General features: G+C 31.8%; 6 protein-coding genes, 3 long non-coding RNA genes and 2 other non-coding genes across 13 annotated transcripts; 7 read left to right on the top strand and 4 right to left on the bottom strand.

Moving 5' to 3' along the window:
- The first annotated feature begins 5,524 nt into the window (after positions 1-5,524).
- TRNAL-CAA lies at positions 5,525-5,608 on the top strand. The gene has a single exon. It is a non-coding gene; the product is annotated as a tRNA-Leu (tRNA).
- A 6,787-nt stretch (positions 5,609-12,395) lies between these two features.
- On the bottom strand, positions 12,396-15,286 carry LOC114396405. The gene is made up of 5 exons (XR_003663298.1): positions 15,145-15,286; positions 14,589-15,055; positions 14,410-14,493; positions 12,944-13,188; positions 12,396-12,859 (listed from the first exon to the last, which is right to left on the bottom strand). It is a non-coding gene; the product is annotated as an uncharacterized LOC114396405 (long non-coding RNA).
- On the top strand, positions 12,994-15,487 carry LOC114396404 (BTB/POZ domain-containing protein At1g55760-like). Its single transcript, XM_028358361.1, has 4 exons — positions 12,994-13,146; positions 13,469-13,614; positions 13,956-14,074; positions 14,618-15,487. The coding sequence occupies exons 1-4, from the start codon at positions 13,028-13,030 to the stop codon at positions 15,218-15,220; spliced, it is 987 nt and encodes a 328-aa protein (XP_028214162.1). The 5' UTR covers positions 12,994-13,027; the 3' UTR covers positions 15,221-15,487.
- A 6,411-nt stretch (positions 15,488-21,898) lies between these two features.
- LOC114396067 lies at positions 21,899-23,944 on the top strand. Its single transcript, XR_003663206.1, has 4 exons — positions 21,899-21,913; positions 22,009-22,106; positions 22,221-22,372; positions 23,847-23,944. It is a non-coding gene; the product is annotated as an uncharacterized LOC114396067 (long non-coding RNA).
- Positions 23,945-25,904: 1,960 nt separating this feature from the next.
- On the top strand, positions 25,905-27,667 carry LOC114396066. 2 transcript variants are annotated; one of them, XR_003663204.1, is made up of 4 exons: positions 25,905-25,929; positions 26,032-26,464; positions 26,586-26,798; positions 27,621-27,667. It is a non-coding gene; the product is annotated as an uncharacterized LOC114396066 (long non-coding RNA). The 2 variants fall into 2 exon arrangements; XR_003663205.1 differs by lacking the exon at positions 25,905-25,929 and having other exon boundaries at positions 26,032-26,130; positions 26,350-26,464.
- A 1,834-nt stretch (positions 27,668-29,501) lies between these two features.
- Positions 29,502-29,573, bottom strand: TRNAG-UCC. Its single transcript has one exon. It is a non-coding gene; the product is annotated as a tRNA-Gly (tRNA).
- A 666-nt stretch (positions 29,574-30,239) lies between these two features.
- Positions 30,240-32,430, top strand: LOC114397696 (RNA-binding protein pno1-like). Of its 2 annotated transcripts, XM_028359872.1 has the most exons (3): positions 30,266-30,326; positions 30,481-30,507; positions 31,447-32,430. In XM_028359872.1, the coding sequence occupies exon 3, from the start codon at positions 31,454-31,456 to the stop codon at positions 32,114-32,116; it is 663 nt and encodes a 220-aa protein (XP_028215673.1). In that variant the 5' UTR covers positions 30,266-30,326; positions 30,481-30,507; positions 31,447-31,453; the 3' UTR covers positions 32,117-32,430. The 2 variants fall into 2 exon arrangements, with proteins under 2 accessions (XP_028215672.1, XP_028215673.1); XM_028359871.1 differs by lacking the exon at positions 30,481-30,507 and having other exon boundaries at positions 30,240-30,326.
- Positions 32,431-33,619: 1,189 nt separating this feature from the next.
- On the top strand, positions 33,620-37,186 carry LOC114397546 (RNA-binding protein pno1-like). Its single transcript, XM_028359630.1, has 2 exons — positions 33,620-33,767; positions 36,194-37,186. Exon 2 carries the CDS (start codon positions 36,201-36,203, stop codon positions 36,861-36,863), a length of 663 nt encoding a protein of 220 aa, XP_028215431.1. The 5' UTR covers positions 33,620-33,767; positions 36,194-36,200; the 3' UTR covers positions 36,864-37,186.
- Positions 37,187-41,901: 4,715 nt separating this feature from the next.
- LOC114397607 (protein DNA-DAMAGE INDUCIBLE 1-like) lies at positions 41,902-50,254 on the bottom strand. Its single transcript, XM_028359725.1, has 16 exons — positions 50,019-50,254; positions 49,898-49,930; positions 49,379-49,515; positions 48,490-48,598; positions 48,103-48,219; positions 47,856-47,921; positions 46,379-46,441; positions 46,238-46,282; positions 46,059-46,120; positions 45,028-45,121; positions 44,264-44,356; positions 44,106-44,175; positions 43,959-44,029; positions 43,161-43,206; positions 42,823-42,848; positions 41,902-42,204 (listed from the first exon to the last, which is right to left on the bottom strand). The coding sequence occupies exons 1-16, from the start codon at positions 50,082-50,084 to the stop codon at positions 42,076-42,078; spliced, it is 1,227 nt and encodes a 408-aa protein (XP_028215526.1). The 5' UTR covers positions 50,085-50,254; the 3' UTR covers positions 41,902-42,075.
- A 3,946-nt stretch (positions 50,255-54,200) lies between these two features.
- LOC114394405 (enhancer of mRNA-decapping protein 4-like) lies at positions 54,201-64,231 on the top strand. Its single transcript, XM_028355975.1, has 12 exons — positions 54,201-55,053; positions 56,274-56,323; positions 56,402-56,558; positions 56,692-56,910; positions 58,495-58,623; positions 58,881-60,473; positions 60,868-61,227; positions 61,316-61,435; positions 61,568-61,738; positions 63,015-63,173; positions 63,290-63,415; positions 63,740-64,231. The coding sequence occupies exons 1-12, from the start codon at positions 54,388-54,390 to the stop codon at positions 64,046-64,048; spliced, it is 4,059 nt and encodes a 1,352-aa protein (XP_028211776.1). The 5' UTR covers positions 54,201-54,387; the 3' UTR covers positions 64,049-64,231.
- A 5,201-nt stretch (positions 64,232-69,432) lies between these two features.
- On the bottom strand, positions 69,433-70,274 carry LOC114395448 (chaperone protein dnaJ 11, chloroplastic-like). Its single transcript, XM_028357237.1, has one exon. It carries the CDS (start codon positions 70,102-70,104, stop codon positions 69,649-69,651), a length of 456 nt encoding a protein of 151 aa, XP_028213038.1. The 5' UTR covers positions 70,105-70,274; the 3' UTR covers positions 69,433-69,648.
- Positions 70,275-71,872: the final 1,598 nt, after the last annotated feature.

The following is a 71,872-nucleotide window of genomic DNA, read 5'->3' as shown; positions in this document are numbered from 1 at the left end:
AGTTCGGGAAATGTTCCTATCAATTATCAATTCGTAGTCACTTTCTACAAATTTGATTGGGAAAGAGCGATAACTAGGCATGCTAATTAATCTTCTATGGCTATAGTATATTGATCAACCTCAGATAAATACAGTAATCTTCATAAGACTGGACCTCCTCCTGACCATGCATGCATGGTTACCGCACGAGAGAATAAAAAAGAAGGGAGTTAATTTTGTTTAATCCAATGGCTGAGATTGAGCACAACCACCTTGGATATATCCTAATCCTAGTAATTAAATTGATCTTGTAACTCTCACAAGCATACTCATCGTCACCATTAAAACGCATAGAAGGCGGCGCGCACATTCTCCAAACAATTAATAGCCACCTTTAGTTACAAATGATTCACTCTCATCATATCGTATATTCATATATGTTGCCAACACTTCCTTTCATATTCCCACGTTCTACTACTGTTTCATCAAGGAAAGGACTTACTCCAATCCTTCTTCACTACTACTTCAGCATCGTTATACATATCTTCCTGTGTGAAGCATAATCATGGAGTCTCAGTCACTCATGGGTTGGAGCTCTTTCTACGAAATAGATGAAAAACCATTTCCATTTACGTGCCAATTTTCTTACAGGTAAACCATGAAACTTCTGTTGTACTATCTTACCATGATGAAATGTTTGATTTTCTTACAAAGTTCTTACAAGCGTGTTGTTGATAATATTAATTGGTTAGTGACGGGTTACAACGAATTATATCGCATAATGAATACAAATAAATAAACAATGAATGTTTAGTCTTCATTTAGGTCTACATAGTGTGTTTTGAATGACATCAAGCTTGTGTATTCCTGCATTCTACTAATATATGGAATTGCCCATTGCTTTGCCTGAGAATAACAATTGGTTGACCACAACAGCGCTGGGGGCGGCAACGGACAATGGTCTTTCAAATAAACCTGTTGTACATGAACAAACATTATATCATGCGCTGACCGTGCCAAACGAACAAGCGAAGTCATTGCATAATTGTTACACTAACTATATTCAATGTACCTGAACAAAATGATTTCCAAACACGTGACCGACACATATGATGCGGTGGCCAGAAGAGTCAGGTGGTGGTTGACTTCTAAGAGGGAAAAATGTCATGCTTTGTTGTTGGGACAACGATACAAGGATTACGTTATACCGTGAAGCAATCACATATCCCATGTCTGTTATATCCATCCACTTGTCCACACTAACCTGAATGAACCAAACATACACATGTAAGTTATTTAAACATTGTTATTAAAAAAAATTAACCTAAAAACATACCTTTGAAAATCCATCAACAAGTAGGGACAACTTTAATTGTTCAAATCTCTCTGTGCCACCGAAGAGGTTCATGTACTCATGCGACCACCTGCCAAGTTCTTTAAGCAATTCATTACGCACTAACGGCCACGAATCTTCCCCCATACCTAATAAAGCGCCAATGGACCGATATCCACAGTTACCGTCCGCTTTCACATCCACAACGTCACGAATGAAACCTTGAAAGAATGACGCAAATTGATCCAACATCGGGATGATCCTTGTTGGCTGACGCGGTTGAGAACATGATGCACTTCGTTTCACTGGAGAGTTGCTGCTTTGAACAGAATGAAAAGCATCAACATACTCCCAGTAAGACGGATCACGCTTTGTGGATGTTTGACTTCTTTTCATCGGTTTCTTCGGTGCACCTTTTGTGTTCACCTTTGATGGAGGAGGGCACATAGAGTTATGATCAGGGTATGCGATTTCTCGAAGTTTACTCTTCAGATTTACTTTGCCAGCCACATCAAGTTCATCAAACCTTTTAGATATGACCTCTATTTCTTCCTTGATGGTGACTTCCGTCTCACATAACCCTTGGTCTGAAAAGCAAAGTCTCCTCCAAAAAAGATGGACTGACTCCAATGGGATGCTGCTAGCAGTATACCTAGAAAGCTCACATGCACAAGGAAGCCCGTGCGTGCTTCTCATCACACAACCACAAGAAGAGAGATTGTTGCCGAGATAACGTAGACGGTCAATCTCAGAAGCAATCTGATTTAAAGCATCCCTCGAAACCATCCCAAGAAGCCTCTTGTATAAGGTTTTTTTATATACATGGCCAACCACATGCGTACTGGTTTCAAAGGATGCTTTAATTTCGACGTGTTGCAGCGTGATCATGTTGTTCATGGCATCCCAAACACTACATAGGTCTCCAACGCTATTTTGTAGTACTCTTTTGAGAGCCCAATGAGCTGATTCAACCCTACATTTAAAATACACAACAAACATGAAAATATACAACAATTAAATACCATTTAATATTAATCGTTACTAACAAATAAAATCAGTTGTTAATACCTGTTTGTTGTTGTGTTGCCTAGGTGCATGACCTTATTCGTCCATGCTGTAATAAATTTTTCCTTGTGGGGGATAATCCATGTGTCGTTAACATAGTCAACGAACATCGGCCAAGGCGAACAAGCAACTTGAAACTTCTGATATGACTCATGGAACTCGTATTCGGACGGACAATCAACCAAAGTACCCCAGTTATCCATTACATAGTCCCACGCATTTTTTTCCCCGATTAAAGATTTGCACTTCGCCTTCACATTCTTATCGATATGAAACCTGCACAACAAATTAGTAGACTCGGGAAACACAGTTTTCACTGCATTCATCAGTGCTAGGTCTCTGTCAGTGACAATAACAAGAGGGAGGCGATCGTGTCTTAAAAATAGGCCTCGAAATCGTTCCAAAGCCCATACAATATTATTAACACGCTCAGCCTCCAGATATGCAAACCCAGCAGAGAATGTCATCGCCGTTGGTGTCACTCCAACAAAGTCAAGTAGTGGGAGTCTGTACCTGTTTGTTTTGTAGGTACTGTCTATAAAAAACACCAGATGACATGCATTGCATAACTTTACTGCATCTGGGTGACACCAAAACAGATCACGCACCACAACTTCATCCTTCAATCTATGCCAATGAATGTATTGATCACGTTCGAGAAGCTTCATCAGATGCTGCATTTCGGTATCAGCTCCTCTTATTGAAGAACGATATGCACTTCTTGCATTGTAAATTTGCTTTATCGTGGTGTAACTGTCGGCATTGTGTTCCTTCAACGTTAGCAAGATGTTTTTCGGTTTCACCATCGACTTTGTCATATCAGCAATAATTTTCTTTTCTTCCTTAGTCAATCGCCCGGCGTATGGATGTCCAACTAAGGACTTCGCCAATTCATGATTATGAATCCCACAGATCAACTTCACCATCCAACCTTCCCCTCCACGCACTGGTTTCCCACGAAGCTTGAAGGGACAACCACATTTCCTACTCCCGGTGTCTTTTCTAACGAATTCTTTATTTCTACACTTGTACGTACCACTCCTTTCACACCCAATTAACACAAATGAACTTCTTCCTCTGCTACCGGTCTCTGTGTCAGATCTCATAATCACTGCAACAAATCCATTTTCATGGGCAACTGTTCGAGCCCATTGCAAAACATCATCTCGAGTAGTGAATACCTACAACGCAACCCTAACACATTAATTTTCGTACAAACCATCAATTCAACCAATGACTCAAATTATCTATGATTACCTGAGATGTATTAAAAGCATTTGAACAATCGACATGTCGTTCATTCACTCCACATTCTTCTTGATTATCATAATCATAATCCATATCAACTTCTTGTGACATCGCAAAGTCATACCTCCATTGATCTTCGTCCATCTTAAGGACATATGCATCATACACAAGTACATTCAAATTATCATATAACCACATCCAAAAATTTACTACACCTTAAATAACAAACATATTAATAGGACATATGCATCATACACGACTATATTAAAATTATCACTATATTCTAAATTTATAACTACATTATTTACTTAAACTAAACTTATCACTATAATAAACAACTAATAAAACATTTTTGTACCATTATACATTTAAGTTACCTAAATCATTTAATATTATACCATTATACCTAATTAAATCAATAATCCACAACATATATAAACCAGAAATAAAAAAAAATTATAAAACAGAAATATATATACCATTATAAAACAAAAAAAATTATAATCCACAATATATATCATTATACCTAATTAAACCAATAATTCATTATTAACTAACAGAAATATATATAAAACAGAAATTAAAAAAATTATAAAACAGAAATTAAAAAAATTATAAAACAGAAATTAATAAATTAGTAATAATTTAACATTCCGGAAGAAGTTCTTCCGGAAGTTACGAAGGCCAATTCCGGAAGAAGTGCTTCCGGAAACTATTTCCGGAAGACCTTCTTCCGGAATTGAGCTTCTTAACTTCCGGAAGAAGGTCTTCCGGAAGTTACAAAGCCCAATTCCGGAAGAAGTGCTTCCGGAAGTAGTTTCCGGAAGAACTTCTTCCGGAATTGGGCTTCTTAACTTCCGGATGAAGGTCTTCCGGAAGTTAAGAAGCCCAATTCCGGAAGAAGGTCTTCCGGAAATAGTTTCCGGAAGCACTTCTTCCGGAATTGGCCTTCGTAACTTCCGGAAGAACTTCTTCCGGAAGTTAAGAAGCTCAATTCCGGAAGAAGGTCTTCCGGAAATAGTTTCCGGAAGCACTTCTTCCGGAATTGGCCTTCGTAACTTCCGGAAGACCTTCATCCGGAAGTGGTCATTCCGGACCTTCCTCCTTCTGTGCCTAAAATTTCTTCCGGATACATTTTTTACTGTTTTTCTTCTCTAAAAGCTAACCGGAAAACGAAATAAACGCGTACCTCCGACAAAATAGGAACAACAGCCACTAATAAAACTTCAAATACGGAACACGGGACCACCAAATCTTCAAATACTTCACTTCACTGGACCACCAACAGACTGCTGAAGGGACCACCACCGAAACAACAGCAAACGGAATAAGAAACAAAGCAAACGGAAGAAGAAAGAAAGAAAGCGCAGTAAAACACAGCCTGAAGACGTTAATTTAAAGAAATTTACACAAGGGCAAAATCGTCATTACGTACGCATTAAAAAAAAAAAATAACTTCCGGAAGAAGCTTCTTCCGGAAGTCTTCGACACTGGAATTCTTCCGGAAGAAGCTTCTTCCGGAAACATTCCGGATGACGTTCTTCCGGAAATTGTCTGTGAGTTTTTCCGGAAGACACAAATTATTCTTCCGGAAGAAGGTTCTTCCGGAAACTTTCCGGAAAAATTATTTCCGGAAACTTTCCGGAAGAACCTTCTTCCGGAAGAATAATTGCTGAAGGGTAGTTTCGCCACTTCACTGTTTGCTGGGTGCCCCAGCAATAATGCTGGGTGCACGTAGCAACTCCCAAATTGTAAATGAAGAAGCCCAAAAGAGAAGATAGTTTTATATAACTTTAACGTGAGTTGCTATGAGCTTTTGCTTGCTGAAATAGAGTAACTTACTAATAACTCAAAAATTGTATTTAATTAATTAGTACTGATCAAAATGTTGATCAACAAGTCAGGATGGCCGAGTGGTCTAAGGCGCCAGACTCAAGTTCTGGTCCTCGTGAGAGGGCGTGGGTTCAAATCCCACTTCTGACACTCTTATTTATTTTTAATGTTAATATTATCAACCAAATAAGTCCATCTATGTGAGATTTTAAAAATTATGATATTTTTTTAAGAAAGTCTTAACATTGGTATAATTATTTATTTCAATAGTGAAATATTTTATAAAAAAAAACAATACATTGTATTGATTTTCAACACATATCTTCTAATTCAATCCGAATTAGTGTTTGTTTAAATAGGTCAATCTATGATGTTTAGACAGACTTAAAAATTTATTTATAAAGTATGACTTTTTTTTAAAAAAAAAGTTTTAACCTCGGTATAATTATTTATTTCAATCACGAAATATAGTTATCTGTGTATCCGTAAGTACGAATTCTATGATATTTGCTCCTAGGAATGCTCATTGATTGGGTTCAGGGTTTGACTTAACTTGATATTCAATCCAATCAAAATTTTATTGGTTGAATTGGGTTTGAGTATTTTTTTTTTTTTACAAATTCAACTTGATCATAAACGGGGTGAGATAATAAGGCTGGATATGTTTTATTTTGTAAAAAAAATTATTAATAATTTATTTTTTACTAAAGTTTTATAAGTATATAATGACTAAATATATTCAAAAGAAAAAAGTTATGATAAAGTTTGATCAATAGAATTAATAATTTCAATGCTAATATAATATTTTTATTTTAAATAGAAACATTAATGTATTTTGTATTCAATAACTAATTTGTATATAATAATAAATTTAATTATATGGTACGAGTTGGGGTCAATTTTTTTTTATAAAAAAAATAGAACTTTTTACCCAACTTATTTATATATAATGGGATCTTAATTAAATTGTATCATATTTCACCACAACACTAGCAAAACCTAACCCATATAATTGGATCGGGTTAATAACAATAATAATAATAATATAAATTCAAGTCTCATTCTTCTAATATTACGGTTTTATGAGTTATTTTTTAACTCATGATTTTCCTGTTTTAAAATTTTGTTTAATGTTTTATATATATTTCTTTCAAATAATATTAGTTAACTTTAATTTCAATTTTAATTTAGTCTGAATTTTAAATCTTAATATATTATACTATATCAATTTTAGTTTTCTATTAAATGTATCTTTTCGTCAAACTAAACATAGACTTAAGAAATTTGACTCTCTCAATTTCATTTAAATTTTTTGTTTTCTTGGAATTTGATATTTTTTTACTCTTGGATTTTTATTTTCTTCAGATAAAAATTAAGATATTAAGTAAAATTTGATATTTTAATTTATAAATAGCTCGTGCTCTATTGACTAGCTTTAAGAGTAGGTTCCAATCTCCCTTCTAACCCCAATTTAAGGGAGGAAGACACAATGTAAATTGCATTTGGCCTACCTCTTTGGATTGCATTCTTCTTTCTACTATTTATAAGAAAGGGTCGTTTTCAAAGACCACACATTATTGCTATCAATTACTACAAGATTATTTTGCTATTTTTTAAAGACGTAGATATTTTGCGTGTTCTCTTTTAGTCAACTGTCATGGGACCCATTCATGTTGATAGGGGGAATCATGATTGTGAAACAAAAGCATCAGCAAGCCTTTATTAGGATGGAAAAATAACAATAACGTACGTACTTATCAATATATATAGGAACAAAAATGATAACGCGTATTTACATTAAACTCGAATGTAGAAAAACCAAAACCTATTTAGGTACTTACCAACTTATCATCACTTACTAGTCATTTTTTTTCTTAATAAATATATTTTTGATAAAAATATAAAATTTAGTTTTTGAAGTAAAAAATATGACAAATATATTCAATTGTTAACTTTTATTCACTATATATTTGGATATTAACTTTTTTCTATCACCGTTAATAAAATAGTCAAGATTAAAAGAAGTAAAATATAATATAAATTTATCTTTTATTTATAATAGATTGTGACCAATTATTATAATTTTAATGATTGATACATTGTTACAATGTTTATTTTGGTAAACAGATACAATGTTTATTTTAGATAATTTTTATTTTGGCAGACAAATTATGATTGATAATTAATATTATCGTTATTATTATGTTTGTCAATATAATTTTTAAGTGATTATTGTAATGATAAAAAATAACAAAAATTTACCATAAAATTATATTTTATTCTTAAATGAAATGAAATTTCAGACAAATTAGTCCAATAGAAACATATTTAGGTTCAATAAAAATTACTGACATTTTCGTCTAATAATAATAAATTATTGATATTTAATTTTGATCCAATGAAACTTATTGACATTTAGCTCCAAAACAAATTACTGACATTTTCTTCCGATAAAAAATATTGACATTTTTCGTCTAACAAAAAATTATTGACATTTAGGTCCAAAAATGGTATCTTAATTGACATTTTCATCCAATCTAATCAGCATGACCATGTTGACAATTATTTTAGTGACAAATTTATCTTTCTGTCTCACTTAAGTTATTTTATTAACGGTCATGAACGAAAGTTAACGATAGAATATATTTGTCATACTTTTTATATTTTTAATGATTAAATTTTATATTTTTATTTTTTAGGAATATATTTCTCAATGAATTACACATTAAAAAAAAGTGCCGTCAATGTTTTTTTGTTCGTTCAAACGTGGATAATTTTTCCAAACAACAAAAACATTAAAATCAACTTAATTCATGAGAGAAATTTAATAAATAAATATTATGACTCTTTAGACTATTCTCTTAAAAAAATTTACATTATTTTTTAATGAAAATTAGAGTTCTTTTTATCTCAGTATCCTTTAATACAAGCTTTTATTATACTCCCTTCTTTCTCTTTTATAAGAAAATAATAATAATTTAATACTTATTAAAAAAATTAATTAGTTTCATTAACTTATGTCAATCTTAATTGAAAAATAAATATTTTTTGTAAACTATTCTTTATTCAATCTTATATCAAACACAAAGCTCCTATTAAATCATTGTATTTTAAAGATAGTGTTATTAAATAAGACAAAAACTAGTTAAAATTTACTTATATGGGAAATTGATTTTTTTTTTTTTTTGCTTATGAAAGAAAACCAACAGGCAATACAAATTACTAGTAAAATGAAACTTTAATTGTAATTAGAGGGAAAAAAAGCACTTAAAAACCTCTTCTAAATTTTGCCCAAATATTAATCATGGACTATTATGTGGAGGAAATTACCAAGCAAGTGCATTTAAGCATGAAGAGAATAAAGAGAGATTCTAATGTTACTTATCTCTAATGATTCATCCAATGCACATACTCTAATGGAGATCAAAATATATAGCCTTATTACCCTAGTAGGAGAGATAAATCATGTCCACATTCATTCATGAAGTAGGATAAGCCCATTAAAAAACTAAAAAAGCCGAAAAGAACATAAAGGGTTGTTGATGACTAAGATGAATGGCTACCAATTCCTATTGATGGTGTGTGTAACCACTTGACCATATACATTAAAAAATGTTTTACTTTCAATTACTAGGAATGCATGAAAGGTTCCCTCTCCCATTTCCTTATAGCATACGCTTCTTTTCGTTTTTTTTTTATATTTTATTTACGTTAAATTACTCATTTAATTTTAATAGTTTCATGGTTTTTACCTTTTTAATTTTTATAATTTTATTTTATTTTTTTTTAGTTCCTCTAGTTTAAAAATATTTTTTTAGTCTCTATATTTTACATTTTAATTATTTTTTAGTCTGAAAATTATAAGGACTAAAAAAGTAAAAATCATGAAACTATAGAGACTAAAAATACTATTTTCAAAATTACGAGGACTAAAAAAGAATTAAAATGTAAACTATAGAGACTAAAAATATTACTTTTAAACTATAAAAACTAAAAAAATAAAAATAATAAAATTATAGGAATCAAATAAATAATTTAACATTTTATTTATCAACTTCCCATATATGTTCTCCAATAAATTGTCCTTCTTTCTTATAAGCTAATGGACGTGAATTTTGGACTTTTCATGAAAGAGAAAACCAATTGAATCTCAAGATTCCATCTTTCTCAATCAACGTCAACACCATACTTTGCCTTGTCCCATATTTAATGGAACGTTGATTAAAGAATTCAATTTCCTTCCATTTTTTATGTAGAGTAATCATGTTGAATTGCATCAACTTTTATAGAAGGGAAAGCAAAGTTAAAAGTTGTGTGACTTAATCATCACCATTAAGGAAAATATAAAATAGTTAATCAAATTATGTAACTTTGATGAATGATAAGTGTGTTATCCAAGCAACGAATATGTTGTTGTTGAGTATTTAAAACTTTTCCTTAGGCCGAAAAGCCGATTATTTTTGTTTTTCTTTATAAATATTTTTTTAAGATAATTATATTTGAGATACCGTTAAATATTAAATGTAATTTTTTTGTCGTAAAATTTTGTTTTTTTTTTTATGTTATCACCCCTCTCACTTTCTTTTTATGGATCTGGACATGTGGTGATGTTCCCAATAAAAGGTAATCATTCAATTCAAAATTTTAAAAATAAATAAGAATTTTATTAATTAGTGTTATTAAAATATTAATTACATAAATCATAGGAAAACATAAAAAAATATGAATAACGTAATTTTTCGTCTTCCAATAAAAATATTTCTACTTAAAATTTCTTAACCAATAAATAATTTTCCCCTGCTCATTTACGACTCGCACCAACATATTTGAAAATTTGTAAAACTCTTAATTACAATGCTTAAAGTGGGTTTGAATGAAGGGGTAGGCATAAGTGCACTTAATTCCCATTCTTTTCTAAGTTTCTTGCTCCTGAATTTAAGAGAGAGCACACAAAATCAACTTTAGTTGAGCTACATTTTTGCATTAAGTTAATGTTGCATACACCAAGGTCAACTTGCAAGTGAGTCACTGGTCCACTTGCAGCAGCAGGAAAAAAAAAGGGAATGGGTAGATTCTACATAAAATGGATTTTTCCGTGGACTCATTACAACAGAGTCTGGCCCATTTCAGAAGGCAATTTACAATTTGCAACTCAACCGTAACAGAAATGAACCAACACACCACACTCGTGACGCAATAAGCAATAAGCTATAGAAATTAAATTATGACATGGACTATGAAGTATGCCACAATAAATAATAATATTGGTTAAATCAGCATCAGAGTCACAGAATTAAATATCACAAGACCAAAGGTGGCACCTTAAGACACGTGGATAGAAAATCAATAGGCTGATCTTGTTGGGCAATATTATCGAAATATACTTTGGGTGACATTGTGACAAGTATTACACTGTTTTAAATACCTTTTCAGAAATTTTTATCATCAAGTGCATTATAAATGAGTCTCATTAATAATATATGCGTTTAAAGTCACTTTTATTAATGTCATTAACTTGTAGTTAATGAAATAATAATAATAATAATAAAATAGGTTACACTTAGATTTAAGTTTAGTATCAAAGAATGTTTGTGTAATGGTTAAAAAATATTGAATATAATATTTCTGAATTCAAAGTCTTCAAAGCAAATAAATGCAATTTGTCTTCATATGAAATATTAAAAAGAAGGCATTAATATCATTTTTAAATTTAATTAGAATACACAAAATAATTAATTAATATAGGCGGACATAAGTGATCCATAGTCTAATTTTTTTTTTAAATTACTCTTTGGTCTTTATAGTTTCATGATGTTTACTTTTTTAGTTCCTATAGTTTGAAAGCGGTTTTTTTAGTTTCTATAGTTTACATTTTAATTCTCTATAGTTTAAAAATATTCCTTTTAGTCCTTATAGTTTGTATTTTAATTTTCTTTTAGTCCCTATAGTTTGAAAGTAATCTTTTTAGTCTCTATAATTTGTATTTTAATTATTTTTTAGTCCTTACTAAAAAAATATATAGAAAAATAATTAGTTACAAATTAATTATAAACTATCAACTATTATTTTTTATTACAAATTATCTTGCGATAAATTAGTTATGAATTACTTGCTAGTATTTTTGTAGTTAATTGTAATTGATAATAATATTCATATTTTGATGGTAAGGACTAAAAGGGAATTAAAATATAAAGTATAGGAACTAAAAATACCACTTTCAAACTATAGGGACTAAAAGAGAATTAAAATGCAAATCGTAAGAACTAAAAAAATCATTTTTAAACTACATGAATTAAAATGTAAATGATACGGACTAAAAAAAATCACTTTCAAAATATAGGAACTAAAAAGATAAAAATCGTGAAACTATAGAGATAATATAAATAATTTAACTTTTTTTTTATTGTTGGAGGTTCAATTCTCTATGCAATTACTAAATTTTTGTTTGATGGATAATTTTGTTTAGAAAAAATTCTCTAACATTCAGGTATAATAGAATAGGTATGCTTGAATAATAGGATGAAACTTTATTTTATTCCATTACTTTTTTAGTATGAGTTGACACAAGTGATCTAGAATCTAAATTTAACTCTTTTCTTTTCTATTATTACAGGTTCAATTTTTCATGGAGTTACTAAAATCTTGCTTGATGGACAATATTTTTGAGAAAAAATCTCTAACATCCAGGTATAATAGAGTAGGTAAGATTGCATAGGAGGATAAAACTTTGTTTCATTCCATCACTTTTTCTTAGCAAGAATAATACACTGCTAATATAAAAACTTTTTATACATAATGACAATATTAGCAAAAATGAATTTTAATTTTTTAACAATACTAGTATTATACTAATAAAGTATGAGAATGAAACTGTTATTTGTGAGCAGAGTATGTTGCCTCCACAATCCAAGAATGTGGTTTAGGGAAATTGGTCAAATTTGCAAGGAACAGATACTTTGCTTCAAAGCACCAAAAATTTAAAAATTCTTTTCCCTTTAAAGCACGCTCACACATGACCCAACAATAAGGTCATCTTAAATCAACACAAAATCCAACACGTACACCTTCTGCATCCTCAATCATATAATGTTAAGACTTAGACCTGTCTAAAACAAACCAACCAATACTCATTTATCGTCGGCCATCACCATCCCATACCAATAAAAGTACAAGTCACTCTTTCTCTTTCTCTCTCACTTTCTCTAAAATATGCATTTTTTTTTCTTCTTTTAATCTCCGAAAAATGGGTAAAAGCAACACCAAAATCCTTGCGTGTCCGAAACCTCTGATAGAAATTGCAATCTAATCAAAGCCAGAGCTAATGTTGTTGAACGCTGTCTGAATTTCTCAGCTATTTTGAGATAAATAAAAGAAGAAAAAACAGGGGAGGTGTGGCTTGTCCTGTTTTGAGTGAAAAACAGTGAAAAACAGAAACAGAGGATCTTCATATGAAGAGTGAAGTGAGTTGGAGAATAAAGAGTCAACCTGGGAAAGCCGGGAGAGTTTTTGTTGGAGGGAATTTTGGACTGCATCCATGAAATCACAACAGCTCTTGCTTTTGCTGATAGGATGAGCGATTCTGCATACAGAGTCGAAACCACGCCGCGCCTTGCTCAATGGAGAATCGAAAACTTGGCTTCTTGCACTTACCGAAAATCCGATCCTTTCAAGATCGGAAACTGGAATTGGTATTTCTCTCTCCATATCTATCTATATATCTATCTATCTATCTGTTAAAAAAGAAAGTGAACATGTTTCGTTAAGATTTAAGACAGACATTTAAGGTAGGAAACAGGACACAGAAACAGAACGCTCACAAGTGGGGTTATGTTGTGTACTTTGTTAAGCTAAATTATGAAGCACCCCACGTGGATAAATTGGTTTAGATGTGTGATAAAGTGTTTGGCACCTCAAAAAGTTTGGTTTTTTTTTTTTTGAGTTGTTGAATTTTGGTGTCAAATTGGAGCAGAGAGTGTGATTAATTTTATTTATTTTTGGTTTGAAATGAAGGCATTTGTCGGTGGAGAAAAACAGGGTTTTGTTTGTTAAATTGTTCCCAGAAATATCCAATCTTACGAGAGACAACCCCCCAATTGCATCTTTCATCGTTCGGGTGGTTAGTTCTGTTGGAGATCGCAAGGCCATCACACATCCAGGTCTGAGTTTCTTTTTACTTTTTGTTTTTGTTTTTGGTTCCTTTTACTTTTTTGTTGTTGTTAGTTCTGTCAATTCATAGGCTTAAATTCTTAGTTTTTTCTTGTGGATAGAGAATAATCAACAATCTTAGATTCTGGCGTGTATTTGCATGATGTTGTTGTACATGGTTGTACAATGATAATTGCCAATAGAAGATATCATGGCATATGTTATGCCACTTTGTTTGCATCTTCACAATTTCTCAAAGTTGTTTTGCTGTGAAATTCAGTATTTTTGTTTTAAGAGTTTTTCTCATGTTGTCTGATGAGTATATATGCTTTTTTTTTTATATATGATGCAGAAATAAAGGACAAAGTGTTAAAGAACAACGAGGATTTTGTTTGGGCAATTGAAGTTCCACTAACTGGAAAATTCATTATTGACGTAGAGTTTCTTGATTTGAAGACTGCATCCCCAAACGTATGTTCTAAATACACATTTTTTTAACCTATGGTTGTCCCTGTAATGTTCATTACAAATGGTGGTTATTTTGAGGCAATTGGAATGCGATTGTCTAGCTAAAATCAAGTCAGGGTACTAATAGGATTTTGTAATCATTAGCACTGAACTAATTCCTTTATTCAGCCATAATGAATAATCACCCATGATAAAGCAGGAATATTAGTGACAATGGACTAGTACTTGTAATGTTGAGTTTAATTGTCATGCATTATCACTGTAAACACCATCTATCAATCAGAAATCATAGTTGGAGTTACTCTTTAGGTAATTATTATAAAAGTTAATGAACTTACATGCAAAAGATTTGTGATTGGATGATTGCACGCTACAAGGGTTAATGGTCTCATGGTCATAATCCACTTGTATTGAGCTGTTGCCTGTTGGTGTTCATTGTAATTTATAACATTAACATGAGTGTTCCTATTTAATCTGATTGAATTGGTGTATAACTCTGAGAATACAAATACCTTACCTTATTTGGAATGTTATTTTTCAATGCAGGGAGGAGAACCTTGTTCCATTTGGGCAGAAGGATTTACTCAGCAAAGATCAAATGCAAAAGCCATAGAGTCTCTTGGAAGAATGCTAACAGAAGGCATCCACACGGACATCACCATCAATGCTTCTGATGGAAGTATTGGAGCTCATAGAGCTGTTCTTGCTGCCAGATCACCCGTCTTCCGCAGCATGTTCTCACATAATCTTCAGGAGAAAGAATTGTCAACCATAAACATCTCAGACATGTCACTTGAATCATGCCAGGCTTTTCTCAATTATCTTTATGGGATCATCAAACATGAAGAGTTTCTGACTCATAGGCTGGCCCTTCTGCACGCGGCCGACAAGTATGACATATCTGATTTGAGAGATGTATGCCATGAGAGTCTTCTAGAAGATATTGACACAAAGAATGTACTTGATAGGCTCCAAAATGCATCTCTATATCAGTTGATGAAACTGAAGATGAGTTGCATCCGATATCTTGTGAAGTTTGGTAAAATATATGAAATTCGTGAAGATTTCAATACCTTCCTGCAAAATGCAGATAGGGATCTGATTGCTGAGGTCTTCCATGAAGTTCTTGATGCTTGGAAAGGATTCTGAAGATCTTGCAACTTCAAAGAAAGATAGGAAGGCTTGTTGTTATTCAACATACCTAAGAATAGGTTGTTTCAATTTGTTGTGCAGGATTTGTTTTGATGAACCTAATTCTTTCGCTCAGATGAATTTTTTATGATTTTATGTACATACTTATGTTGTGCTCTTCAAATGTAAACCATAAGGTATTATTGTTTACAGAAAATGTACATCATATAAAAAAGAAAAGTAACATATATTCAGGAGTGAAAATGGTCCTGAATTCTGATGATACTTGACTGCTATATTTATTATTGTGTTTTAGAGAATCTTAGGGTGTGTTTGGTTTATATTTTTATTTTCTGTTTGTATTTTCTGTTTTCATTTTTTGAAAATTGTTTTTATTTTCAAAAGATTAGAATTCTGAAAACATGTTTGGTTTGACTTCTTGTTTTCTGCTTTCAAAAAATAAAAATACTGAAAAATGCATTTTCAAGAGGAAATGTATTTTTATATTTACTTAAAATTACATTTTTTGTCATCGCGTTTTCATTTTACTCAAAATGAGGTTCTTGGTTTTAACTGAAAACACTAAAAATATTTTCACTGGAAATAAAAACAGAAACCCAACCAAACACGTTTTCATCACTATTTTCTATTTCTAGTAAAAATAAAAACAAAAAACAATCAAATTAAACATCCCCTTACATTTTAGATTTTACCTCTATCAAGCTTGCTTGAAAATCATTATTCCATGCAAAAAATTGATGTCCTATTATTTTGATTTTTGGGGAAGCTCCTTTAACATCCAAAGGACAAAGCGAGATTAAGAGTACTTATGATGCAGATTTGAGTACATTAAATTATTAAATCCAAATTGGCAGCTAACGAATATTCTAATTCTTATCTTAATAATTTGCTCTCCGTTTCTCAGAAAAAGAGGTAAATAATATATTAATATTCTCCATTTTTTGCCTAGTTCAACAATAAAAGTAGAGCACAATGGATGAAGTATAAGTGCACATACCAACCTGATGGAAGGGAAACACTTGAGCAAGTCAGCAAAATCAGCTAGCAGATAAGACCATAAGTCCATGATAGAGAGAGAACGTGCCACTCACAAAATGCCAGCAAGCACTTACAAGTGCTTCAATTTATTTTCCATTGTTATTAAAAATTTAGCATTGCTCTTTTAACATTGACCACATATTTAATTTATTCTATGTCTAAACTTCTAACTTAATTGGGCCAAAACTCTTCTAAGACAGTGTCTTTTGGTGTGCATGTAGAAATCTTGAGATTTCTCATAGTGCAAAAGGAATATAAAAATAATTTGGAATGTGCCTACCAAGTCACATCACTATGATACCTTAAGATTTTCATTAAACAAAAGTTGTTGAGATGCAATGCACTGAGATCATATTGTTCAGTTTCACAACATAGCACTTCTTCAACTTGGCTTATCAATTATCATAGTTGCCACATAAGCCAGATTGGCCACAACAGAGCAGTCAGTTAACTCACTGTTTATCATAAAAAATTTGGAGCGCTATGTTGAGAAGTACAATGAATTGGTGTGCATAGGGAAACTAGTCAAAGCATGAGCTTATCTGTTTCTATCAACAAATTCAATCATATTTTCCTTTACCATGTATGGACAAGTACAGATGTAAGAGTGAACAGTGCAAGACTCAACAAAAAAAATAAAAGCATATAGATCATAACTGACAAATTAGTATCCTCTCATGTTACATGGCCAATTGGGTTGAAGATAGAAGCAAAAAAACATTTTGATAATTTGAATTACAAAAGTCTGTTTTTCTCAATCGTAGTTTTAAATTGCAATTACAGTCGTGATTTTGTCACCATCCTTGAATTGCAGGAAATTGCGTAAAAACACCTTAACATTGCCACTGCAATTGCGGTAATGGACTATTTTTTTTTAAAATCTATGTTCTCAATCATGAGTGGTTTTGTATCATAAAATCCAGAGGTTTCCTTGTGTTTTTGCAGTATTCTTATAGAGGATAGCATTCACTTGCATACAATACAAAAAAAAAAAAAAGTTGTGGGAACATGGAAGTTAATCTCCATAGGAAGTGAATTTTCTCTCTTGAATAATTAGTGGTCTATTTTTTAAGTTAACTTGCATTAATTATTTAATATTCTCCACTTTCTGTCAATTGTATATTTGGGAATGAAACAAATTGAAGGGAATGAAATGATGATAAGATGACTCTCTTTTATATATCAGTTTAATATCACGCATGAAGGAGAAAGATCACTTCGTATCCAAGGTAAGAAAAACCATTCCATTGTCTCCCAATAATAAAACACCTATAATGGCTAAGAAGAAAGATACCCACTTCCATTTAAAAGGGTATTTTGTTCTGCCTTTAAAAGGACATGGAAAACTGCAAATGTGGACCACCAAGTTTTGCTCACATAACATGCAACAGAGGAAGCACAGATTCCTTTGAGTTCCACAGAACTTTAACTCAAGCATCAAAACCAAAACGATTCAGCATAACATAGGAAACTTTCAAGAAAATTAATGAAACAATACACAACACAAAAAGTTGATGAAGTACTCGCCTCTTACAAAAAGTCTGGAGGGCAGGTTATGAATCCAACTATCCAAGCATTATTCTCTTCAAGCTTGAACTTGGAAGAGAAAACTGAAGGAAGAGTTGAAGTTAACATAACAAGCAATTGCATTATGCTTTATGGTAGACCTTATGGCCAGAATATGGAATATTACTAGGATCTTCTCTTAGTTGCTAGTGTAATATGTTATGTGGCCCTGCCACTGGATGATTTTGAATTTGTTTTCATTAGGACTACATTATGTTAGATGGTGACAGTAGTTTAGTTTTCTCTTCGCGTTTTCACCTACTATTGTAGCTTCCTTTATTATTTAGTCATAGCAATAATTAGAATTGAAAAAAAAAATGGTGACCCTCATACCTGTAGTAATTAGTATAATAAAAGAAATTTGTCTTACATTACATATTTCATGTTTAGAGTTGATAGGTTTATTAAGGTTTCATATTTAGATTATATCGGATAAAATTAGTTAAAAAGTTAGTTTATTAAATTATAAATGTTTGATAAAATTAAAAGTATAGAATGAAAAAAAAATAATGAAATCAAGATTTATTAAAAAGGATAATCATAAAATTTGATAAATATAATAAGGATAAAAAGAAAAAAATATAAAAAAACTAGAAGTTAGAAACTAATATTTTAAAAAATAATATTTCAGATAATATTTAAAAAACTTTAAAAATTACTAAAAAAAACTTGTTTAGTAAACAATTAAATTAATTTTTCAGTTAATAAAAACAGTTAAAAACTAACGGTAATGTGTTTCCCAATATACTTAAGAGGAAAAAAAAATAAAAATACTTACTAATTACTATTTACGACTTGTTGCGTTCCATTAACTCGACTTGGATTGAAACTAATTTTAATGGATTTGAGTTTTAAAAATCAAACACAATGTATTTTGAGTACAAATTCACGTTTGGATCAAATCAACTTAACTTGGTGTCCTAATTTATTGCTGTGAAAAAAATTAACATTTATTTTGCTAATTTTAATTTTAAATTTTAATTTTTTTAAAGTTTTAGTGTTTATGTGATGAGTAAAATAGTCACGACACCTAATAATTTTATTGATGTGACATGAGTATTTGAATATCAATTTACTACTTAACAATGACATAAACTAATTAAATAGATTTAAAATTTATGATGAACAAAACAAATGAAAATTGAAGGAGAAAATTAAAACCAATTAAAGCTAGGGACGAATCAGAAAGTGTACCTAAGGGGGGTTGAAATATTTTTTTATATAATTTTTTAAATATTTAATTTCTAATAAACGATTATTTAATAAATAATAAGTTTTAAAAAATATTTATATAATCCACTACTAGGAAATTTGTAAGCAAATATCAGTTCAAAAACCTATTTTTAGTATTTTTTAACTTTAATTTCTCTTTTTTTTCTCATATATACACAAAGAATTCTAAGGGAGGGGAGGGGTGCAAGGCCCTGCTTCTCCACCTTGGATCCATCCTTGATTAAACTCATATTTATACAAATTATTTTTTTAAAAAAAATTATATCAAAACAATAGACCTAATCATTTTATTGATACCCATGAATATGATACTAGACCAAAATAATGTATTATTTTAAACACACTTTCTATAATTAAATGAATTACATTTGAGTTTTTCAAGAGCCACCTTAGATTATTAATTTATTAAATTTTATATAAATTTATTCAAAAGACGTACATACTTATAAAAAAACTACGTGTTGTGATTATTTCTCATTAAATTGAAATAACTTGTATATGTGCTGGTCTAAATGTGGTTTAAACATATTTGTGGTTTTACAAACATAACTTCATTTGGTTTTTGCCCTTTAATTTTTTTTTCTTAATTTAATTGTCATTTTTTAAATAGCCAATATAACTATTAGTCATGATACCAGATAATTTTTGTGATATGACATATTGCTTTATAACTATAGAAATCATTTTATGAAAAATTAAATAAATAAAAGAATAAAATTAATAAACTATATAAAAGACTGAAATATATTTACTTGAGATATGTATTAGAATTGGGCCAAATAAAAGTCCAGGCCATTTAGAATGAAGGAAGGGTATTACTATTGCCACTATCAAATTTGTTACTGGCACTATCAGTTATAGCAAATAATCCATTTTATCCTTCTCTTTTTCCTACACCCCCAACTGTTATCTCTTCCTTCTTCATCAGCCCAACTCCCTCCTCAATGTGCGTCCATTCCCTTCTCCCTTCAACTCTCCCTCTCATTTCTCCTTCATCTCTATATTGATATGTTGTGGTAAATTTTTTTTTGTTTTTTTATATAATGGAAGTATGTTTTCATTATGTTTTGGATTGAGGAACACAATAGAATCGTACTTTCATTATATTTTTTTTACAAAACAAAAAAGCACACAACAAAAGTATAATTTTATTATGGTTCTCAACACAATGGAAACATATTTCAATTGTGTATATTTTTGGGATGAAAAAAGTTGTGCAATTAAATTATGAGAGGGGGATTACACAACATAATCTTGATTCTGTTGTGTAATTTTTTTCATCCCCAAAAAATACACAACAAAATGTGCAAATTTTTTTTACCCCAAAAATACACAAAGGAGTTATGATTCCATTATTTTTCCTTTGAAAGTAAATTTTCAAAATAATGCTAAGAAGCACCCACATGGATACTGCCATTAGTAATTTTGGTAATGCCAATAACAACTCCTATGAAGGAAAAGTGGAGTACCCGTGATATGTTGTGTTAAAGATTTCACAAAAAAATTAACACAATCGAAACATATTTATGTTATTTTAATTTTTTTACAAAAGAAATTAACAAAATGAAAACTTATGTATACAAAACGGAACTAGCTTTGGAAACTAGTTTATGTCAAATCGATGAGAAGTGAGGAAAAAAAAGAATAAACCCTCGACTTCATCCCTAAAGTATTAATCTCTCTCCTAAAAGGTCCCTAAGTAAGAAAATTGTATAGGTAATTCCTCAAGCAAAGCATAATAAATAGTCCTTTCTAGTATTAAAAATCCATCAAATTGGTCTCCAAAACATTAATAAAATATACTAACTCAAGGACTAAATTGATGGATGTTCAATATCTGAGTGATTTCTTATATAATTTTATTACTTTAGGGACTACATAGAGATGGTAATACTTGAGGGGCTAAGTTAATACTTAATAGTTCAATAAAATAAAATAAAAAGGTACAATGGGGTGGGAGAATAAGAGAAGAGGCTGAGAAATGAGGTTTTTCATGAGAAAGAAGAGAATGAAGGTGTGTGAAAAGAGAGGGAGGGGGAAGAAAGGAACAAAATAGAGTTCAAAACAAATCCTTTGGTCTTACACCTTATCTAGCAACAAAGCACAGGTGAGCTCAGGACAAGTTTATTAATTGTTTGGGCTTACAAATGTGCCCGTTACAAACACCAAGTGAGCAATCTATTTCCCAAAACTGTTTGAGCTATATTTACAACAATAATTCGAATCATACATGCGTACTCGCATGATAAGGTTATTACTTTAATATCTGAAAATTAAATTTATTATTTTCTAATTATATACTTTGAAGATTTAGTCATTCATGAAGAGTGATTTTGAAAGTTTGTTTCCCTACATGATTGATTGATTGATTGTGTCCGATGTTGCTTTCATAACGAAGTCCAATTCTATCACATTGTTGACTTATCACTTCAAGAGCAAGTGAAACTATATGCAGGTGAAAGCATAGCCTCAAGGTGGCACATCACATAGAGGAACTGAGGAACATATAATGGGTTTCTCTGTTCTACACCTTATCTCATTGTTGCTTCTTTGGTCTTTCTTGCAACAATCCTCCTATGCCATCAAAAGGGCAAGTTCATTTCTCCATTTAGTTCCAGTTTTGAATTTTGCTGATTTTTAGCTTATTTTATTTTCAACTTCAAAATAAGTAATAAATTTGCTTGTGCGAGTTATGCTTATAAATTTCAATGGTTTTTTAAGTTTTGTCTTCTCTTTGTTGCAGTCTTATATTGTATACTTAGGATCACATTCTCATGGCCCAAACCCTTCAGCAAGTGATCTTGAGTCTGCAACGAATTCCCATTACAAATTATTAGGCTCACACTTGGGAAGGTACATATATAGAATTCAAATAAACTTGTTGAATCTTATGGACTTATTTATGGGATAGATGAAATTGACTACTCAAATTTATATTTACTACACAGCCATGAGAAAGCCAAAGAAGCAATATTTTATTCATACAATAAACACATCAATGGTTTTGCTGTTGTACTTGAAGAGGAAGATGCACAAGAAATATCAAGTGAATCACATCTATCATTTTTCCACTTTGTTTTGCTTTGTTATCATCTTTGGAGATTGGATAGCATAAAACATTCCCTTTTGAATCTAAATACTGTTGTGTTGTTTTGATTAGTGCAGAAAATCCAAATGTAGTGTTGTGTTTCTGAACAAAGGGCATGAATTGCAAACTACTAGATCATGGGAATTTCTTGGGCTAGAGAGTGATGGAGTGGTTCCCAATGATTCCATATGGTGAGGGTGTAATCATTGATAACATTGATACAGGTCAGTTTCTTATCCTCATAGTCAAAGTCAAGTTTTTGTTAGATTTTCAAAGGAGGAGGTTGCTTCTTCTCTCTTTCCAAATTAATGTACTAGATGTTTTAATAAGTTTGGTTATCATAAAATTTAAATAAAGTAAAAATGTTTTTTAGTTTACCAGAATATTTTATAAGTTGATTTTAATCTTTACAAAAATTTAATATGTTTTTAATGTTTCATTTTATTAAAAGTGATGCAATTTTAGTCCATTGTCAAGGACTAAAAACATGTGTTTCTATTAAAATATAAAGATTAAAGCCATATTAATTTTCCTATAACAATTAAAATCAACAATTTGAAATATTTTGAGAGATAAAAAATATATTTTATCCCATTCAAATGTGAGTTTAATTTTGATTAAAATGCTTTTCACAAAAATTAACAATTTTCAATAATATAACAATTCATAATTAGTTGACAATATGTTTTATTGAAAAAAATGTTTATACTGTGTGTGCACTCTAATTAAATCTTTGAAATAAATGATAATGTTCATATACAATTTTTTTATATTATTCTTACATTACTCTATTTTAGTAATAAAATAAAATAAAAACGCATATTCAACATAGTCTCTTATTTCTCCCTTCTCTGGCTTCTCATTCCAAAGCAAGAAATATCTCTGTACATTAAATGATCTTGACCGTTGGATTTACTTCGGAAATTAAAGCGTGTCACATTCACGAAATTCCAATATAATCATGCACTTAATTTTTATTAAAATGATTTTAGTAATGTATTATTTATTGTTGGCTCAATAATTACCAATAAATCTTGCGGGACTTACGTTTAATCACACCTAAGAAAAGATTTTTCTTGTTTCATTAAAATATATAGACCCTGGAGACAAATATTTTTTTACTTTAACTTTTAATGATAAACATCTCACTTTATTTTTATTATATTTTCTGTTTTTAAATATTAATAATATCAAAAGAAAAAATAACTATGCACTAAAAAAACAAATTTTACATTATCATTTAATCATAATTCTTGTTAACTTTTGAAATGATTATTTAAAAAATTATATCAACAATAATATATTATTAAATAAAGATATAAAATTATTTTAAATCTTTCGTACATAATCATTAAACTCATCAAAATAAAGAAAATAACTTTTTATTCCGTGTGTCTTATTCCTAAAGGTTTGGGTACACAACATGTTTTGTTAAATATCATATATCTGCGTGTCAGTGTGTGGTGTATCTAAAGACACAGCAAGTGTTTCATTTATGGATTGGATAATGTTTCAAGTTGTCATGATATTACAAAATTTATTATTATTTTCTTTAAACTTAATTCTCTAGCACCTTACATGGTTGAAAAGATGCTAAAAAATAATGCAGATTAGTTCTGAAACAGAAAAATGCATTTCGTGTAGGAAAATGTTTCACATGTGTTATGTTAATTCAAAAGTTTCTTGACTCTTAAGTAGGCGTTTGGCCTGAATCTAAAAGTTTTAGTGATGAGGGAATGTGCCCTGTTCCATCAAGATGGCGCGGAATCTGCCAACTTGACAATTTTATTTGCAACAGGTTTGTCCTCTATTTTCATCTCAAGAACCACTTAATTGGCTTAGAAGATTATATTCATGTAAGTTGACTTAAAGCAATCATCCAATTAATAATATTGATTGAATGCTCATCATCCACTAAATTTTCACTTCATTTAGAAAGTAAAAATGCCAAACACTTTCTTTTGCATTATTATGTTTTGTTAAGTAAAACAAAAATTGCATGCTTGAAATAACCATAACATTCAATATTATATAACCAAGTACTGTTCATTGAAAAATGCTGCATAAATGTTGTTCCACTTGAACTTGAAGACTTGATCACTACAATATGCACAATCAAGAATGCACTGTAATAAATGACCAATAAGGAAACTGCCCTTCCCCCAGTTTCCTTCTATTGTTACTTGTTTCAAAAGAAAATCTCTCTTACCTTTCTATTTATATTGAGTTCAAAATCACACAGGAAATTGATAGGAGCAAGATTCTTCAGCAATGGTTATGAGTCAAAGTTTGGCAAACTTAACAAAACACTTTACACAGCACGGGACCTATTTGGCCATGGTACCTCAACTTTGTCAATTGCTGGAAGTAACTTTGTTTCAAGAGCAAATGCTTTTGGCTAAGGCAATGGCACTGCCAAGGGTGGCTCTCCAAGAGCCTATGTTGCAGCCTACAAGGTTTGCTGTGATGGAAAAACAGACCAATACAATAACAAAACAATCGGCAGTGAAAATAAATTCTCTCAAACTTGCAAGAACCTATGATGAACACCAATAAAATATAGAGCGCAAAATAGAAATCAAGAGCGCAACAGACACAATTTGTTTAACGTGTAAAACCTCATGCAAGGGTAAAAATCATGGATCGTCAAGACCAAAGAAATAATTCCACTATAATCAATGAAGGTATAAGAGAGTCTTTATCAAGTACACTGAAACGTGATACAAACCGATAAATCAAAATAGAGCACTAATGCTTACAATAGAGAGACAAGAAGATGAAACTTCAAAATATAGAGTAGAGAATGCGAAACACTTATCTCCCTCTCCAAATATCGTTTTAATAATCCAACTGAACAATTTGAATTATCACGTGTAGAACCGACTGCAAAAAAATCAGTCCGATCTAACGGTGAACGAATCCAAAGTTGCAATTTAAAAAATATTCTCTGGTGAGTGTGCGAAAATCACAATAATTTTCCCTCTCCTTTCTCTCTTAATGTTTTGTAACTATCTTTCCTTCACAAATGAGTCTCTCTCTCACCTTAGTCTGACCCCTGTTCACTTAAATAAGTGAGATAAAATGGGCTTTCTTATTTGGGCATTTACTCCACATAGGAAGGGAGTCCAAAAAACCCAACATGCTGGCTGGGAACAATCGATCTTGAATGCACCGACGCAGATATCATGGAAGCTTTTGAGGATGCTATAAGTGATAGGGTTGATGTAATTTCTTGTTCCCTAGGGCAGCCTACTCCAACAGAATTTTTTGAAGATGGGATTTCCATAGGGGCCTCCCATGCAATTGTTAATGATAGAATAGTGCTTACTGGTGGTGGCAATGCAGGACCAGAACCTGGAACTGTAACTAGTGTGGATTTTTAGTGTTGGTGCTAGCACAATAGATAGAGACTTTGCTAATTATATAGCACTTGGTGACAAGAAGCACATAATGGTGTCATTTTATTTTGTTCATAGTCATGTGTAATAAGTTCAGAAGTGTAATATCTATATACACACTAATTTGTGATTAATTGACAATGTAAAAACTTTATATTGTCAGTGCTTACTATTTATTCTAAGTTCAGTGTGTTTCAAATTACATCTAACTTAGCTCCAAAACAAAATAAACATTATAGAATTCTCTTATTTATTCATGTATTTACATGTTTCAATTTGGACTGCCAGGGAGCTAGTCTTTCTACAGGCTTGCCATATAAGAAGTTCTATTCTTTGATCAATTCTATAGATGCTAAAGTTGCTAATGCAACAATTGAAGATGCGTAAGTTCGAAAGTTCCAATAGAGGCATATCAATTTGTGTAGTTTGTTTCTTTGTATGATTGTTGCTTGTTGGAATTTATTAGTTCTCTTGATTTCTTGCAGTCAACTATGTAAGGCTGGAACTATTGATCCTAAGAAGGCAAAGGGAAAAATCTTGGTTTGCCTCCTAAAGGAGGTTGATGGATTAAGTTATGCAGAGGGGTAAGCTCTTACTACAGGCACAGTGGGACTAATTTTTGGCAAATAATAAGCAACGTGGTAATGACATTTTGCCATTTCCTTATTTGCTGCCTACTTCACATGTCAATAACACAGATGGAGAATATGTTTATTCCTACATTGAAGGCACAAGTAATTTATCTCTTAACATCAATCCTTTAGGATTCAAAAATGCCAAAAAATGCTAATGTTATATTGCAGGAGCCCCATGGCTTACATGACCAGAGCAAAAACTCTATTAGGACTGAAACCTGCTCCAGTAATTGCTTCATTATCATCTAAGGGACCTAACCCCATCCAACTATCAATCCTTAAGGTTCACTCTTTGTTTCATCACCAACTTTTCCATTAATGCATTGAATCACTCCTTAATTTGTTCCCTTGAGATCTAAAGATAACTTTCCAATTACAGTTTCTATTTTCATTTTCATTGTCAGCCTGACATCACTGCACCAGGTGTGGACATTCTTTATGCATGGTCCAAAGTCTTTAGTCCAACTGGTTTTGCATCAGATAATCGGCGGATTCTGTATAATAAGGGTCGGGAACTTTTGCATCTTTCCCTCATGTTTCTGGCATCATTGGCCTTCTCAAAAGACTCTATCGCAATTGGAGTCCTGCTGCCTTAAAATCTGCTATCATGACTACTGGTATATATAGACTTTAGAAGTCGTCCTTTAGAGTTGAGTTAGACATATCACAAAGATCTTGTCCAACAAAATGTGCTATATGTTGTGTAGCTTTGTTATTCCTACTCTCGAGAGCATTCCTCCATACACCTGTGAATGACATTTAAATTCTTAGTTAAAAATTATTGCAATGGACCCTGGACATGTATATGATCTAAACACAACTGATTACTTGAACTTCCTATGTGCTCATGGTTACAACCTCACACCAATAAGAATGTTTTCTAGAAAGCCCTACAATTGTCCAAAATCTTACAACATATATGATCTTAACTACCCTTTAAAAATATATCAAATTTGATAGTCATCAACTGTCCTATGTTTTCTTTCTATAGGAAAATATCCAAATGAATGTTTGGATAAGTGATGGGTATATATCATGAGAAATAAAAAAGAAAGGAAATAACATGTATAAGGTCAACTTTCTGTCCTCATGAGAATTATGCTTATGTGTTGAAACTTGAAAGTTGAAACTATGCTTAAAGTTTATATATGAGAATCTCTTGCATACATTTTGTTTGTTCGGTGCTTCGAATTTCAATTGTCTTTATAAATTCAAGGCTAAATTCACTTGAAAGTGCTAACTTCCAAAACAATAAGAGCAATAATAGCTAAAAAATGCTACATAATATTATGTTTATTTGAATATAAAGCTTTCCACAATATTGATAGATCGTTATTTGACTGTGTTTGAATCCTAATTTTTGTCCCATTTTATCTTGTTTTAATTTCATTTTGTTATCAGAGCTTGTGGGTATGTGTTAAGTGTGAACAGTTTAGCAGGGAAGTGATAAATGGAGAAAAGAGCCAAAGCAAAGGAGAAAAAAAAAGAAGTTCTGAGCATCTTCGAAGAGCACGACCCATGTAGTTCCTGCAGGCCATGCTATTCCAGCATGACCATGCTGATTTTCAAGAAAATTCCTCATCAGCGTCACACATCCGAGCACAACTGTGCTACTCATAGTACGACTCACGTTGTTTTAGAGCCAAAAATCAGAATCAACCTCACACATCCAAACATGGTCATGTTTTCTTCAGCACGATTTAGCACGGCCAGTGCTGACCTCTGCACTGTTATTTAATTGTCATTAGTATAAATAAAAAAGGAGAGACATTTTTAGGTTTCCTTTTACTTACTTTTGAACAACAAGGATTTTTTGATGTCTAGAGCTACACCAGGTACAATTGAGCTCCTATTTTTTTATAATGTTTGGCTATATTGTAACCATGGTTGACCAAACCCATAGAACTCAGATTACGATCTAGTTGTACCCATATACTCTAATTTCATATTTTAATTGAGTTATTCGATGTTATTCATTTAATCATGTTGTTTTATTGTTTTCTCTTTTAGATTGAAATTGATCACTCTAATTCATAGTTAAGTACGAGTTATTGATCATCTACTTATGATTAACTTACCTGTAAAAACAATAGGGTTTATAGAACTTGCATGATGTGAATGTCCTTTTTACAAACCTCTCTTTTATTCATCCTTAACCCTAAATTAATTTTCAATTGGTCATTTGAGATTTAATTTAACGGAATGAGTGTTTTCAAACCTTAACCATAGACTGGAAATTAATTTAAGAGGTAACCGACAATTAATCATTTACTTATGGTTCTTAATTAAAATTGGAACATGTGAATTCATAATCCGAGCTTATCCTCAATCATACATCTCTTTCTTAAAAATTGTTGCTTAGCTTAATTTGTATTTTTGTGTTACAATTGGTGAAATACTTTCAACACAGGATAAAATTTCCAAAATCATTTAGTTTATCTAATTTGAATTATTTAGGAACATAATTGATCTCTAAGGTACAATTTTTAGACTTTTGAATCCATGACACTACTGTGTAGGATACACTTGTCATCGTGAAATAATATTTTATGCATCAAGTATTGTTTTGATATTTTATTTACTAATAAATTTATCATTTTCATGAGTAAGAAACAAATATTTAGGTCATAATTAGCCTTAAAATTCAAGGCTAATCACTAGGAAAAAAATACAGGAATAGTTTTCAATGCATTCTTAAAATTTATTGTTTTATTATATTAAACGTAAAAGATTTCAAAGTTTATACTTTTCAAAATTTTGACTTTACATTTTTTTTTGGACCTTATCATTTCCTAACTAATATCTTAAAATTTTAATTATTTTGAGAATAAAGATTTGAAATCCTTTTAGCAGAGAAATAGTGAAGAAAAGACTTTAAATTATGCAAGTAAAAAACAATCAAGGTATTGGCTAGAATTAGTTGATACCTAAAAAAAGCTAGAATTACATGATAATAACAATAGAAGAACAGAAAAAATATAATTATTTAGGCAGGCGATATATTTTGCTTATAAAATATTTTAAATACATTAAGATACGAGTGAACTACACAACTCCAATTTTTATTTTTTTTAATGAATTTAGAGGGAATAAAATAAGAGTGTATATATAATCTCATTTATTAATTTAATAATATTATTGTATTTATTTTATTCCTTTCTTTTCAAATTTAAAAATAAAATAAATAGTATTTGCATGAATAACGAAAATAATTTTTATATTGTTAATCAATAATATAACCTGAATATTTTCATAATAATAATCTTTAAAAATTATGAATTATCCTTAAAATTAAACTTTCTTTTTTAAAATTTTTTTATTGCGTTTGCCGGGAGTCGAACCCGGGTCTATTGCTTGGAAGGCAATTATCCTAACCGTTGGACTACAAACGCTCCTTGTCGCACATTTTCTTAAAATTTAAAGTGACTGAATGGAACCATTACATATTACATATTACATAATTAAATAAAAACATGGCCCAACGAGCTATCTAATCCTTTATTTTATTTTTTTAGTTTAATTTAATATTTTATTTTTTAAAAGTTTAATTTATTCTTTTATTTTATTTTTAGGTTTTATTTAATTATTTATCTTTTAAAAATTTATCTTAGTCATTTATTATTTTTATTTAGTTTAATATTTTGATTCATTTAAAATTAAATTTATTAATCATTTAAGAAATAATTTTTTTATTAAAAATGAAGTGAAAGGAAAGAGGATAAAATTGAAAAATAAAATTTATTTTTAAATGACTAATGATATAAATCTTAAATAAAATAAAGGATCATACTAAAAAAATAAGATAAAAAATTAAATTAAACCAAAAAATAAAATAAAATATGAAATAAGTTTTTTAAAAATATAAGACTAAATAAAAAAAACAAAATAAATGAACAAATTAATATTGTTAAAAGATAAAAAAAATAAAATAAACTACCAAATAAGCGATTTAGGCTGAAAACAATAATATGTAAAATAGGTAGCCAAAGGACAAGAATAGCCTCGAACATATTTAAAAATACAAAGGGTTATCCCTATAAAACCCTAGATACATTACTGAAAACCCTGAGAGTGAAACTGCGTCAAACCCTCTCCTCGCCGTCATCGCCGCAGCATTGGCCACCATCAGTTTCTCCGGCTACGTGGTATGCTGTTAGCTTTCCTTCACTTACCTGCTCGTAGTTCTGTTCTTTTTCATGAACTTTTTACTCTATTCTAGTGACTGCACCACCCAATTATAAATCACAGGGTTTATGTTTTATGGACCTAATTCAATTTTGTCAAATTGTTTTGGTTCAGATCTCGGGAAACAACAAATAATCAAAGGTGTTTGCGTAATTTCTTCGCATTTTTTACCATTGAATTTAATCATTACCTGACTTTGTTTTTTGCTAAAACCTCGCTGAAATCCATTGTTAAGCTACTCTTTAGCGTGTTATACAAAATTCTCACCTTTAATAATATCAAACCCTTGTTCTTTAATAACATCAACCTTCGATGAGGACGATCTACCACTACTATAATCTCTATAAGTTATTGTCTAGTAGTGATGTATTATTATTAGACTTGTTTATTTAAATATTCTGAACTTTATGATTTACTGTTTTGCTTTATTATATTGTTGAAATATTTAATTAGTATGTTATTCATAGATATTTTGTTATTATTTTTATATGAAGTAGACTCTTACGCGTGTACCAGTCGAGTCTATGGAACTTTCACGAGTCTATATAAACTCTCAAGTTTAATAACCTTGGACCTTAGGCTTCTTTTTCAGACCTCAAGCATCCATGAATTGCGGTTGTTATCCCAGGGAATATCAGCTGTTTCAGCTGTTATAGTTAACAGAGGGAAAATTCCCTCTTTACTCGTCTTTGTTGTGAGTTTGTACCTTATTTTGGGTATTTTTGGGGTTTTAGTCTTTATTTGAAACATAAAAGTTTAGAGCATGAGACTTACTGTTTCTGTCATAAAAAGGAAACCGAGAAAGACTGAGCAGAATGCCTCTACTTCTCTATGATTTGAGTCCACTGACCGGGAATGTTTATGTTGGATTTATAAACTTCTGAATAGCAGCTGTGCTGCTGTCCCCTAAAGGCCTATTGTATTTTTGGGACCATCTACACCATGCCACTATTTGTGATTGATAAATAGGCTGCTCTTATCTAGAACTGCAGGAATCAATTCGGCTTATTTACATTTAACTTCTACTTGTAGTTTTTTGTATATTTTAAATCAACTTATTTTGGGTTGCTTTGGGAACAGTTGCAGAATGGAGTCAAATCAGGCAGCTTCTTCTATGGAAGTTGAGACTGTCCCATCTGAAGCCAAACTTTTGCCACCAAAGCCAAAGTTTGAGCCTTTGAAGCCTCATGAGATGTCTGATGGTCAGGTACAGTTCCGCAAGGTGAATGTTCCACCTCATCGTTATACCCCTCTCAAGAAAGCTTGGATGGACATCTATACTCCCATATATGAACAGATGAAAATTGATGTTCGTATGAATTTGAAGGCTCGTAGAGTGGAGCTGAAGACAAGGCCTGATACACCTGATATTAGTAACCTGCAAAAATGTGCTGATTTTGTCCATGCTTTCATGCTGGGTTTTGATGTCATAGATGCCATTGCTCTTTTGCGTTTGGATGAGCTCTACATCGAGTCCTTTGAGATCAAGGATGTTAAAACTCTTCGAGGCGATCACTTGTCTCGTGCTATTGGAAGGTTATCTGGTAAAGGTGGTAAAACAAAGTTCGCAATTGAGAATGCATCAAAGACAAGGATTGTGATTGCTGACACCAAAATTCACATATTGGGATCTTTTGCCAACATAAAGATTGCCAGGGACTCTCTCTGTAGCCTGATCCTGGGATCACCCGCAGGAAAGGTGTATTCAAAACTTAGAGCAGTTACTGCCAGATTGGCAGAAAGGTTTTGATCTTCTTCTAATCAATTACAAAACAGGATCATTTTTCTGTTCCCATAGAGTTTTCTATAATTTCTCTTAGATCAAGTATGATGTGGATGAGGTATTGTGAGGAGGTTGCTTCGGTTCATTCAATTCAGCTATTTGTTAAGTTCAAACCAAAGTTGTGGGTGTAAGAGCATCTCTGTAAAAGTGAAGTTTTGCCTGTGAACTTGAATACATTACATTAGTATAGATTAGAGTAATTTATGAATGTTTACTGATTGATTGTTACAGAAAAAAACTGGTTAAGTTCTGTCTCCCAATTTGCCTGGTTAAGTTTTGCCTGTGAACTTGAATACATTACATTAGTATAGATTAGAGTAATTTATGACTGTTATGCTCTAATCTATATATACAAGCAATTAAGATGAATTGTACTCACTCAATTTCATATCTATCTAGATATATAGTAAATTCATAGGCTGGCAATTGAGCTACGAAATAAACCTAATTAATTTCATATCTATCTAGATATATAGTATGATGTCTTGGATGCAAATTCCATCATACCAATTTTACATGCACCGCTCAGAGGCTTTTTTTACTATTTGGGGTAATTATTATTTTTTTCAAAATTATCAAACGGAGACACTTTTTGAATTAATTTTCATATTAGCATAATTTTTTATATGGGAATTAATTCAAAAAGTGTTTCCATTTGATAATTTCGAAAACATATTACCCCCAACCCCGCTCAGCAGATTGTATTATACATTATTAGTAATCTGGTTGATTATGACAGATTATTTTCGAAATTGCTAATAAAAATATTGAGAAGGATTATGGGAAGTGCTGGAGTGGAGAACCACTTACACGGTTTAGACATTGTATGTTTTTACCAAGCCACACATCTTATTATATCCATATTAAAACAAATGACGCTTTTAATCCATGAAGATATTAAAGATTTGAGCTAAATCTTGACGTACTAATTTGCATTTATTACATTGTTACAACATTTACTGTGAATTACATTATTCATAATAACATCAATAATAATGTATAAATATCAAAATTTAATATGATTAAAAACACTGAAAATTAAAATAAAGAAATATAAAATTACTTGACATAGTTTTTCTTGAAAAAAGTCATATTAATATATGACATTATTAATATTAGTAGCACCGTAGCAGGGACATAATTAAAACAAATTAAAAAAATATTTATAGAAAAAAATTAATAATAAATATTTTTATAAAACTCATTATTGATTAAATAATCATCTATTGGAAATTAGATATATAAATTATTGTGAAAAAATGACCTCCTTTAATACATTCCTGTATCCGTCCATGATGAATTTAATAAATATTTGCTATAAAATTTATATTTGACAGAGTAGCCAATTTTGATGCCTTTTACATGAAAAAAATTCCCCTCAATTCCTTACCCGAATAACTCAGCCCGAACTCGATATGGGTTAATGTCGGGTCGGGTTGAGTTCACCCACCGAGTTATAATCATTATTTTTTCTGAATTAGGTTTTAGACACAATCTTCAGTTTTCATTCTTAACCTCATCTCTCACTCTCGACTCGTCTTCTCGCGCCGCCGCCGCCGCCGCCGCCGCCACCGCACACCGCTTCCATCGGCGCCATCGTAACCGTCTCTTTCTTCACGTGAGTTATTTCTCCTTTTCGATTTTTATTTCCATGTATTCAATTGTAAAAGGGCTTTGGTGGGTTTATGAATCTTTGGAAAAAGAAATTTGGTGGGTAATATACTCCTGTTCAGGATGCTGTTGTGTTTAATGTCGTTGGTCTGTTTTAGGATTGTTTCTTAAGAGAAAACGGTAGGCTACTGAAAAATGCTTACTTGTTCAGGGAAACTTATATGCCCAAATGTTTTACAAATCGAATAGGTGTTCAGAAGAATTCTGTATCGTGCCTTATAGTAGAACCCAGTGTGATATGTTATTTTTAAATCATTCTTTTGGTTGATGTATAGTACTTTATGCCTTTGATGAAGAGTTCACTGTAGAATCCTGAATCTATAAATCAATATGGTAGTGTGCTCCTTGCCTTTACAAAACTAGCAAGACTGGATGTTTGAAGGACCTGTGTAGGTGATTTATTTTGGGTCCATCTTTACAAAAATGAGATTCAAGCTCACAATCTATGAACATAGCACGTCATTGCATCGATGATGGGTGGAATAATAGGTGTAGAGTGTGATTGTGTGCCCCTGTGTCTGCCTTTAAGCATGGTTTCATGATTTGATGCAAGGCAGTGTGAGAAAATAATTCCAGGAGTCACTTCGCAGGAACTGGTTTTTTAGCTGTTTGTTTAAACGGAATAATTAATTACTATTGGAATTATATGAGTGAATGTGAAGTTTAATAGTATTACTTGCTTCTATTTGCCGAGTAGAAAAAAAATATTAGAAAAAACTCTATTGCCATAAACTTCACCTTTTATGTCTTTTGGTTCATTATAAATTTAACTTTATGTTTGCTTGCTTTTTCTTTTGGTTCAGGATCAACCTTGAGGTTTTTTTTCTTTTTTAATTTCCTTTAATGAAATATAAACAAAATTATTTTTTTTATCAACAAAAGTATGTATATATATTATTAATAATGATTGATAGTTGTTAGCAGTACCAGAGCTACTATTTCTGTACATACTATCACACTATTACCATCACTGTTCCGGTTTGGGATTCTAATATATTCTGAATGCAGTATATATTAGAGTGCCAAAACACTGTGATGTAGAGCATGATAAATCCCACCCACAAAAGACCTTATCCCAACCACCCCAAGAGCCTCCACATCCACCATGAAATTTGATGCCACACTATTACCATCACTGTTCCGGTTTGGGATTCTAATATATTCTGAATGCAGTATATATTAGAGTGCCAAAACACTGTGATGTAGAGCATGATAAATCCCACCCACAAAAGACCTTATCCCAACCACCCCAAGAGCCTCCACATCCACCATGAAATTTGATGCCAAGGCCAGTTCACTTTCCAGCTGATCCCTTCTCCATAATAGATTCCATTCCCAGGTACCATCTACCAGTCGCCCCATCTGATAAATAAACTGTTGTCTTTGTTCTGAGATACAATAAAGGCGCTGATATTTGTCCATCATACAGATTCCAGTGTCAAGCCATCCATCCTCCCAAAATCTAACGTTTGATCGTTTGATCTGCACCCGATACTCCATTTTATATTCTCATTGAACCATCTTCCCTCCTCATTAGAGCCACATACAGCACCTAGATTACGCCACCATATGGATTCTTTGTTACTTCTCCTGTTGCTGGCTAGATTCCTCTATCCACCATACTTCGACTCCAGTATTTTCCCCCCATAATTTACCTTGGTAGTGGAATACATTCCATCGCCACTTTCCAAGTAAAGCATAATTAAACTTTTTCAGTTCCCGAATGCCCAATCCTCCTCTCTCCTTTGGAAGACAAATTGTCTCCCAAGTGATCCATGGGATTTTCTTATGCTTCACATCGCCTCCCCAAAGAAACCTTTGCTGCAGACCCTCCAGCTTAGACACAACCTTCTTGGGAACTGTGAAGAAGAAAAATAGAAGATAGGAATTGAATTGAGTTCAGGACTAACTTTATCAAAATCACCCTTCCCCCAAAAGAGAGATGTCTCTATCTCCACTTATTTAATCTCTTTTCACACTTCACAATGATTGGGTCTCATGTTTCGCTCCGCCTTGGGTTAGCTCCAATGGGGATCGCCAAGTAAGAAAAGGGCAACGGCAGCAATCTAGAATTCAATGTGTCTGCAGCAATTTTCACCCACTCCTCAGACACTCCGAAGGCCCCAAAGCAGCTCTTGGCAAAGTTAATCTTCAGACCTGAAACTAGCTCTAAGCTTCGTAGCGTAGTCTTGATGGCAGCCACATTAGACATGGAATTATAATAAAGAAATAACAAGCGTTGGTTTTTCTGGTGTTAACATGTGGTGTGGTCTCATGTTCACAGCAGAAGTGGATTTGGCTTGTTTACATTTAACTTCTATGTTTCCATTTTGTATATTTTAGTTTCAACATTTGGTTTTTCTCTTGGAACAGTTGCAGAATGGAGTCAAATCAGGAAGCTTCTTCCATGGAAGTTGAGACTGTCCCATCTGAAGCCAAACTTTTGCCACCAAAGCCAAAGTTTGAGCCTTTGAAGCCTCATGAGATGTCTGATGGTCAGGTACAGTTCCGCAAGGTGAATGTTCCACCTCATCGTTATACCCCTCTCAAGAAAGCTTGGATGGACATCTATACTCCCATATATGAACAGATGAAAATTGATGTTCGTATGAATTTGAAGGCTCGTAGAGTGGAGCTGAAGACAAGGCCTGATACACCTGATATTAGTAACCTGCAAAAATGTGCTGATTTTGTCCATGCTTTCATGTTGGGTTTTGATGTCATAGATGCCATTGCTCTTCTGCGTTTGGATGAGCTCTACATTGAGTCCTTTGAGATCAAGGATGTTAAAACACTTCGAGGAGATCACTTGTCTCGTGCTATTGGAAGGTTGTCTGGTAAGGGTGGTAAAACAAAGTTTGCAATTGAGAATGCGTCGAAGACAAGAATCGTGATTGCTGACACCAAAATTCACATATTGGGATCTTTTGCCAACATAAAGATTGCCAGAGATTCTCTTTGTAGCCTGATTCTAGGATCACCAGCAGGAAAGATGTATTCAAAACTAAGGGCAGTTACTGCTAGATTGGCAGAAAGGTTTTGATCTTCGCATAATCATGACATTACAAGATCATTTTTTTTGTTCGCATAGATTTTTTAATGATTTCTGTGAGATCAAGTATGATGAGGATGAGTTCTTGTGGGAAGTTGCTTCAAGTTCAAATCAATGTTGTGAGTGTAAGCATAGATGTGTAAGTGAAGTTTTGCTCGTGAACATGAATACATTAGTGTAGATTAGAGTTATTTATGAATATTTACTGTTTGATTGTTACAGAAAATCCTGATAGGTTCTGTCTCCCAATGTGCCGAGTTCATTATCAAGGGGCAAGGGCTAATCGATGATAAATTATTATTACCTTTTGTTTTTCTTTGGGGCTTCAGTACAAGTATATTACCCCTTGAAATTATCGTTATTCATTTTTATTTTTAATTTGCCTGTTGAGTCAATCTTTGCTCCAAACATGCAAATAACAATACTAGTAAACTCAATACGACCGAATTCGGGTCACGGTCAAGTTTTTCTATATGTAATAGTGTGTGGGTGGGTGAGTTTAGGGATATAAATTTTCAACTCAACAACAATAATCATTAAATTACAGTAGTTAAACTGTGAAGTTAAGTTTACACTCGTATTAAAAATATGTTTGGTTCTTAAATTTCCTAGTTTCTTAAAACTTGCATAAATTATGTATTATGTTAAAATGTGCTTGATATACAGTTTAAAAAATTTAAGATTGAAAAAGAAAAAAAAAAGAACAGGGTGGTGCAAGGGACGACTTTTTTCCAATCATGGGAGCAAAGTTAGGAACCAGATTTTTGTCCCTCGGTGTGTTTGGTATAGTAGATTTAAGAAGGAAGGATCAAGAGAGGAATGAAAAGATATCAAAATTAATCTCTTCCATGAAAATGAAGATGTTTTAATTAAAAAGACACAAGTGTTTGTCAAATAATTTTAATTAAGCTGAATAGAATACGTTAATTATTATAAATCTTTTAATATTATCTTTGATTTCTATCAATAACTTTTTTTAAAAAAATAATTGTCCAAATTAGCACCTCATTTACTCATTAAAGCCCAAAGCTTTTTCTTCTTTCTTCTAAAAGTGAAGGAAAGAAAATATTGAATGGAACTCAATCTCTTACATGAAAAATGAAGATATTTAAATTAAAAAGACACAAGTTTGGCAAGGAGTTTTAGTTATGTTGAATAGAATACGTTAATTATTATAATTTTTTTGATATTATCTTTGATTCTTATCAATAATTTTTTTAAAAAATTGTCCAAATTAGCACCTCATTTGCTCATTAAAGCCCAAAGCTTTTCTTCTTTCTTCTCAACAAATTAGCACCTAACACTTTGTTTGGTTTGAGGAGTGATTTAGAAGAGAAGAATTACCTGTGAATAATATATTCAATGCCTACCTACAAAAACTACCTATGAAAATGATTGGTAGGATAATTACCCACTTAGTTGATATAAAATATGGTGTTCAAAACACGCACAACAAAATAAAAAAGATTTATTTTGCATCTAAATTATATTGAAACAAACGACATACTAAATATGTACCTATTGATTAGTTCTTGAAGCATGAAAAATTTTCTTCAATAGTGTGAAGATTTTGCATGTATCTATATCAAGAATGATCTCTATTCGTCAACAACTTTGATAGATGGAATAATAATCTTAAAATATTGGTGCTACGAGAGAATGAGAAGAAAAGTGATAATTTTGATCTTCAACGTGCGTTGTATTTGTAGCATGCCGTAGAAAATAAATTTTCAATAAAATCGAAACCACTACTCATAATATCTTATCTTTTAAGCTATTTAAAAATATTATTTGTTGTTACTTTCTGATATTAACCATTTAGCAATTGAAAATTGGAATAATAATTAACCAAGTCCAACTTGTACGTAACACCTTTTTTAAACCTAATTCCAAACATGAGATCCCCACATTTGTTTCTTTTCTTTTATCAAATATTTTTAATTATTTATATTATTTATATTTTCAATGCTAGCAAAAAATATAATAATATTTTACTTAGGAAATAAATTAATCATTTGATCATATTAAATTCTCTAATTTAATTAATAATCAAACATTAAAATAATTTCTTTAACAAAAATTAGAACACTCGTTTGTGTGTGACCCCATAAATTCAATACTAAGCCGATAATATATTAATCAAATTAATATAGTAATCAAGGTAAACATCTAGTAACACTCCTTAACATCCGGATAACATGAAGTAACATTTTACTTTCAAGAACCATTAGATGAATAGTATAAACATTTCTTCCATTTTTAGAGTTCTAGGTTAACTCTAGAGTATGGTATTACTCTCAAACTCTATTGAGTTAACTTATAATAATTTAAAAAACTTATTTCTTCTTTCATTTAATTTTCCTTGTCAGGATATAATTTTATTCATAAAGTTCAAACTCATTACCAAGAGTTGATGGGTTCCTTCTTGTGATTAATCATTAATTCTACAAGTATTTAATCATATCAATTATCCATTCAACAAGTGCTCCAAAACATTATGTGTTTGGAATTAAAATATAATAAATAACCTGTTAATTACTATAACAATCTCTGGTCAAAGAAAACTATCAAATCTCTTCTAGAGAATTTTCTATTGATAATTTATGGTAAATTTAACCATTAAAAAATTTCAATTGAGTTAGCTAAATGATCACAATCACATGTAGACATGACAATGAAACCCGTATTTGTGGGTATCCGCCCAAATCCGTCCTGATTTTGACGAAGAATATCCAAGTTGATCGGGTATGGGTTCGGGTTCAGGGATTACCCGATTTTTTTAATCGGGGTCGGGGACGAGGATGTCACTACCCGTCCCATACTCATTTCCGTACCCACCCCGATGATGAAATTATTAAAATTTTATTAATTACTTGTTATTTTTTTTTATAATTTTTACATAATTTAAGATTTTTTTCTTGATAATTTTTGTAGACAAATGCATTGCAAATACAAGTAGTTAAAAATAAATATGTAACAATTAAATTTTTTTAAAATTAGATTTTCAATATAATTTTTTTACTAAAAAAACTTTTTTACAAATCTGAACCGAGGATGGGGCGAGGACAGGAATACTTGATACCCAACGGTATCGAGACGAGTACGGATATATGCTGGGTAGTCGGGGTCGGGGAACTAGGGAGGCAATACCTATCCCCATCCCACCCTGTTGTCATGTCTAATCATGTGTGACTCATTTATATATGTAAATTAATAAATGAGATCTATTAATATTTATCTAATAAATACTTTCACATATATATTAATCTATCTGGATTATTGATGTCCTATTTACAATAATTCTATGATCAAGAACAATTTAGATTTAAGTTAAAAAAAAGAATTTATTTCTTATTATCATAATTTCCATTATGGTAACAAGTCTTTAATTTTAATAAAATATATTATCAAAAATATTTAATCAAATAGTAAAATATAACAATAAAAACAAAATAATATTTTATTATTAAAACTAAAATTAATTACATGATGACTTGGATCATAAAAATACTAAATTATTTCCATCAATGACTATGGGCTCATGTTTGAATAATTACCTACAAATTTTAATGGAAGACAGATGTGGGTTGATTACCTTAATACTCAACCCTACCCATAATAATAATAATCCACCAAACAAAACAAAATAGTGTTTGATATTTGTTAAGATATATCGTTCTTTAATTCAAAAAAAGAAAATTACATTTCTTATAGAGATAAATCATGATCTTTATCTTTGTTTGCTTAGAGATAGATAATGTGCCATAATAAATAAATAAAAACATTGCATTCCTTATTTGCTTCTTTTCTGATTTTTCTCTATCAAAGTTTTATCATTGGATGAGTTGTACATTGAGTCCTTTGAGACCAAGGATGTTAAAACACTTCGAAGCGATCACTTGTCTCATGCTTTTTGAAATGTTGCCTAGTAAATGTGGTAAAACAAAGTTGGCAATTGAGAATGCGTCAAAGACAAGGATTGTGACTGCATAGGTGGTATTAGACTCAAATTTTTTTAAATAAAATTTTAAATTCAAATTTTGTGAATAAAAAAATGTTACTATAACTTGAAAGGAAATATTTCAATAAAAATATCAATCAAATTTTTCAGCAGTAAAGATTAATCATATGGTGGCAAAAAAAACATTAAAAAATAACAATACAAAAAATTCGTTTGTGGCTAAAAGTAATGTGTTCAAAATGTTGAGAAGATAATTTAAAAGCTAAACACTATGGTTGGATTTGGATTAAAAGATTTGGGAGGGAGAAAATGTGTGATTTTCATCTATTTAGTTGGAAAAGGAACCGAAAAGAGAAGTTGTAGCCCCACCGGAGATTTCCTTTTTTATTTGCCATGAAAGAGATGATTTTTGGTGTCTCTCTTTTTCTTCTTAGGTTTTGTAAAGAATTTAAAAAAAACGTGTAAAGAAAAAATGACGAAATAAAAAAATACATTTTTAATTAGTATAAAAATATATTTTCATACGATTTTTTTTCATTCCCCTTTCCACCTATCCAAACTTTGTTTTCATATAATTTTAAACATTTTTCTTTCCCTCCTATATCTATTCTTTAATAACATTTTTTCCACTATCTTTTCCCTCTATAATCAAAATAAAAAACAAGAGTCATGTTTCATATTATAATGAAGAGTGAGAAGGGAGGAGATATTTATTAGCCAGTTGATTTTAAAAAATGAGACAACATACGAATATCTCTTACTAATCATAATTTTCATATTTTTATTTTTTAATACCATTAGACCTTTAAATTTTGAGGCCTGTTGGTCGTTCACAATATAATTTAGTTATGTCAGTGTCCTTCCAAATTTTTTATTTCTTCATATACCGCATTCATATATTCAGTTGATAGTCTCATAAAATAAATCAAATTTTCGCCTAACTTGGTTAGTTAATAGTCCTTCTTTGTTCTTATGATGTGTATTGAAATCACCTTGCAGCCAATGAAGCGACGTCTGTTGTGATCATGCATATCCTAAAATCTAAACTAAATTTCTTCAACCTCTATATAAATAGAAACATTGAGTTAGTTTTTTCAATTGAATAGAAACATTCCTTAAAGTATGAACAACTCACACAATAAATGCCATCATGTCTATAATTTAGAATTTGTAATTGAATTGGCTAAAAGTAAAAATTGTTTCAAGTAATAAATCAATCAATTTCCAAAATAAACGTTGTTTCTAGCCCCCAAAAAGAAACCCAGCTGCCTGTTCCTCATTGCCATTGAATAATTGAAGAGCTTGTATAACTGCATTTCTTTCAAATCCCAATTCAACAAGCTTTGCAACTTTGGCTTCAAACTCAGAATCCTACAACCATAAAAGACTACATCAGGAAAAAACCTCAACAAGTGAAATCAGTAACCATCAAATACAATCACAACATGAATGTAGGTATAATACATAAACTGACAGTAATCTGAGCACAGTTTTAATTTAACACTTAAAAACTGGCGTTTACTTTTAAATCTGGAAAGATTTAAAAGTGCTATGCAGTGCACACTACATTTTCGCCTTATTTTCAACCATATACTGTTAATTTGTTTTTGCCTTATTGTTTGAGGTAATATACACTACATTTTGCATTATCAACCAATAGACCAACAGTATAATAAATACATCCCATTGTGAGTAAATCTTCTACTTAGTCCTCCAAAGATTATAGAGTTATCATATTAGTCATGCAAAAAAATTTCTACTAAATCTTTCAAAAATACAAATATATGGTTTAGATCTATAAAAGACTATGGTGAAAATATCTTTAAAAACTAATACAGTGACTAGTTAATCCTTAGAGAACCATGCACTACTTGAAATTTATTTTACCACCAGAAGGGAATGAACACCGATAATCATATTCATGGACAGTCAAGTACAAGAGTTAAAATACAAAGTACAAAACTGAAACATTGATACTTGAAAGCATACCTTAGTCCTGTCACCAGAAGCTCCACCTGAAAAATGAGTAGAAATAAAAAGTTATTTTTTTAAGGAAATGTGAAATTTGATATTGGAAGAAAAATGAACTTAATTTTATTGACAACTGCAAAATAAATTCCTCATCAACACTTCATAAGTAAAGAGCAATTTATCTAGATAAATTGCAAGCTTACAACGCTTGCATTGGGTTGAAATTTGATTGAACTAACCAATTGAACCCCAAAATTGGACAAATACAAAAATGAATTTTTCGGCATATTTTATGCTCTAAATAAACAAAAATGATTTTTCCCATAGCAGAATTTTAAACAATCTCCAGTACTAACCAGAAGAGTGGCCTCCTGTTGATGGATTATTGCTGCCTGATGCAACCTGGGGATATAAATATTTAAGAGAGAAAAACAACTGTCATTGTCTCCAAAACAAAATGACGAAGCAAACCAGAAACACTAATAATTTATGACTATGTATCATTGTTTAAAAATTTTACTTCATTCCTTTTAAAGAGAGTACATTTGTCATAGGAACTCGGGAATAGTAATTGCAGATTTGAACTTTTAACGGACCATAACAATGTTTTCAGTTCACACATTATCACCAAGTCACAATCTATACTCAACAATCATATCCAGGGAAATATGACTTACTTTCAACTACTTCCATTTCTTATTTTCAGTTCACATTATCACTAAGTAACAATCAAAAGCAGTGGCCAATTTAAGATCGAATATGGAAAATCATATCCAGGGAAATGACTTACTTTCAATAACTCGAGTCAACAATCAACATAAAAAGTGACATTCTTACCCATATGGAAAAAAGAAAAGGAAAATGATAATGGCAATCAAAATCCTACTTATTAAACATCTCTCCTTTTGGTTGCAGGAAAAAAAAGTAAGGATGCTACTTGACACCTTGGTCTGGAAATCAAAATATATTTAGTGTGCCAATACCCTGCCATGGGATATTTTCATCCCTTCATATATGCTATGAAACATCTATTTTATAATATAATTATCAAAACATTAAGAACAATGACAGCATTTGATCCTAGAAGCAGAATAAAGCATTACAGTTTCAACTCAGTTGCTTAAAGAAAAGCTTATAATTAAAAGTATGCTTACTTGACCACCAGAGCCTGAAGCTTCCTTAGCATACTTTTCCTCGTCTAGAAACCGAGATGGTATGTCTTTCTCTGAACATGACAACCAAGAAGCTCAATATATAATACAATCTGTAAAGGATTGAATTGAAAAGAGATCTATGCAAACCTTGCAAAAATGGTACAGAAACTTCTCCTCCACCAACTCGCAAAACATTTTCTTTCAAATCAATTATACACTGCAGACAAGAGACACATCTATAAGAATAGCAGCTTAGAGTAAACACTGAAAGCAATGATGTTAAAGAGTTCAACAGAGGATAGTACCTGGTGCTTTCGGAGCATATCCAGTCCAAAGAGAAACTCCATATTGGGAGAATCCAGCACCAAGAATGAGCAAGGGTAAAATATACTCCCAATCTAAAGGAAAATACATACACAAAATAGAAGTTGGAGTGAAAAAATAAAATGGACAAAATATACTGTAAGAGAATGGTTATAGTTTCAACGCAAATTAAAATAAATCAATCTCAAAGTATTAAATTGGAATTGGAATGATTCATTCATAAAGGGGACTCGGAACATTCTTGTATTGGTGATATACGAAGACTGAGGAGAGATGTCATCAAAACAATAATTTACACAAGTGACCTCCTATATACACCAGACACAAGAAAACCAGAAGAAATGGACACCTGCTCATGACTAAACTGCAAACTCATTTCTCCAATCATTTTACCCTTGTGAAAAACATATTAAAAAGAATGGCACAAAACAGCTGTATAGTGAAGGAAGGTAAAGGGTGAGAACTACAATTTTTAAAATTTAAATCACAAACAACAAAGATCCTTCTCAGTAATATATCAATACAATGTGGATAAGCATGTTATACCAAGCAATGGTTTTATATTTCAGTTACTTTTGCTTCATAAGTTAAATGAAAAAATACAATACCCAAATATAATTGATCACCAAATTAGATATCCACAAAAACAAGAGTAAACATATTATTATCCACCTATACTAGCAATCAATAAGATACTCACAACATCAGCAACACAAATTATCCAAAGGATCAGTTCAAACAATACCTTGATTGGAGCTACATGTATACGACCCAATATTTCTGATTGGCCAACTCCATGAGCAATTCCTCTGTAACGCTGATCTAAAAGTCTCAACAATCTGGAAGATAACATGACCGTTACAAAAAATTTCACATATTCAATCTGGTAACTTATGAAACGAATATCTAGAAATACATGAGAATAAGAACACATCATTCATTCAAAAACCAATCAAGACAGAGAGTGACAGGACCCTGAAGGCTCACAAACTAACAACAGTTTGGAGATGAAACTTAAAAAAGGAAGCAATTTAATAGGAACTCAAAATTTTAGATAAGAAAATACGATGGCCAAGCTCTGTAGAAGAAAAGGTAGCCATAAGGCTCACAAAAAATCTTTAATTTCTCTCTGCTATATTTAAGCAACACTAGTCTTCCCCAAAGTCATTCATGCACTTATCTTGCACCTACTGCCATTTTTTTATTTTTTTTTGCATAATTTACAAGCTTAACAAACATCAAACTCCAAAATCATACTTCAGGCTCTTATGTAAGCAGTGTCTAGACAAATATATGATTATATATAATATTCCTTACATTCCTGCACTCTTTTTATCTTCATGGCTTAAATATCTTTTTAGTCCTTCCAAAATTATTTTCTTTTTAGTCCTTGCAAATATCTAAAGTGCTTTAAGGACTAAAAACAAAACAAACATAATTTGCAAGGACTAAAAGCAAAAAAGCACTAAATTGCAAGGACCAAAAATATATTTAAAGCTATTTTCATTCCTTTACTCAAACTACCCGTTTTATGTATGTTGAAAGAAAAAATTGAACGAAGGGAATAAATCTGAATTGTATTTTTTACTTAGGCTTTACTTGAGCAATGTACATATGCCTATGAATATCAGTGGAAAATATTCATCTGATTCAAATATGTATAATTTACATAAAGCATAATGTTGATAATTTACATATAGCACCTAATAAATTTAATCGTTATATGGTATTATAGATGTCTTGGAAGAAAATTCCAGTCAAACAAATTTATCATACCCAAGACGCTCAGCACAGCTTTTTGATATAATGGTAGACTGAGCTCCACTATCCACAAATGCCTGAAACAAAGTGAGAATCGAATTCATGCATATTCCATTTCATAACCAGTCATAGTTGGAAGCAGCAGAGCTAAAAAAAAGCAGGTAAATATGCACTTATTGTGACAAACCACTTACCTTCAATGGGACACCATTAACCTCCATATCAACATACAACATGACCTGAAACATTCCATAAGAACTTGGACATCATTATGAAATTATGAAAAACAAAAAAGCTATTAGCATTGAATACAATGGTTAAAAAATCAGACATACCACTCTAGCAAAAGCTTCAGGATTATGTTCTAATGCAGCAGCCCAATTTTCATCAATCCCTTTCTGTAAAATTAGTCAAAATTGAACAAACATGATACTGTCAATCAGGAAGAGGGAGATTAAGACAAGATCAACTATTACAAACAGTAGCTTTTGAGGACAAGTAATAGGTCGCACATACCATGAAAATCTAATAGAAACTGAGAATGACTAAATATTTATCCACTGCACTAAGCATAAACAAGCACAAATTCACAAATTTTCCGAATTTAATTTGACAAGGCAATGTCAGTCTTTAGCCAAGAACTTCTCATAAACAAACTGGTTAATTAAAGATTCATGGAACAAAGAAATTATATATAAAGAATTAAAGATATTTTTTACCCTTATCATAATTATTTTAAAGTGCTACAGTCTTAATATAATAAAATTAAAATCGATGGACTTGAATGCTAATTGATTAAAAAATCCACAATATCATAAACAATTCACTTGAATCATGGTAAAGTTCTTTAATTCATCATGACCATGTTGCAACAGCAAGAAGCCAAAACTGCCCACCAGTTTCTTGTTACAATAATGACAGACTTTAAATCCAAAATTGGATACAAAAGTCTTCCATGGCAAGTAGTAATGATTATATGTAGTATTACAACAACCTCTGACATTGAAGTCAAAATAATATTCTCATGTAAATATTGAAGACTTATATAGCGCTAGTAGAAACAAAAATGAGAACAATGAGAAAGATGGCGTTTTCTGGTAATGAGTATTCTAAGAAGAGAGCTCAGATGTCATTGGCACAGTTGGGAGACGGTGGGTGGAAGCAATTGGAGCAAGCACCAGAGGGAAGAGTTGCAAGGAATATGATGGTAGGAGGAGGGGTGTAGGTGGAATTGCAGAAACAAGGTGAAGAAGGAACGGAAAAGAAGGTGGGATGCAGAGGCAACGAGAAGGAAAAAATATGGAGAAACAAAAAGTGAAAAAGAGATGCAGAGGTGGGGGCAAATTGGTCTTCACATTTCTTTTTCTCAATGCCATATGAAAGTCTCACCTCCATTTGAGAAGGAATAGCTCCTGTTGGTCCCATGTTCATTAATTTCTTTCCTTCCTCATTTCATTGTTACACCAAACCGGTGAAATACTGTCTATTCTATTTTCACACACTCTAATTCTTTCCACCCATTTCTCTTGAAACAAACATAATGTTAGTGCAAGTTGGGACTTTGTATTAGTTTATTTTGAGCTTAAAATACTTTTTTTGCAGCTTCCTGAGAGAGCTTATGAAAAAGACGCAATTATTTCTCCAAATCAAACATGTACTTAAATTTAGGCGTACAGTACATGGCAGTGCCTGGAAATTTTCATACACTATTAGAAATTGATGTCCTATTGACAGAGGGAATGCATATGTCAAAAGTCAATCTACCAGAGACTTGAGCTGTTTTTATCTCTAAACAAGAAAAAAAGAACTGACCTGGCGGATGGCAGCTTCAATCTTCTTTTGTGCTTCAACATCAAAAGGATCAGCATAAAGAAGAGCCTAGCAAAAAGAAGTCAAATAAACTTTGGAGCAAAGTATACTAACAGAGTGATGGCAAAGTACAATGAATAAAAATGAAGAACTCCAAAGGATTGGAAGGCAAGGCATCTAGTCATGATACAATTGAACTCGAACTCTTGACAAATGTAAAGGAACAATAATGATCATACAGCCTACTTACAAGCTCTTCTTCCTTCTGACGCTTTAATTCATCTCTTTGGTGATGACGCAATCGTAAAACTTCCTGCAATTTGTTCAGATCATTCCCTAAAATAGCTTGTGCCAACTCTGGATCACTCTGTATGTTCCATTATAAAGATGGTTATAATACAGCCAAGCTCAAAAGAAAAGAACCAATATATAAGCAATCATAGATTGTGATTATATGTTTAAAACTGTCTAAAATATACCAAATAGTTTGATATTAAACTACATTTACTGATTTACGCATAAACTGCTAATCAGTAGGGGAGTTCAATAATTTTAATTTATTAAGCATAAGAGTAGCATATCATGTACAAACATCAGATGTTGATAAAGATTAAGTAATAAAACAAATATAACTTACCTGAAAGAGCTGACTCATCAAATTAGAATCATGTCTAATGTGCTGCTGGAAAGAACCAGGGTTGACAGCAGATCCATCAGCATTTAAGCTCAAATCATTCGTAGATCCACTGAAATAATTTAAATTTATTACAAAAAGTATATTAAGATATTGATACTTTATAATTCAATGAAACAAGTTGATATAAAATTATATAACAGTTAAAGTCCACAGTCACGCATCATGTGTTAATAACCCAGCAATTCTATAGCATGCAATGGTTATCTCTCCATTCTTTTACTATTTGTACATTTAATTATTCATACCACAAGAATGCTGAGCAAATGAGAGAAATATATGAAATTATAGAAATAGTGTCTGATCTCATAGAAACAAAGACCGGTAAGTCTCCTTTCAAATGATACCCACTAAACATCTTCCAGACTTCCAATACCTCATTTGCAAAAGTATCACTTGATTTTCTTAGCCCCTACCTTTTACAAATGGCACTCAATTTAGATTAATTTTTTCAACAACACATTAGTGAGTAAAATGTTAGGAGTATGGAGTAAGCTGAGCTACAACCTAGATTTTGTCCTATCACGAAACAAAAATTATCAGAGACTCCACAAACTATATCAATTGTGAAATATCAACTTCTTAAGCCAGCAAAAGTACACAATCATAGTCAAGTCAAAGAGAATCTCCCAGTTCTTTAAATTCTAAATTTCTATCATGTATCAGTTCACTTAACACCTAGAACAACTAGACTATGTGCAGGCATAATAACTAACACCTGAGTACTTTTGGACATCGGCATAAACAGGATGGCACGATTTACAGGTTTTCAAATAGAGGGTCCCCATCTTATCTCATAACAGTGCAATTTTAAATAAATGAAAGGTCATACCTAGAAGCAGTAGCGCCAGCACCAGACACCATCATTAGCAAATCATCATCCTTAACACCAAGAGCACTCAACTTCTCAGAATTCCTCACTTCCTTCCCATTAAACAGAAGCTGCTGTTGTTGAAGAGGCACACTTGTCTTCTCATATCCACAAATTTAGCATCAAACAAACACAATAAGAAACAACAACAAAAAAGGGCCACACAAATTAAAATCAAATAAGATCCAACACCTCATGCACCTTTCAAGTGCCATCTCAAATTAACAAAAGACAAATGAATCCACCACCAAAATCATCAAACAAACTCTCACGTGGGGGTTTGTTTCTAGGTTGTCAAACAATTGAAAAGGCACAACCCAGAATTCCCAACGAAAAACAGTGTTTCCCAAACACCCTCATCAACATTCACAAGAAAGAAAATTGAGACAAAGACAACTTTTTTAAACAGAAAATTCAATTTCTAAGGTAAAAAAGGAGATGGGTAATGGAGAAAAAAAGAAAGAGAAAAAAAAAACTCACCTCAACCTCGAGCAATGCTTTGACGTTTTCCACCTACCCAAAGAGAAAAGAGAATGAAAAACAGTGATGAGAAAAGAGAAAGATGAAGACAAAAAGCAAAAGAAGGATCTTTGATGAGTACAGATTCGTGGGGATCCACATCTAACGTGATGATTTGTTCATCAGCAGTCATGACAGTGATTTTCATCTTCAATTCAACCGTTTCTCTCTCTCTATCTATCTATCTCTAGATTTGTGACGACGATGTTGTTGTTGCTGAAGCAAAAGGTACGAGGGAAAAAGATGGGCTAGTTTTCGATGGGAAGCTGTGATGAGGTGCAAAGAGCAAAGTAAAGACTGTGGGAAGACTAGGCTGTGATGTTAACGTGGGAAGCATTTTAAACTGTGTGACTTGTTGAGGACGTTTGGTTCAATTGGGATTTGGATTTTGGATGGAGTAGTTACTTCTCAACTAAGAAAATCAAAAAATATTTGTAAAAGGATAAGAAGTAAAAGATAAAATAAAAAATAATGAAAGGTGTAAATTTTAACTCTATGATCTAGTTATATAATATCATGCATGTGATAATGATAAAGGGTTTTGACTCTCTATTGAGAATAATTATCTTCATGGATAGTATTTTAAAAAGTTAACTTTTAATGATAATATTTTTTAAGATTTTTTCGTTAATGAAAATGGTTTTTTTATATTTTTTTAAAAAATTTCTTTTAATATGTTGTTTTAATTTTAAGGACGAGCCCTGGTACAGTGGTAAAGTTGTGTCGTGGTAACTTATTGATCATGGGTTCGAAGGGCAATGGGGTACGAAGTTTAATGTTGTTTTAATTTTAATTCTTAATTAAATTTTAATATTTTAGACTCAATTTCCTTATATATTACAAATGCATGATTTTAGTCCTTGGATATCAATCCCCATATTTACAAATGTGCCATTATTCCCAAACATTGTTCCTTACTTATATCTCATGTATATACATCAGGCTATCCTAGCAATAAATAAGACTAGGTTTGATGCCAACTTGCTGCTGCAGTTGTTGTTTCATGTTCAGGTGACAAGAACCACCTTTCACTTGTTGATTACTATCACGGTGAATTTTGTCAAGAGATAAGACAATACAATGAAATTCTTCCCTGAAAGTTCCAATTCAAATTTAAAGAAATTAGTCATGAAAACAAACAAATCATCCCCATAAAGATCATCACGGCTCATAATCTTGATCATAAAACCTCAACCAAAAACCACTTCATTTAAGATTTTCATTAAGAACACCTAAAGAAGCATAAAACCACAGTAAGTGAAAAAAATAATAGAAAACCAAAACAATTAAATGTTATATATTACCATTACCATTTCATCAAAATCATGAAAAAAATGAACCATTATGCATTGATCTAATCTCTATAAGTTGTGCATATAAATGATATAGATGTAACTTGTATTTATTTATACATTAGACAACATTCTAAGGCTAAACTTGATACAATGATATTATCAATCCATATCAAACAAAATATATATATATATATATATATATATATATATATATATATATATATATATATATATAAATCAACATGAATAATAAAGCTTAATTATACAAATTATAAGTGAAAATTATCTTGATAATTATACTGAATGCTCATTACCCAAATACACTTAGTTCAGCTAATAATGCATCATAACTAATCACTTAATCTTATAATGAAGTTACTAAATAGGCACTTAGTTAAACTGATTGATTACCCAAAATGCACCATAGTCAATTAGCATTAAGCTCATTATCCAAATGCAATTAGTAAATTACCAATCTCATCAGAATTAACTTCTTTACCTTCACGAGAGGAAAAGCTTGAAGTTGCTTCATCAAAAATATTTGGTGGTGACAAGTTTAACTGGGTTGGCCCGTTTTTTATTAATTATTAATTAAATACACAAAACAAAATGCTTAATGAAGCATAGCGTCATTTAACCTTTTCATTTCAAAAATTGAAACAACCGACACGTCCAAAGCCTTATCTCGAAGCACCATCCCAGTCATTTTCTCTCTCACCCAGGTTAAATTCAATTATCTGGAATTGATTCGTTCATAATCTTTATCTTAACATTCTTAGTAATTGCAATGGCTTCTTTTAAATTTCCAATTTTCCGCATAGCTATGGTCAGTTTTGTGCCTTTGATCAAATTTGGAGTGGGTCAAATTTTTTCAACCCTGTATTATTTTTACTTTATATCTTATGAATATTATAATATTAATACTATATATATATTATAAATATTAATCAACATTGTTATTATTATTTTAAATACCTTGGTGATATTTTAGATATGCATTAAATTAATGTTATGGGCAGCAAAAACTAAAATTGAATTAATGAGGATAAGTGTTGATAATTTTAAGCACTGGATTTCTTATGCTTGGTTGGGACTACTGGATGATGATGGTAGAGCTTTAAATTTGCTACTTGCGGTAGCAACAACTATTTGGTACGAAAGAAATAAGCTAGGTTTCAATGGAAAAAAGTTGGAATGTAGACAGTTTTTGAGCAAAATATATAAGCTTATTCCCCTTTAAGAAGAAAGCTCAACAAGTAATGAGGATAATAATAAGGAGAAGGCTCTCACTCATGATGTTTACAAAGTTAACTTTAATGTTATAACTCGTTTTGTGAAGATCAATCTATCACCCAAGGAGGGCGAAGCGTATGCATTTCAATGGGCAATTGTTATGGCCAAAGGCCTTCTTCTTCAAAGGGTTATCTTTGAAACACATTGCCTTCAACTTCAACAACATTGGTAGAATAAAGAGCTTATGGGAAGGTCCCTATTCCATGGGATTGTTGAAGATTGCAGGAACTTTTGAGAAATTATACTAATATTTCACTTAGTTTCACTAAGAGAACAAGAAGTAATGTTGCTTGTTGTGTGGCTTCTTTAGCCTTTTTCTTTCTTGATAACTATTGGATTGAGAAGGTCCTACCCTAATGGACCAAATCATTGTTTGGGGATGTAACTTTTGCTTTTCCTTTACATTAATAAATTCAACACTTACACGTAAAAAAATATTAATGATAACAAAAATAAATTTTATAAAATCGTTATTTTCTTTCATTTATTCATTAGATTTTATTGATATTATAAAACTTAGGATAAAAATTATAATGGAATGAAGAAAATAATAGATATTTACACGAAGGATGTAATTTTATACTAAAACTAAATTGATATATTTTTACTAAAAAAATGTTGTTTTATTATTTGCTTACAATAATAAAAGTGTGTGTTGAAAAGAGTGTAATAAAAATATATTGCTAACTAACATTTTTTTTAACTTAAAAATTGGAGGAAAAAGGATGACGCTTGAATTCAAAACAACCTATCAAATGTGAGATTTGGTTTGGTCTACCCGACTAACTTTAGAATTTTCTGTCCAGCATTTCTAGTAAAACAAGGATATATATTTTTTAATTTTATTTGATTTCTATAATTATAAAACTTTCTTTTTAGTTCATATATTTAAAAGCATTCTATTGTAGTCCTTGCACATATCAATTTTAGTCCATTTTACTCTTTACATATATCTTTTTAATCTCCTTTAGTACCAATAATAAGGACTAAAAATGATATATATATAAATTAAAATGATTTTTTAATGCAAATGACTAAAAGATAAACTTTTGTAACTATACATATTAAATAAAGGTAAATGCTACTAATGACTTAAGGTATTGGTTAAAAAATTAAAAAGAATAAATATTTTTATTGAAATATGTAAAATTGTGCTATCTATTTTTTTTATGATTTTTATAATACATATTTTTTTTAATTCTCTAATCAATGTCTTAATAATACTGGTTAATAAGTCCCTTAAATAAATAAATAATTAAACCAGCTTTTTGAAGTAATAAAAAACTATCAATTGGTAAAAAAAAAAATACCATCAACACATTTTATTAATTTTTTGAAATCAAGAAACTTACTCCATTTCATTCGAGATAGGTGCTTCAGTACACACTAGAACAATACCAAAGGGTTTGAGCACTAACAAAACATATTGACGATCTCGCAAACAAATAAGCGGCGATTAGCTTATTTTTGAATAAAACTAACCACTAAATTTGAATAATTGAGAAGATGGAGTGAGATTATCATAGGCAAATGCAAATATACATTTTACTGAAGATATAAAATTGGTTTGACTATTGAGAATGAAGCTTAAAGGAGGAAAGAGATATCTACTATTACAGATTTTTTAATGTAGAGTATATTTATTAAAATTTATAAATTTTTATATGCTTCACTTATTATCTAATATCTCTCTTTTGTAATTTTGAAAATAGTATGAGAAATTGTTGCAGTTTGGCTTGCAAGTTGCGCCTCTTCCACTTCCATCCCAGTCTCTGTGTTCCATCCTTCAGATCTCTTTTCTTCTCAAATCCCACAATCAGATTGAATTGTTGAGAATTGGCGCTCAATTCTATCTGATTGACGATGGCTTCCCCCAACAACCACAACTCTCCACCCCCCATTCCCTTCGACATGCACTCCTTCTTCAACCCCCAACCGCCCTCTTCCTCTAACCCTAACCCTAACCCTAACCCTAACCCTTCCTCCTCCTTCCCTCCGCCCTTCTCCCCCGTGCCCTTCCACTTCCCCAACTTCGACCTCCCTCTCCAGCACCAGCACCAGCACCGCTCCATCTCCTTCCCCACCCAACCCATCCCTCCCCCTTCCAACCCCAACGCCGGAGCCCGCCTCATGGCTCTCCTCGGCAACCCCTCCCCCACCCCGCCGCAACCCCCTCCGCCCGAATTCGTCCCCGCCTCCTCCTCCTCCTCCCCCTCCTCCTCCGCCATCCTCGCCGCCGCCTCCGCCGCAGCCGCGGCACTCACGCGACTCCCCAGCAGTAAGGTCCCCAAGGGCAGGCGGTTGGTCGGGGAGCACGTGGCTTACGACGTTGACGTCAGGCTGCCCGGCGAGGTCCAGCCCCAGCTCGAGGTGGCTCCGATTACCAAATACGGGTCGGATCCTAACCCGGTTCTGGGAAGGCAGATTGCGGTGAACAAGTCGTATATATGCTATGGCTTGAAACAGGGGAACATTAGGGTGCTTAATATTCACACTGCTGTCAGGTCCTTGCTCAGAGGCCACACTCAGGTTTGCGTTGCTTTCTTAGTTTGTTTTTAGTGTATTAGGTGTTCTATCTTGTTGTTGTTGTCTCGGTGCTTTCTTGTTTTGCTACTAAGAATATATATATATATATATATATATATATATATATATATATATATATATATATATATATATCTGTGTGTGTGTGTGTGTGTGGGGGGGGGGGGGGGGGGGGCAATGCTTTAGGTAATAAGAGAAGTGAGCAAAAAAAAAAAAAGAAGAAAAAATGGGATAAACAATGTTTTTGGGGTGTCTGCGACCGCAATTGTGACTGCATCGGGTGCATTTGTTTGCAATTTCCACAATGTCAAGGAACACGAGGAAGACCACTTTTTTTCACCTCCAGATCGAGCTTTTTGGGGTGTCTGTGACCCCAATTGTTTCGGCATTAGACACATTTGTCTGCATTTTCCTGCAAGTCTGCATTTTCCCGCAAGATCAAGGAACATGAGGAAACCAGTACTGTGAGTGCAGTTTAAAACCTTGGAGATAACTTTAAGAAATGGTTAATTATCACTTGTTAATAAGATAAGATATGATAGCATCAAAGGCTTTTCCCACTGGGCGGTTGGTTTTACGTGGATTAAATGATTCCATTATGTTTTATTGTAAATCAAAACATTTTTGTTTCCATGTTCCTTGAGAGTGTTGTCTATCATGTACTTTGAGAAGGGCTAGATTTTAATATCCTGATATAAAAGATTATGATATTCTCTATGGGTTTAATTGCTAAGTTTCATACTATCTTTTTTAATATTTGAGTTTATTTATGTCTCCATAACTTTTAAGGAAGTGGGGCGATCTGAAATTTGAATAATAATCCTGATTCAAACATGCATATTGATGGGGATTTTATTACTTTCTTGAGGCTCAACTCAAGTTCATTGGACGAAAAAATAGCAGATAGCAACAATAGGCATGGGAACAACTCCATGTTGGATTTCCCCACTAGCATTGCTTTGGTTCATTGTGAAATTTACTTTGAAGTGCTGCTATAATTCTAGGTGAAAGGGAAGCATTTTCTTTTGTTCATTATAGTAGAGTTGTTATACATATTCAAAGGTTGTTTGCTGGCTTGTTGCCTTTCAACACATGAGTTGTTTCCCTATTTCAAACTTATACTGCTATGTATGTGTTTTTAGTGGCAAAAATATTTAAAGGATAACCCATTTATCCTTTGACTAATCTTTTTTTTCCTATGTCAGAGGGTCACAGACTTGGCGTTCTTTGCTGAAGATGTTCATCTCTTGGCTAGGTACTTTTTCTGGCCTCAAAATTTTAAATGGTGTAGTTTCTTTTGTCAATGAATTATGGGAACATGCTTTCTGTACAGTGTTGGCACAGATGGCCGTGTCTATGTGTGGAAGATCTCTGAAGGTCCAGATGATGAAGATAAGCCTCAAATTACTGCCAATATTGTTATTTCTCTTCAAATAGTGGGGGAGGAGAAAGTTGAACATCCCCAAATTTGTTGGCACTGCCACAAACAAGTAATTGCCTCATATTCTCCCATTTCATTGTTCTCATTTCCAAAAACCTGAAGCAATGGTTTACCTTTCTTCCTTGTATATGTGTGTGTATATATATATATATATATTATATTAATTCAACCTTTTCTTACAGGAGATTTTGACAGTTGGTATGGGAAAACATGTTTTAAGGATTGATACCACAAAAGTTGGAAATGGTGAAGCCTTTGTGGCAGATGATCCTCTGAGATGTCCTGTGGACAAGCTCATTGATGGGGTTCAGCTGGTAGGCACACATGATGGGGAGGTGACTGATTTGTCGATGTGCCAATGGATGACGAATCGATTGGTATCTGCGTCACAGGATGGCACGGTTTGTTTATTTTTGTTCTAACTAACTGCTACTTTTTGTTTTCTCCAGTTTAAATTCATTTCTTTGGTTTGATGACAATGCTTATTAAAGCATTTTTCTGATCAGGATAAATAATGCAGTGGTATGTATGTCTCGTTAATATCTATGGTTTTCTTTTAGCTTGCATTGGTATTTTTACTATAAAACCAAGCACACAAATATGTGGGTGCATTTCGGATAGGAATGAAGAGAGAGAACAATGATCAATTCTTGTATGAACACAATGCCTACAGAGTACAGACACAACCAGTCAAAAGCATAGATGTATTACAATACAATAATAATAAAGTCTGTAGCATTATGATTAATTGCTGATGATGGCAAGCCAAAAATTCTGCCATAAAACTATGGGGGATGGCATTGCAGATGCTGGTCAAAGCATGTCAGCTATAATAAAAATAAAAAATAATAATCATGAAAAGATATGATTAATTAATAAAAGAAAAAATGATGACATACATGAAAAACAATAAACTAGAAAACAAAAGGTATGAGAAAGAAACAAAGGGAAAGTGAAGAGGAAGAGTTAGAGAAGGAAATTTTTTTCCTTGTTTGGGACACCAGATGCTTGGAGACTCCCATGAACTCTCTCGCCAGAGATGGGGATGGGGAATGTGCAATGCAGGATTTATTCTTACATGAATGGAGGGAGTTATGATTGTGTGCAATAGAAGAGTTGATTCTCTTCAATAATTATTGTCAAGTGGAATGATGGAGACCGCTCATTTCCTTTTAAAAATACTTTTTAAAAGTACTGTTTTTCCGCCATAGTCACTGTTTCTGCCATGGCTGCCACACAAATAGTGGCTTTCATAAGCTGCCACAACATGCTTCTTACATAGTGTTTTGTACAAACTTTGTCACACCATAACACCATCGCTGCTATTTGATAACATTGGTCTGTAGTGAAACCTGCTGAAGCTGAAGTTATTTTAATATTGTCTTAATTTTTTTATTATTTGTGCCTATAGGCAGTGTGCTCATGCAAGTATTGCTCAAAAACAATATAGTAGCTGCAGTTACTGAAAAAGTAGTGAGGACAAGAATGAAGAACAAATATGAAACTGACAATACTTAGATAAAGCAGTTCCTTAAAGGTTTTTGGTGATGTTCTCTAATTAACATTAGAGCTTTACCCTGGTAACTCGTACAACAAAGGTCAGCATTTAAAGTTGGCGTTGAATACTGAGGTGAAGCTCCAATTTTGATAGGAGGATAGCACCAAATGCACTTAAAAAACAACATCTAAGTTTTGTCCTTATGACACTGGGGAAAAAGTGGTGGTATATAGTTATTTTAAGTTTATTTTATTTTACACAGACTTTAAACCTTGTCATTTTTATTTAAGTTGTGTAACAGATTGAGATCATTTGGAAACTTGTGAAAAAATGCTGAGAAAATTACCTCCTGTCCTCTTTATTAATTTATATATGGTATCAATTGAGTGTAACATCCTTGTGCATGTCTATGTTGTGCTTGGTTGTTATTTGTTTAATTTGTTATAGATGTCTCAACCATATTTGTCTCTAATCTCAAATGTGACAGATAAAAATCTGGGAAGATCGCAAGGCACATCCACTTGCAATTTTGAGACCACATGATGGGAATCCGGTTTTTTCTGCTACATTTTTTACTGCTCCTCATCAGCCGGATCATATTGTCCTTATCACCGCAGTAAGTGTATTCATCAACATTAGCAGATCATGTCTTCTATCTGAGTTTTTGTTGCCCAATATCGGGGTAGTACAATTTTTGTGATAATAATCAATAATCAATCAATTTTATTTATGTATAAAAGCTTAAAAAATTAACAGAGGTCTGTGTCCGTGGCTCATTGTTTCTATCAGACGTCTCTCCACTGAACTATCATGTGACTAGTCTAGTAATATTTGTTTTACTTGTTTATGAATTAAAATTGACACCTTGTGTAGGGACCACAAAATCGGGAAGTGAAGCTTTGGGTCTCAGCAAGTGAAGAAGGTTGGCTGCTCCCAAGTGACACTGAATCATGGAAATGCACTCAGACATTGGAGTTGAAGAGTTCAGCTCAACCTTCTAAGGATGCATTCTTTAATCAAGTTGCAGCATTGTCTCATGCAGGTCTGCTTTTACTTGCAAATGCCCAGAGGAATGCTATATATGCTGTGCATTTAGAGTATGGTCCTAATCCAGAATCAACACGCATGGATTATATAGCTGAGTTTACTGTGACAATGCCCATTCTGAGTTTTACTGGGACCAGTGATATATTGCCACATGGTGAACATATTGTTCAGGTTTATTGTGTTCAGACACAGGCTATTCAGCAGTATGCTTTGGATCTGGCTCAGTGCTTGCCTCCGCCTTACGAAAATATGGGACTAGAGAAGTCAGATTCCAGTGTTTCACGCGATCCTATTACTGTTGAAGGATTCCACTCTTTAGATTCTTCTGCAGGTAGAACAACTGAAATGTCTTTAGCCAGTTCTGCTTCAAAAACAATGTTACAAACAAGTAGTAACGATGGTGGACTTGTGGCAAGATATCCTTTGAGCTCTGGCCATGTTGAGGCACCTATTTCTAGAGAAATCAGCAATTCTAATACTGAAGCTAAACCTGTTACATTACCTCCTTCTTGTAGTGATGCTGATATTGTTTGTATTCCATCTCCACCTCTTCCTTTGAGCCCAAGGTTATCTTTGAAACTCTCCGATATCAGGAGTCCACAATCCAACTTGAGTGATCATGTTGGGGACCATCCTGTTAATGATTATTCAATAGACAGACAAATGGATACCATTCATAGGAACTTGTCTGACCCATCGAATAACAATTCAAATAATGATGAGAAGAAAATGAAGCAGGATGACATTTCTAGTGTACTTAATCCTTCTGTCATGTTTAAGCAACCAACTCATCTAATTACACCATCTGAGATCACAAAAGCTGGTTCCTCCTCTGAGACTAATATAATTGATAGGAAGAATGAGGGAGAAGCAAAGATCCAGGATGTGGTTGATGTGGGTAATGCTGAAGTGGAAGTGAAAGTGGTGGGTGAGACAAGATCTAATCAAAGTGATGAATTTGGTCGGCAGGGGTCTCAACAACATCCATATGCTGATGGTAAAGAAAAATTATTTTGCTCTCAGGCTTCAGATCTTGGTATTGAGATGGCCCGAGATTGCTGTGGGATGTCTGGGGACGCATACCTTACAGAGGAACCTGGGCAACTTGATTCAACAGTAGGAGACTCACTGGCTCAACCACCTGATGCCAGTGAGGATGGACTTCAAGACTTAGCAAAAGATGCCCATGAAAAGGTTTCTGACTCATCTACATCTGTGGCAGTGCCTCCATCTCCTGTGCCTAATGCAAAAGGGAAAAGACAGAAAGGTAAAATTTCTCAACCATCAGGCCCATCTTCCTCATCTCCAAGTGCGTGCAATTCAACTGATTCATCCCATGAACCAATTGGAAATTCTAGCCTCCCATCTGCTGAAAATGCTTTCCCTCAATTTCTGGCAATGCAAGAATCGCTCAATCAGGTGATTTCTCAAGAGTTTTTGGTTGGTCAAGATGATGCATAGCTAATCATGCATTATATTTTAATTTATTAGCAATTTAGCATGTGTATAAAGGGACTTTTGTTGAAAACGTTATTTTTATAAGTAATAGTCCAGAACTTTTCTTCTCAGAAAATGCTGAAAACAGTTTTTCCCTGTCCTTCTGTGGCTAGATTTTTTAGCTTCTCTATAAGTACATGTCCAGTTTCGATTAGAAAATCCCCATCCAAATGAGTTATTCATTTCCTTATTTTAAGACCCAAGGGATGTTTATATTGTTTATGTTTACTGATGTTTATTGAAGTAACATTGCAAAAATTGTATTGTCATATTTTGGCAGTTTGACTCATTAATAATTCATGATGTTATTCGGCAGTTATTGACAATGCAAAAAGAGATGCAGAAGCAGATGACAATGATGGTTGCTGTTCCAGTGACTAAAGAAGGTAGAAGGCTTGAGGCTGCCCTAGGGAGAAACCTGGAAAAAGCTGTCAAGTCCAACAGTGATGCTTTGTGGGCTCGAATTCAGGAGGAGAATACAAAAAGTGAAAAATTGTTACGAGACCGTATCCAGCAAGTTACAGGTTTGATTAGTAACTTTATGAATAAGGATCTACCAGTGATACTGGAGAAAACAGTAAAGAAGGAAATGGCTTCAGTTGGGCAAGCAGTAGTACGTGCTATGTCTCCTGCTGTGGAGAAAATAATATCTTCTTCTATTGTGGAGTCTTTCCAGGTTTATACACTTTTTTTTTATCTAATAGAAACTAGAATGAACTTAATAAATTGTCTTGCTGGGATCTAATTGGTACTTTTTGCCATAGAGAGGAGTGGGTGATAAGGCAGTGAACCAACTTGATAAATCAGTTAATTCAAAACTTGAAGCTACTGTAGCTAGGCAAATCCAAGCACAATTTCAGACAACTGGCAAGCAGGTGCTTCAGGTATGTCACTTATCTTGCTTTCACTCTTGAGTGTATTGTATCTTCATATTATGTCATTCTGGGAGTTAGTGGTATTTGTAATTTCATCTGAGGAAACATTTGTTCATTACTGTGAATTAATTTCTCCTGTAGGAGACACTCAAATCCAGTTTTGAAACATCATTGGTTCCTGCATTTGAGATGTCATGTAAAGCCATGTTTGAGCAAGTGGATGCTACATTTCAGAAAGGCATGGTTGAACATTCAACTGCTGTTCAGCAACGCCTTGAATCTGCACCCACTTCGTTGGCAATGACATTAAGGGTGAGTAACTGAGACTATTTGTTTCTTTGGGGTATTTTTTAGCAACCTTCACTTTTTCATTTGGACAAAAATGCCTTACTCTGACATTTTATACTAGAGAGAGATGGATAATTAAATGAGTTGTGTGAAAAGATGATCTGACTGATGGTATGCATAGAAAAAAGAGCATAATGAATTAATTTGGGCCTCTCAAAAGATTTTACCTTAAGTTTTTGCAACAAAGCAAGGCATCTTTTTGGGCTGGGGGCAGGGGTGGATGGGTAGAGCTGACCCTTTTTACCTGATTTTTTTTTATTGAACCTGTAAATTGCTAAAAGTCTCAGTTTACTTTCATGGGGATCTCCATCCACTCTTATTTTAAGTGTCCTGTGCACCAATTTCTCTCTAAACCTCTGATATGGCAATCTAGTGATTATATATAACACGGGAATATATCCTCCTCCCTAATACAGGTGGATCTGGATCCACTTGTAAGGTAACTGCTTGCCAATTTTAAGAGATCAAGCTTTTATGATGGTATTTTGTTTGTTATTGATGTCTTGAATGAGAAGGTATTAGTTGGTATAGTTCTAGTTCAGTTTTGTAGGCCCCTTTTTATTTCAATTGCTTTTAGGTAGGTCTTTTGTTTTATCTGAAAGGCAGCTACTTCCTACAAGAACAATTTGCATCTGTGTGCATGACTGCCACTTGCTGAGTGGGCTAGGCTCATCACACCACCAACATACTAAGGGAATCTTGCAGATTCTTATTTGCTTTTATGTCGTGTAGATAATGTTATAATTATTATATATATAGGTATATATTTATAGGGTTTTGCTAATGTACACACCATTGTTTTTTAATGTGTGTCAACAAACTATAATTAGAGAATATCTTAAAATGCACAATGGTGTAGCTTACTAATGCATTCATACTAAAAAAATATGGGTGTGTATGTTAGCAAATGCTTGTAGGGTTTGCTAATGTACACACCTTTGCTTTGTAGTATGAGTGCGTTAGCAAGCTACACTATTGGTGTATTTTAAGATATTTTCTAGTTATAGTTTGCTAACACACTCATACTAAAAAACAAAGGTGTGTATATTAGCAAATCCCCCCCCCCTCCCCCCCCCCTCCCACACACACACACATAAAATCTTATTTGCATAGTTCACACTGCTAAATAGAAATGATGGGTTATCAAGAAAAAGCGTTTGGACATGGTAGTGTTGCTCTTATTTAGCTTGTCACCCTCTTTGTATCTCAGTGGCAGTGTTCCTCTTGATGCATTTTGCAGGATTCCATTAATTCAGCATCATCAATTACTCAAACCTTGAGTAGAGAAGTGCTTGAGGGCCACAGAAAGCTAGTGACACTCGCAGCTACAAGAACAAACTCAGGCACATTAAATACTCTGCCTGTCCAGCTGAACAATGGTCCTTTACTTCATGAAAAGGTGGGTAACTAAGCTAACCACTTGTGGGCCTTAGTTGTAGATAGGGGTTAATAGAAAGCTTTAATTTCGAGCATACATGGTAATAATTGCTCTTGCAATTTTGCATTGCGTATCAGGTCGAGGTGCCTCTGGATCCCACACAAGAGCTGGCAAGGTTGATTTCTGAACGGAAATATGAGGAGGCTTTCATTGGAGCTCTACATAGAAGTGATGTATCCATTGTATCTTGGTTATGTACTCAGGTATGCCAGAGATGTTTTATCTTTCAGTTAACCAATCTGTAGGCAGCTTGGGTAAAGTCTCCAGTTGGGATGGTCTTCTTTAATTGTTAACTCCAATTGGTTAAGGAGAGACAATTTGTGTATAATAAGGTTTCAGCTATTTGCAATCCAAAGCTTCTGATTCAACTTGAGTTGAAGGAGCATTAACTTAATTTATAACATTATGTTGCTTTTTATAAGCATTAATTGAAATTCTTACTGGTGTGTGTTTAGATTTTTCTCATCTTATTCAAATAATTATTGACCACCAAGTATTAACGGAATCACTCCATTTCTGCTAAGCAGGTTAATTTACACGGACTTTTGTCAATGGTTCCTCTTCCTTTAAGCCAAGGTGTACTGCTTTCACTTCTTCAGCAATTGGCTTGTGATATTAACAATGATACACCGCGAAAGATTGTGTGGTTGACAGATGTGGCTGCTGCCATAAACCCGTCAGACCCAACGATTGCGATGCACACGCGATCCATCTTTGAGCAAGTCTATCAGATACTGAATCATCAACGTAGCTTGCCTACAATGACTGGAGTTGATCTCTCAAGTATCCGTCTTTTATTGCATGTCGTCAACTCCATGCTTATGACATGTAAATGATTTTTTCCCCCTCATTTCCAGAAATGTGCAAATCCTTTGCCTTGTGAACTTATAATATGATATTGGAATTTTGTACAAAGCTCTGTGAGTTTCGTTGTAATGGTCGAAATTGAGTAGTCAGTGTTGACAGGTAGTTCATCTTTGAAAATATTCTGCAGCAACAAAATTGGTTTTTTTACTCAATTTAAACGCTCCATTCTATACGGAAGCAATAATTTCAAAATGGGATAATTAGTTTATAACAGACCATCAAATATCTGGATTATAATGGATGTATTAAAAATAATTCATTCACATTTCATTAAAAATTATAATTTATCAAAAAAATCAATCTGGTTACGATCTAATTAATAAAATTTATCCAATTTATCCATTAATGTTTTTTTATGGAAGGACATGTCTACAAAATTATTTTAACACACTATCTTATTATTCTTATTATATGATTAATTTAAAATACTTGCAACAATTTTTTTTACAACTTTAAAATACTTGCAACTTTTTTTTACAAAATTATTTTTTTGGTTAAATTGTAATTTTGGTTCTCTTATAATTTTAAATTTGTGATTTTGATCCTTTTATTCTTAGGTTAAGACATTTAGTATTCTTTTTTTTTTTCTCCAAGACAAGTAACCATTGTAAAGTGAAATGTTGATTTTAATGTAACGTATTAATAATATTGATATTAACGTGACATTTGTACAAGTTGTTGACATGATATTTATGTCATAAGTTAATTGAAATGAATTTTTTTAATAATAGTAAAATTTAACCTTTTAATCAAGTATAAGGTAATAAATTATTAAGATATTTATTTTTAGTTAATTTTATAAATAATATTTTGTATGTATGATTAGTCAAGAATTATGGATTTTTTTTCAAATTATAAAACTTTATAACTTAAAATATATTCAATAAATAAATTTTTTAAATTTTATTTTGTATTATTTTAAATATTTTTAATTTGAATAGTTTACATATTTTTTATTTAATTTTAATAAATTCATTATTAAATTTCATAAATTAATATATAAATTATTATGTAAATTGATTTTAATACACATTATTTTTACTCTAATTACATAAATTAATATAATTGCACCAAAAAATATGTAAATTATATAATTTTATTTTAATATGTAAGTTATTTTTATTCTAGTTATATAAATTAATAAAAATTAAATATTTAATTTTTTAGGGAACTTACATGTTAATTTTTTTAAATTATAAAAAATTATATAAAAATAAATTTTTTAATACCATTTATAGAAATCAAGAAAATTATATAAATTGATATGTAAATATGCTTATGGAATTTATAGAATTATGTAAATTTATTTTCATATATAAATAACACAAATTCTTATTTTAATTATAATAAATATTAAATTTGTAATTTGTAATTTTTAGATTATTTAAATGTTATTTTGAATTTACATAATATTTATAAATTACATAAAATAATTTTTAAATAATCTATATATTAGTTTATGTAATTTTTTAAAATTATAAGAAATTAAAAAAAATTATATATAATAATTTGTTAATTTATATTAAAATAAAGTTTTACAATAAAATAAATACATGTAAAATTAAATATTAAGCATTTTATTTTAATTTAGAAATTGAAAATAAAATTTACTCATGATACATGTAAAATAGTATTTATAAAATTAATTAAACAAAATGAATATCTTTTTGGTTTATTACTTTGCCTTTAAACAAAAGGTTATGAGTTTAATTTCTACTAAGACCTTTATTTTTTACTTTATTTAATTTGATGTCACATAAATACCACATCAATATCAATACGTCGTCAAAATCAAAATTTAATTTTGGATGATCAATTAATGGTTAACATGATCAAAGATTGCTTATTCTGAAAAATAGGATAATTAAATGTTTTGATTTAAAAATAAGAAAACCAAAATTACAGTTTAACTTATTTGTTTAAATTATCTTTTAAGATAATTATTTTATAAAAAAACATTTTTTAAAATTTATAGCGTTTTAAATAGGATATAAAATTAATATTTAAATAATTATTGAAATATTTTAATTAGTTTTAAAAAGTCATGAAAAAAGAATATGTTGTACTGATTTTCGTCCATGAAATGTTAATTGATAGTTTATTAAATTTAAAAATAGGATAAAATGAATTGTTGTTTATTTATTTATTTAATTATATAATTCATTTTAGTCGATTTAAGAATTTTTTTAATATAATTGAATAGATTAAACTTGGATTTTAAATGGATTGAATTAGATGGATCATATGATTAAATAAATTTTTTTATTTTTTTTGCTACACGTATCATTTTAGGATTGGGATTAAGATACGGAAACTCTATTTTGTTAAACCATTAGGTCATCTAGGGCGGTGTGTTTAACCATGTTATTTAATTGGAAAAATTAAATAAGTCTTGTAGATTAAGTGGTCGCTTCGGTTAGTCTCTATTAAGTTTAGCTCAACAAATAAAACGATCTTGTTTTGTTACCAATTTTTGTGAAATATACTGTTTTGCTATCAATATGATAGTAAAACACGTAGATAAAGCATGGATGATAAAATATTAAAAAATACAAAACTTGGGTTATAAAATTATAAAAAAATACTTGGACAGGTAAATTTTGCAAAATAATAATAGTTGGATAATAAAATATGCAATTAAACCTTTAATTTTATAATTCTAAGTTTTTTTAAGTTTATAATTTTATGATATAATTTGTTGTATAGATTATTGATCATTGACTATGCTATTGAGGTTTAAGAGGAGTTAATGCTATGTTGTACTTTATTTATGTATTTATTTTTGTTGCTTTTATGTTGTACTTTATGGTACATGATAATATATTTCTACATTATTAATAAAAGAAATGTTTTTGTTTTGTGTCTATAAATTTTTGATAGTTTATCCTTTATTAATTTTTAAACTTCTGTTACTCTCATGTTGTTAGTTACTTTTCTTTAACTTCTAAATCTTTTTTTATTTAAAGAATAAATCATACATATTTCTCCTGAAGTTTTAAAAAAAAATTACACATATTTCTCCTCATTTTAAAAAACATACACATGTCTTTCTTGAAGTTTAAGAAAATTACACGTGTCGTCTTTTCTTTTAAACAACATACACATGTCTCTTCTTAGGTTTAAGAAAATTACACACATCTTCCTTTTGTTTTTAAAACCTACAAAAAAATTTCTAAATATTTTCTAAGCATTTGATAGTAATAAATCATGTGCATTGACAATTTTGATTTTAAAAGGCTAAAAAAGTGATATGAAAAAGTTGAAAAACCTAATACTTTCTTTAATAACATACATTTAGGTTCAAATTTACTCGAACCTAGTTTCGAGTAAAAAGTAACAAATTTAAATTTTGCGAGAAAGAAAAATAGATAAATTTATTTGTAGTGACGAATTCCAAACACTTTCATACTTATGAGAACGAAAAATATGTTTTAACCTTTTTAAATCAAAATTGTCAACGCATGACTTGTACATGTCAAATGTTTAAATGATATTTAAGAGATTTGTATATGTTTTAAGAACAGAAGGGAAACATGTAAAATTTTCTCAAACAATCAGGGGACACATGTGTAGGTTTTGCAAAAGAATAAAAAATATATATAATTTTCTTAAATTTCAAAGGAAGCCCGTGTAATTTACTCTTATTTAAAATATGTCTCTCTCCCCTGGTATGACATAATGATAATATTGTGTTGTGGGGATTCTATTGTTACTCAAATGGTCCACTAATACACAAGTGAGTAGTAGCTAAAAAGTATTTTAAAAAATTAATTTAATGAAAAATTTCATGTGCTATAACAATGTTGTCGTTGTGACGGTTAGAAATGAAATTGCATTGTGAAGGATTTACCAATTTCTCCATCATCATTCGGATAAAAAGTAATAAATTTAAATTTTGTGAGTATAAAAAATAGATAAATTTATTTGCTATGTCAAATGCCAAATATTTTCATATTTATGAGAATAAAAATATATTTTAACTTTTTTTAATCAAAATTATCAATATACATGGCTTGTCACTCTCAAATATTTAGACAATGTTTGGAGGATTTGTGTAAGTTTTAAAAACAGAAAAAAAAACATGTATAATTTTTTAAAACTTGAGATATGTGTAGGTTTTAGAAAAAGAGAAAAAATATATGTAATTTTCTTAGAATGGAAGCAAAACATATATAATTTACTCTTATTTATAATGTGTCTCTCTCCCCGGTATGATATGATGGTAATATTGTGTTGGTCGGATTCTATTGTTACCCAAATGGTGCACTAATACACAAGTGAATAGTAACTAAAAAGTATTTTAAAAAATTAATTCAATGAAAAACTTCATGTACTATAACAATGTTGTCACTCTGACAGTTAGGAATGAAACTATATTACAAAAGACTTACCAGTCTCTCCATCATCATCCTCAAACTAACGTCAGAGTTTTCGTGATCAACTTATAAGAAATGTTACACGAACTTACGGGTTTAAAATCCTTAAACTTGGTAACATTGTCAACCTTGGGAATGAGTGTGATGAGGGTTTGATTGATGTGTCGAATTGTGGAAATGTCAATTATATCTAGCCCCTGTGGCCCTCATCTTTGTATGATTTGTCCCAAATCGCAAACCATAAATATCCCCCTTCATTGGTTTCACTGGTGGCTTTGGTTACCCACGGGGGAAACCCATACAGTTATTATACAAAATAAAGGGGAGTTTCCTACTACCAAAATATGCATCCATCACTTCCCCACAGTAACATATAATTGGCATACAAGCGCGTTTGAATCTGCTCCATACAAAGGTTCCATGTTGGTTTATGAAACTAGGGTTAAAATTGACAATTGAATTTATTATACAATTTTCATTTAATATTATAATTAATAAGATCTAACGTCACCCATGTATAATCTTTACTGTTGATTTTATTTAAATTAAACCCAATGGATAAATATTTGTGATTCACGAGTGAATCATTTGTTATATGGATTCACGGTAGAATTAGTCATCGTGTTGTGGCTAAGTAACTAAAATGATTAATTATCCGCTAAATTACATAAGGTGTGTTTGGATACAAATTAGGTTTAACGTTTCATCTCAAGGAGACAAATATTGGTACATTTGAATGCGTGTTTGTCTGTTTGACACTTTTTAACTGCAATCCAAACACAAACGGCTGTGATTCGTGAGTCACATTGTAAGTGCATTTTCCTAACGTGAAAATGTTGGCATCTATACTGTTTTTGCATAGTCACTTTCACGGTTGAAATCTCTTTTTAACTTATTAGCTCATTATTCGTTATTATTATTCCCATCTTATTTATTGTCTTTCGTGAAATTGCCGAAAAAAAGAAAAATCAAACAAATAGCCACACCAAAAAAAAAAACAAAATCATTTACATTCTCACAAAAAGAGAAGCAAAATTTGCTTCTTCATCCTCTCTCTCTCTCTCTCTCTTTGTTTGCTCTATCCATCTAAGTTAGTAATTTCCGATTCTCATCACTCTTTTTGACATCGTTTTCACCGATTCGGCGATTCCTCTTTCTTGTTAACAAATCCACATTTTTCTTTGTTAATTCCTCTACCAGCATTGGTCCGTTTCCCACCTTCGCGTCGTGTAAAACGCCGACGAGTGGTTCCGACTAAGCGAATTAGAAAACCGGCGGTGTCTTCCGCCGTGCGCCGCCGCCAGCGTCCTATCGTACATCGCCCTCGCCGACGGATCCGACAGCGTCTCGTACGCGTTTCGGAGCTGAATGAAGTCTCCGTCGCCGTCAGTCTCCGGTGACCTCTGCACCGCCGCATCGGGATGGTAGAGCTTCGCGAGGCTCCGGTACGCCGACTTGATCTCCGTCGGCGATGCGTCTCGCTCGACTCGCAGCACCTCGTAAAGGCTCGCCGCCGACCGCTGCGTATCCACCGCCTCAGCCGCGACGGCGCGGACCGAGGACCGCCGTGGAAAGCTGGCGGAGCGGTCGACGGAGGAAGAGAAACTCAGCGGAATTCCTCCGGCGGCGAGGTTCAGCGCTGGCGCCATCGGAAACTGAATCGAACGTTGCGGTGAGGTTTTCTTTTTCCGGCGAGGGGCGAAATTGGAATGAGATATGTTAGAACCGTGTTTGGGTGCTGAGGAAAGTGGTGTGAGGGGGTTTATATAGAGGTCAAAGAAAGAGAGAGATTTAGCGGTACAAGCGTCATTTCACACGCCACAAGGTATGGGTGCGTAACTGTATGGGGTCTGTTAAAGTAAGAAAGTGTGAAAAAAAATGACAAATGCTGACGTGGCTGATGCGGTGCGTTTTAAAATGGCTTCTAGAAGCCCAAATTTGTGGATGTTACAACAATACGCGTCCACATATACTTTGTTGTAAGTTTTTTAATATTTTTATGATAAAATATCATCAATTGTTTATTGTTCAATCTTAATGTATCTAGATCAATGAGTGGAGAGTAAAAAAAATATTAATGTAATAAGTAAATTTTTATGTAATAATATTTTTAATAATTTTGTTTTAATTTTTTACTTTTTGATGAAGGTAATTTAGATGGAGTTTATTTTAAGATGTTTTGGAACATCTTTAATGGAAATCTTTTAAATTATTATTCGTGGTTTCTATATTATTTTTTGTAATCCCACAATATCATGTTTGATAAGATATTTTATTCTAATGTTAAAAAATTCTAAATTTTTTTAAGAAACTCACACTTTTATATATATATTTTTTAATTTTCACTTAATTATAGTATTGTTAATAAAATATAAATTTTGATTTTAATAAAACTATCTATGTCACATAGATTTACTCAAATAAAAAAATTATAAGAAATAATTTTTTCACTTAAAAAATTCTTTAAGAAACCTACTAAAGATGCTCTTATGTTGATCTTTAATTAAAATTAAAGTTTTATTTCAATAGTTTGGGTGGTAATAAAGGGTTTGTATACAAAAGTAACATTAATTATAGAGATGAAAGCTCAATTATGATTAGAAAATTATACAATAAACATTTATTTGACTTTTGTCTGTTTTTTATTTATTTGTGTCTTGATTATTCGGTATGGAATAAAAAAATGATTTGTACAATTTTCAATAATATTTTTTTAAATATTTAAGAATTTTAATGTAAAGTAATAATTATTTTATATATAAATAAACAAAAATATTTTGAAGTTTTTAACTTATTAAAAGAAAAAAGCTTTAAATTAAACAATTGGTTTTAAAGAGACATGCATGGTTGTTAGATAGATATTTAGATTTTTTGAAGGGCTTGTCTTCATGCATGATTTGAAGGAAGAACGCCAAGAAAGTGAAGGCAGTGGACAATTGGAGTTGGATTGGTTGAATAATGATCTTTGAAAGTGGTGCTCTCCCTCTCATCATCCTTTGTATTCCTCTTGAATTGTGTTTCTTAGGGATTCATAATACTTTTCTTTTGTTAATTGGCACGCACTTTGCATACCTTCCTTTTTGTTAAATGATAGACAAATTCTTCTGGGTTGTCAATTTTTGTTTCCCATTACAATCTAAAGTAAACTAAACTATACATATAGATTAATATTATTGCAAACCATTTGAATAATTTACTTGTACTTTTTAGGTTGTTATGCATAAAAAAATAAAAAAGAATATTTTATTGTTGTCACTAGCTGCTTTTGGTTTTAGTCCTCCTGTTTTTGACATCTTGATGGTTTAAGTTTTAAATATCCATTTGACTTATTTTTCAATGATCGATGACTTCCATAATGATTATACGAATGCTTTCTTTAATAGTCTGCTTTAGGTATAACTAATATTTTAAATTATC

This window comes from Glycine soja, chromosome 18 (genome assembly GCF_004193775.1).
Source record: "Glycine soja cultivar W05 chromosome 18, ASM419377v2, whole genome shotgun sequence".
Classification (NCBI taxonomy): domain Eukaryota; kingdom Viridiplantae; phylum Streptophyta; class Magnoliopsida; order Fabales; family Fabaceae; genus Glycine; species Glycine soja.
This window is presented reverse-complemented; position numbering and strand designations above follow the sequence as displayed.

Excerpts from the sequence above, each read along its gene's own strand:
- LOC114397546 (XM_028359630.1), top strand. The coding sequence starts at position 36,201 with ATGGAGTCAAATCAGGAAGCTTCTTCCATGGAAGTTGAGACTGTCCCA.
- LOC114397607 (XM_028359725.1), bottom strand. The coding sequence starts at position 50,084 with ATGAAAATCACTGTCATGACTGCTGATGAACAAATCATCACGTTAGAT. Across the intron at positions 48,220-48,489 it reads TGATGAGTCAGCTCTTTCAG|AGTGATCCAGAGTTGGCACA; the intron begins GTAAGTTATATT and ends TGGAACATACAG. Across the intron at positions 45,122-46,058 it reads AGCTGTGCTGAGCGTCTTGG|ATTGTTGAGACTTTTAGATC; the intron begins GTATGATAAATT and ends GTTATCTTCCAG.
- LOC114394405 (XM_028355975.1), top strand. The coding sequence starts at position 54,388 with ATGGCTTCCCCCAACAACCACAACTCTCCACCCCCCATTCCCTTCGAC. Across the intron at positions 58,624-58,880 it reads ATATTGTCCTTATCACCGCA|GGACCACAAAATCGGGAAGT; the intron begins GTAAGTGTATTC and ends CACCTTGTGTAG. Across the intron at positions 63,416-63,739 it reads TATCTTGGTTATGTACTCAG|GTTAATTTACACGGACTTTT; the intron begins GTATGCCAGAGA and ends TCTGCTAAGCAG.
- LOC114396404 (XM_028358361.1), top strand. The coding sequence starts at position 13,028 with ATGAGCGATTCTGCATACAGAGTCGAAACCACGCCGCGCCTTGCTCAA. Across the intron at positions 13,147-13,468 it reads AAGATCGGAAACTGGAATTG|GCATTTGTCGGTGGAGAAAA; the intron begins GTATTTCTCTCT and ends TTTGAAATGAAG. Across the intron at positions 14,075-14,617 it reads TGAAGACTGCATCCCCAAAC|GGAGGAGAACCTTGTTCCAT; the intron begins GTATGTTCTAAA and ends TTTTCAATGCAG.
- LOC114397696 (XM_028359871.1), top strand. The coding sequence starts at position 31,454 with ATGGAGTCAAATCAGGCAGCTTCTTCTATGGAAGTTGAGACTGTCCCA.
- LOC114395448 (XM_028357237.1), bottom strand. The coding sequence starts at position 70,104 with ATGGCGCCAGCGCTGAACCTCGCCGCCGGAGGAATTCCGCTGAGTTTC.